Source organism: Alosa sapidissima, chromosome 17 (assembly GCF_018492685.1).
Source record: "Alosa sapidissima isolate fAloSap1 chromosome 17, fAloSap1.pri, whole genome shotgun sequence".
Taxonomy (NCBI): domain Eukaryota; kingdom Metazoa; phylum Chordata; class Actinopteri; order Clupeiformes; family Clupeidae; genus Alosa; species Alosa sapidissima.
In genome coordinates this window covers 3,682,508-3,754,596 of record NC_055973.1, presented here as the reverse complement: position 1 = coordinate 3,754,596, position 72,089 = coordinate 3,682,508, and the positions used below count along the sequence as shown (strand labels likewise).

Genomic DNA, 72,089 nt, shown 5'->3' with positions numbered 1-72,089 from the left:
AGGTCAGAGACTGGACACACACACACACACACACACACACACACACACACACACACAACAGGTCAGAGACTGGACACACACACACACACACACACACACACACAACAGGTCAGAGATTGGACACACACACACACACAACAGGTCAGAGACTGGACACACACACACACACACACACACAACAGGTCAGAGATTGGACACACACACACACAACAGGTCAGAGACTGGACACACACACACACACACACACACACACACACACACAACAGGTCAGAGATTGGACACACACACACACACACACACACACACACACACACACACAACAGGTCAGAGACTGGACACACACACACACACACACACACACACACACACACAACAGGTCAGAGACTGGACACACACACACACACACACACACACACAACAGGTCAGAGACTGGACACACACACACACACACAACAGGTCAGAGATTGGACACACACACACACACACACACAACAGGCCAGAGACTGGACACACACACACACACACACACACACACACAACAGGTCAGAGATTGGACACACACACACACACAACAGGTCAGAGACTGGACACACACACACACACACACACAACAGGTCAGAGACTGGACACACACACACACACACACACACACACACACACATACACAACAGGTCAGAGACTGGACACACACACACACACACACACACACACACACACACACCAGGTCAGAGACTGGACACACACACACACACACACACACACACCAGGTCAGAGACTGGACACACACACACACACACACACACACACACACACACACACACACACACACACACACAACAGGTCAGAGACTGGACACACACACACACACACACACACAACAGGTCAGAGACTGGACACACACACACACACACACACAACAGGTCAGAGACTGGACACACACACACACACACACACAACAGGTCAGAGACTGGACACACACACACACACACACACACACACACACAGGTCAGAGACTGGACACACACACACACACACACCAGGTCAGAGACTGGACACACACACACACACACACACACACACACACACACACCAGCTCAGAGACTGAACACAAACACAACCTGAACACACACACCAGCCCAGAGACTGGACACACACACACACACACACAGGTCAGAGACTGGACACACACACACACACACACACACACACACACACACACACACCAGCTCAGAGACTGAACACAAACACAACCTGAACACACACACCAGCCCAGAGACTGGACACACACACACACACACACAGGTCAGAGACTGGACACACACACACACACACACACACCAGCTCAGAGACTGAACACAAACACAACCTGAACACACACACACCAGCCCAGAGACTGGACACACACACACACAGGTCAGAGACTGGACACACACACACACACACACCAGCTAAGAGACTGAACACAAACACAACCTGAACACACACCAGCTCAGAGACTGAACACAAACACAACCTGAACACACACACACCAGCCCAGAGACTGGACACACACACACACACACACACACACAACAGGTCAGAGACTGGACACACACACACACACACAACAGGTCAGAGACTGGAGACACACACACACACACACACACACAACAGGTCAGAGACTGGACACACACACACACACACACAGGTCAGAGACTGGACACACACACACACACACCAGCTCAGAGACTGAACACACACCAGCTCAGAGACTGAACACAAACACAACCTGAACACACACACACCAGCCCAGAGACTGGACACACACACACACACACACACACACACACACACCAGCTCAGAGACTGAACACAAACACAACCTGAACACACACACCAGCTCAGAGACTGAACACAAACACAACCTGAACACACACACACCAGCCCAGAGACTGGACACACACACACACACACACACACACACACACACACACAGACACACAACAGCTCAGAGACTGGAGAACACGCACGCACACACACACACACACAACAGCTCAGAGACTGGAGAACTCGCACGCACACACACACACACACACACAACAGCTCAGAGACTGGAGAACACGCACGCACACACACACACACACACAACAGCTCAGAGACTGGAGAACACGCACACGCGCGCACACACACACACACACACACTAGGTCAGAGACTGGACTCTTAGGACTTGAACTCTTAATAACTTGACCCATAATGTTCTGAAGTTGGCCACACGCTGCAAGAGCAGTATGCCGAAACTAAATAGTAGGTACTCATTTGTGAGACGATTTGGCATCATGCCTGTACTGTGCACAACAAATCCAACAAATAATTGTGTGTTAACACGTCCAATGCTGCGTTTATAGGACCGCTGTCACGTCATCCAGAGAAATAATCTTTGCCGATTCTATTCTAATCTATTGACCGATTTCCGGCTCCCATTGACTTACATTGAACACATGTAAACAAAACGTCAATTATGTGCTAAAAATGACACCGCTGACTTATGCCAGCAACCATTCCACTTTGATAAGAAACTACATTTTCGTACAACATATATACAGCAAAAAATAACAGAATTTGGATCAAGCAACGTGGAGAAATCTCAGGATGAAGAAAATTGATGCTGTGTGACAGGGGAGGGCTTTGCATTTCCCATTGTCCATGAGTCATGTATAACAGGTTACTCTGGCGGCCGTTATCCATCACTTGTCAGAGTAATTACATTCAAAAACATACCGTCATACTACATCACAATTTATAAATGAACAAAGTTTAAAAAGAAAAACACAATATATCAGAGGGGCCACACGAATAATTAGTCAGAAAAAACAAGATTTCTACCGTAATTTCCTGGTAAATTAAATATTTCATGGCGCTATTGCCCTGCACGGCCACCAGATAACGCCATTTCACTCCTTGCTTTTCCATCCAAAAAAGGCCCGAAGTGCAGTGAAATGCCGCCATCTAGTGGCCTGAAATATGTAATGTAGCCCATTCCATTTATTAGAAAAGAAGTGACCGTCAAATAATCTTCCTTGTCAATTATTCGTGTATTCCATCTAATATATTGTGTTTTTCTTTTTAAACTTTGTTTCTTTATAAATTGTGGAGTACCATTAAGGTACGTTTTGGAATGTAATTACTCTGACATTCAACGACCACAAATGTAGGCAATGGGCACAGTCTTAGGGGCTGACACTTTGCATAAAATTTCTCTTCACTGCTTAAGCCGAATTCTGTTATTCCTGTTCTATATATGTTGTACAAAAACGTAGTTTCTTATCAAAGTGAAATGGTTGCTGGCATAAATCAGCGGCGTTAGTTTAATCACTTAATTGACGTTTTGTTTACATGTGTTGAATGGAGCCGGAAATCGGTAAATAGCGGTGACCAAAGATAATTTCTCCGGATAGCGAGATGGTGGTGTTTATAGGGGCTGTGTGGAGAATTCTATTGTTGTCTTGAATGCTACAACAGCAATTGCAACAGAATTTTCCATTGACTTTGCATTGCATTTCATACAGCACCATTGAGGTGCAAAGTGCTATCATAAGAGTGAGGGGTCCCAGGCTGGCTGCTAACATTCTGACTTTAGTGAACGTTTGGGCAACACAGAGAATAGGTGTTTTTGATGTCATATCAAAAAGGTTCTTATCGTTTGATGTTTATTTATAGAATTTTTAGGTAATTTCAATATTTGAAACAAAAACACTACACCTCGCCTCTTAAAGATAACCCTGGTGCAGGTGTGTAGCCGGGTGCCCTGTACCTGTGTTCAGGGTGTAAGTGAGTAGCCGGGTGGCCCGTACCTGTGTTGAGGGTGTAGGTGGCTTCCTTACTCATGTTGCGCAGCCAGCACATGGTCAGCTTGTAGCTGCGCTCAGTCTTGCGCACGTTGTCTCGCACGTGCACTGCATACTGTAGGTCTTCACAGACGGAGACGCATTCAAATGGTATCAGTGAACTTAACTCTGTCTTTTTATCAGTCATTTCATGAATAATGAAGTAGGTAAGATATTGTTAGACATGGACAGTATAATGGTCGTACCAGGGGGGATCCTGGAGAGTCATAGCGGGGCTGCCACTTGAGGGTAGCCTGGGTCAGGTCCACACACACCTTGTGCAGGTTACGCGGCAGAAGTCTCACACTCGGAATCATCTTGACCACTGCGTAGGCTGAGGGGGGTCCTAGGAAGGGAGAGATCACACGGACACACACGGACACGGTAAATAGAGCATAGAATATTTGTGAATTCTGTAAAGTCAACGCACACCAGAAACTCAAGATGGCTCTGTATCTGTACATCAGTAAGTAAGCGCTGATATTAAGCTGTGAAACAATGATCTAATTTGAAAGACACCAATACAATCCCACAGGCCCACTCAGCTACTGGACAAATGGAACATACTCTTAAACTGAGCGACGGCAGTGTGGCTCACCAGGAACAGGTACTGCTCATCTATGTCCACTGTGATGGTCAGACTGCTGCCACTGCTGGTCTCACTGTGAGGGCCGTGGTACAGGACCAGGAAGGATGTGGCAAAGAAGATACCGTACGTGTGTACAGGGAAATACACACAGACAGAAAAAATAAATGCACATCTATGTTCATACACATACAGATTATTGTTTTTGTGAGCATATACACTTATGCAAAAACATTGGACTATATGAATCTCACATCTCACATTCCCACAGTGTGTGTGTGTGTTACAATAATAATAATTGAATGAAACAATATATTCGCTGTGAGGCCAAACCCATGAACAAAGACGCATTGATATCTGCAATAGAGCTTTTTTGGCGAAACAAACTCACAGCCGAACGTTGCAATAAATACATAGACCATCTGGACAAAGTCATCAACAGAGTCATAGCACTGAAGGGAGAGGCAACTGGCATGTGATCTCCCCCATGGTACGGTGTTCATTTTAGGACATCCTCAGACTCAGGTGTCAGACTCAGAAAAACATCGGTCATCTTCAGACAAAACTGCCTCAGCGTCAGAAAAACCTCTGTCATCTTCAGACAAAACTGCATCAGCGTCAGAAAAACCTCTGTCATCTTCAGACAAAATTGCCTCAGCGTCAGAAAAACCAGACTCAGGTGTCAGACTCAGAAAAACATCTGTCATTTTCAGACAAAACTGCCTCAACTTCAGAAAAACTTCTGTCATCTTCAGACAAAACTGCCTCAGCGTAAGAAAAACCTCTGTCATCCTCAGATAAAACTGCTTCAAACCAAACTGCCTCAGAAAAACATCTCTAAGGAGTCAGGTTTAGAAAAAACGCTGTCAGAAAAAGTGGAGTCAGGTCTCAGAAAAAACGCTGTCAGAAAAAGTGGAGTCAGGTCTCAGAAAATCAGGTCTCAGAAAAGTATTAAGTATTAAATAAAGACAAATGTGCTATGCCATGATGTAATACCATATAATACCATTATAAAACGTTAGCAGTTGTCATTGTCATTGCACAACAATAATAGACAGACATAAAGATAGACAGGTACTTGAAATGTAATCCCCAGGGGACAATAACTGCAGCGTTGTTGAATTCATTTGATATGAGATGTTATCTTAACTTATTTAGAGAAATGTGCCTTGTTGTTGGTACCTGCTATTTCATGTATTATCCTAATGGTATTATATGGTATTACATCATGACATAGCACATTTGTCTTTATGGGGGTTTGGGAATAATGATGTGATGATAATGATGCAGGTTTCTTACTGGTAGGTAGTGTACAACTGGGAAACGGTTAGCAAAAGTAAGAAATAATGGTCCAGGTGTCGTTCTGGACTTTCGTGGTGGAAAAATGTTTAACCCACTTTTCCCTAGCTCGTTGAATGTACCGTAATCCTACGAAAAACAAATTATTTTGCTGTATGTAGTACGCAGCTTACTCCGGAATGTGCCTTACAGCAGCTGCTAATGTTACTAGCGAAGTGAGGTTAGCTAAGTTACATCCATGGATTTCCTACAATGTGTATACCATTGGATCACTTTCTACCTTTACTTATAATTTCTACATCTAACCAAGCACCAAATATAACATGCCAGTGACCAGGCTTGGAATTTCACCATTCTGGGGGCAAGGCCACTTGGCCTTCAGTTGGGCATATTTGGTGGGGGGCACAAAGGCCACATGGGCACCAAGGCCAAAGTTAACTATACAGTAGTAGGCTATAAAAATGATCAAAGTTGTATTTAGCCTATTCACTGCAGTAGACCTGCATCATTGTATGAAACATAACAAAAACATGAAACATGACATATTACATATAACTGTAAATCATCTGATCATCTAATAAAAACAGATATCTAGGCTATCTATAACATTTATTTTATATTTGGCCTGCTATGAAATCATGTATTGAACAATTTAAATTTAAGCACAGCTCATCTTTAAGAAACTCAAATAGCCTAGATGCATGCTTAGCATTTTGTGATCAGGCTACTTTCATAAACTCTTAGTCAGCTATCCTCTGATTTACCAATATCTAGGCGATATTTGTAACATTTATTTTGTATTTGGCCCGTTATGAAATCGTGTGGAACAATTTAAACACATTGTAAAACTTAAAGCCCAAATTTGGAGACATCAATGCATGTCGAAATTTACTGCAAATTCAAAACTGGATTACTCTGGAACGGCTAACTGTACAGGGGACTGCTTTACACCTTTATGTTCGGTAAGGTCTGCTGTTTATTCTGATATGTGGTTTGTCATGTGTTAAAAGAAGGGTTCGTAAAGTATTCCACCGAGATGAATGGGTAGGGAGATCATGGACGCAAAACCTTCAGTAGAATGTATGATTAAATTGAATTATATTATTTACTTTACTCGCGAACCGTTCAACACAGCAATTATCGGCTAACATCGTTTAAAAGATGAGAAAAAGCTCTTTCATGTGACATCACTTGTGATGTCTGTGTGATGAATAGGCTACTTCGCGAGTAGTTCAACTGAGAAGAATGGGTGAATTTGGACGCACTTTCTTGCGATGTCACTTTCTCCACTGCGTAAAAGACTAAATTAATTTGCGCTGTGAATGCTAAGATTATTTTGACAGGCCGCAGGCTAAATAAAAATCGCTATTAGTAGGACACAAAGCAGAATATTGAAAGAAGGGGGCACCAAGGCCACCGTGGCCTGTAAACCTATGATTTTCAAAGGGGCATCACGGCCAACGCAAGGGGCTACCACGGCCGTCGTGGCCGCCGTGAAATTCCTACCCTGCCAGTGACAGAATAACGTATTAAGCATAATATTAAACTCACCGTTCTGTATCCGTCGTCTTCTTCTGTCCCCACAATAACTTTTCATTTGAGACTTTTTCGTCTGACTCTGTTTTTTCTGACAGCGTTTTTTCTGAGACCTGATTTTCTGAGACCTGACTCCACTTTTTCTGACAGCAGCGTTTTTTCTGAGACCTGATTTTCTGAGACCTGACTCCACTTTTTCTGACAGCGTTTTTTCTGAGACCTGACTCCACTTTTTCTGAGGCAGTTTGGTTTGAAGCAGTTTTATCTGAGGATGACAGAGGTTTTTCTTACGCTGAGGCAGTTTTGTCTGAAGATGACAGAAGTTTTTCTGAAGCTGAGGGAGTTTTGTCTGAAAATGACAGATGTTTTTCTGAGTCTGACACCTGAGTCTGGTTTTTCTGACGCTGAGGCAGTTTTGTCTGAAGATGACAGATGTTTTTCTGAGTCTGACACCTGAGTCTGAGGATGTCCTAAAATGAACACCGTACCATGGGCCAATGGATGTACAAGTTTACTCCTGTGCCTACGATATTTAATCCAGTGTTTTGTCAAGTTGCAAATTGCTATTCATTTTAACGAGGGGCCGTATTCACAAAGACATTTTAAGGCTAAAAGTAGCTCCTAACTGGCAAATTTAGAAGCAACTCCTAAAAATAATGGGCGTGTCACTCCTAACTTTAGGACTCCTAATTTTTCTCACTAAAAGTAATTCACAAAGCATTTTAGACCTAAAAGTAGCACCTAAGTCTGGGACAGCTTAAAAGAAGTCGAGAGGACTCCTAACTCCCTAAGACCTATTCACAAACAGCTTTTTGTGGCATTTCGCGTCGCGATGTTTTGAAATCCTATGCGGCTACAGGAGCTTCCAATCGCGAGGGAACATTTTTGCATTGTAGGCATAACTAAGGGATGCAATAACGCCACCAACAACCAAAACTACTCATTCTCAACATGTAAATACATCTCATTGTGATGAAATTAAAATGTTCTCCTCTTTGCAAACGTAGGCATAAGCATATGGTGACCGATTAATTTAAAGGGACACCAGGCAAGCCTGATGCTTTTTCTCTACGAAACTCCCCCTCGCTCGGTCTGAAACTCTTTCTGAAGCATTCTCAGACCTGTCACCCATCACTCATCATCGTAAGGGAGGTGTTTGGAATCATTCCCGCGTTACAATCATCAGCCAATCAAGGTGGCCACTTCAGTCAAGCTCGTGCATGAACACTCACTCTTAGTTTAGGAGTTGTCATTTTTCCTTCGGTCTGAAAGGCTTTGTGAATAACTTTTAAGAGAAAACTCCTAGCTGAAATCTTTTAGTGCAATTTAGGAGTACTCCTAGTGGTAAGATAAAATACTTTGTGAATATGGCCCCTGGTCTATAAGCACCTTATGTCTGCTTGGAATTGTTTTGATAGCCTATTCTCAGCATAAAGGAATGTCCACGACATCCAGTGTTTTTTTGGGAATATATTTTACTGAAGTCATTAAATGTAGCAGGATACTGATGAACACATCTCTTATAGCCACAATAGGCAGGTTCCCTGTCTGGCCCACTTAGTAATGAAGTTGAATAGCCCAGCTAGGAGCAGGTAATAATTGGAGAGAAATTGTTATAACCTCTAAATTTGAGGTTGCAGTTAACACTGGTCAGATGCATTTGGTCATTTACACAACATATTTCCAAGTGATTTTAATCCATGTCACGTGACATTTTATGTGTAGGCAAAGTCAAGGACTTTTTATGTGTAGGCCTACGTGAGGAAGAGTTTTAATTGTGAACTGTGTCATAGCAACAATCAGGGTTTGAGGATTTGAACAGTCACAAACACAGTGAATCTCAATCTCATAAGCAAGGTAAGAAAGGATACAGAGCCTACACTCTAAATACACTAAATGGATGTAGCATTAGGAATGATGTATGATGGGGAAGCCGTGACCTACTGGTTAGCTCTTCGGACTTGTTACCGGTTGCCGGTTCAAACCCCGACCAGTAGGCACGGCTGAAGTGCCCATGAGCAAGGCACCTAACCCCTCACTACTCCCCGAGCGCCGCTGTTGTTGCAGGCAGCTCACTGCGCCGGGATTAGTGTGTGCTTCACCTCACTGTGTGTTCACTGTGTGCTGAGTGTGTTTCACTAATTCACAGATTGGGATAAATGCAGAGACCAAATTTCCCTCACGGGAAAAAAGTATATATACTTATACTATACTTGATGGGTGTCGATCAGAACACAAAGAGTGAATGAAAACCAATCTGGAACTTTACTTGAGGTAGGCCTATTGGGAGGTCAGGTCGCACTATTTGGTATGCAACCTACACTATTTAGGTATAAATGTGTATGTGTGCTTACAAATGGATGCGTGTGGTTTGAAATAAGAATAAACGAAACATTTCCATTAATATCCCATTATAAATTACATAATATTTGCACCTTCCTTACATTAGTACTTGCAGTTCCACTGCTTTGTGGTATTTAGTATAATTTGTATTTTAGTATATTCTTTATCTTCTACTGTCCTTACTGCTTGCCTATCTATCTATCTATCTGATGCTAGCTAGACATTTTCAGTTTGCAATTAAAAGTGATAATAGAGCCTGGTAGCCAGCTATCTGAGGTGAATGTGTTTCAATCGGCATATCTTGTGCTTCATGTAATGCTTATAGTTTAAGGGAAATTAATTATTGAGGACCTCAAGACTCACCAGTCTTCTCCAGCCTCGTCTTTGTTGCCTTCATGATTTCCTTTTAAAAAAGTTTCTTATATTAAAAAGTAGATATCAATTATCAACAATGACAAGCCAGCCAGTACCTGTCAGTCTCCCTATCCCTCTCATGCACACTCAGACGCGTTCCCAATTAAATGGAGTAACATAATGTTCAAGTCTGATCTGTTGCGAGAGGACCCAAAAAGTATCATCCTTATGTCACATGCTGTTTTAATGTTTACATTGTAAACATTCTCTAGAAAGGGTGAAAACCAGTTTGCAGTAAAGCTAACCACAACGTTGTCTATCGCAGGAAAAAAAGAGCGAGCAGCCTATGATAAACGAATTAAATGCCCAGCGGGCTGGTTTAAAGTGTGTGGCGGACCCTAGTTTGCCCACAGGCTAGAGGGAATCAGATAACTCCGCAATCTCCTCCAGCCTCATCTTTGTTGCCTTCTGATTTCCTTTTAAAAGTTTCTTGTATTAAAAAGTAGCTATCAATTATAAACAATGACAAGCCAGCCAGAACCTGCCACCCTCTCACTCCCTCTCATGCGTGCTCAGACACGTTCCCAATTAAATAGAGTAACATAATGTTCAAGTTAGATCTTAATGGAGATTGAGAGAGAACCCGAAAAGTATCATTCTTATGTAGCATGCTGTTGGTGCATATTTACATTGTAAACATTATCTAAGAAGATTAAAAATCAGTTCACAGTAAAGATATTTATTGGCTAAATGTTGGTGCCCCCTCTGTCTCTTGGTGCCCTACGCACAGTGTGTAATGCGTGTGGTGGTATCGGCACTGGTACTTGTGAAGCTCACATTTCTATACCATAATTCTAATGATTTCACGTATTTAGATGTGAAATGTAATACAACATTGCCACCTAACGTGTGAGGTGAAATCTTTCTACCAATCTGTAATGATGTACATGCCACGTCTTTTTATAAATCACCATGTCTAATAAAGCCAAATAATATCACATACATGGCATCCTAACACAGGACAGATGTAAATGTGGCTACATTTTTAAGAGGGAATCATTCCATGAATTAGAAGTAAATGACAGCTGGCCTCTCTAAACATCTTTCTAAGGAAACTTTGTGACAATATTCATCACATTACTCAGATACTGTACATTGCTCTAAGGAACATAACATGATGACAAACTTTAGAATAGGCTACATGTAAACAAGTCGGGGTATTCAGGTTTGAAATGCATTTTCAGAGACCATTTAAAGTTGGCTAGTAACTATACTCCATAGCTAGCTAACGAAAGATAGATAGATATACTTTATTGATCCCTAGGGGAAATTCAAGGTCACAGTAGCATACAGACAACACACACACACACACACACTCAATAACAGCAGAAAAGTAATTAAAAGTATATAATATAAAAAAAAAAAACTAAGCAATAAGGACTGTAGAATATAAAGAATATACTAAATATACAAAATACAAATTATAAAAAAGAAAGTTAGAAAGAAAGAAAGTTAGCCCATTCAATTGTTTTTCTTAGTAGGCCTAGGCTAACATGATGCTAATCGTGATTTATATAATAACAAATCTAAAGCATATTTAACCTTTACATTTCGACTCCATGCAGAAATAACAGTATTAACAGCTTAGCTGCTCTGAACTCTCCTGCATATTCCGGTTAACATGACAGAACCTGTTTGTTCGGTCATCAGCTCCAGGGGCAAAATAGCCTAAAATGCTTTGAGGAAAACAACCTTTTTATCATACTGTCGTTCCCTCTTCAGTGAGCGATTAGCAGCTCGTTCTTGTAACAGAGATGGCTGTTTTGTCCCTAGGTTTACAGAAACACCTATTCATATTAGCCTAATATGAGGGAGAGCAGCTTCACAGAAGAGAAGTTCTGACGGCAAATTTGAGGAAAAGTTGGTAAACCACCGTTCTTACCTAATTCGAGGGTGCTGATTCTGAATATTTAGTTTAGGGCAGTTCCAGCGTTATGGATCCATTGGACTCATATTGGTAAAGAAAATGCCTTAGAGTGGGGGCAAAATTATCAGTGAATTAATTTGCATACATTAATGTAACCTCTGTCCTCTGAATACTGAGAAATCCTCAAATTGCATATAATCAATTTCATCCTAAGAATACAAGCCATTTTATCAGCGTTATGGATGTGACATGAAATGGACACACTTTTGAGAGAGATTACAGGTTTTCTACAAACTCTGTGAATTTTGAAGGAAACTGCCGAAACTGATATATGTAGCATGAAGGAGACTTGAATGAACACAAAAAGTGTTTTTGAAACTACACTCTAAAAAATGCTGGGTTGAAAACTGTTGTTTTCAACCCAGCCGCTGAGTAAAATGGGGTCCAACACAGCATTGGGTTATCTTAACCAAGCAAATTGGGTTACTAAATTTAACCCAACAACTGGTGTGCCTGCATTTCGTTGAGTGGCAGCCTAAATGATAATCTGCCATTCACATGCCTTTTGTGTGCTCCTGCAAACTAGTCAAATATTGTATGTGTCTATTGCATTTACGTAAGGAGCTTGAAATAAAGTTGGGTTTTCTTCTTTTCATTTTCTGTAGCTAGGCATTATTCATTCTCAACAAATATCAGGTTCAGCAGTGAGATTATGAGAAGGCCATCAATAAACAGAAAACCGACCGTGTTGGCTAACAATTTATTAAATACTCTTATATTTTACTGTAATACTGTTACTGTCATCAATGACATTGTTGTACTGCCTTTTCAGCACCTTCTGCTTATGATGATTTGGTCTTTTGAATTCCTTTGGCCTTGCGATGCGGTTGTAGGCCTCCATCAACGTGTCTCTTGCCGTTCCCTTCATGTATTCTATCACGACGCTGTCTGCCCTCATGTAGCTCTGTGAGGTCTTCGTCTTTCCAGGTCGGCTATTTTCTGGACAGCATTATGCCACACCATCATGGTCATGACCCTGGGATTTAAGTGCTCCCGGCAATGAAGAGCAATCATAGCAAGCGAGACGCAGCCAACACTAACTCCTGAGGGATGGAGCTATTCACATTACTCGAAACTAAGGGGAGGAATGTAAGTGTTAGGGCCCGTCCCATTTCTCCCCCCTTAACACTTCCACTTGGTTTTGATTGCCCTCAACATTAAAGCCCCCTCGACAAGGGAAGTGGAGGGTAAGATCTTTCCCTATGAATTGGGACACCACTATATGCAAATTCGCATAGCACAAAACCATAACCAGTAGGCCTACCAGAACCTCGCATATTAGCGTCATGATTTGTGTGCGTCTATTTGGCAAGGCTAGCCTGGAAACCAGACTCTCTGACTTCGCAGAGAGTCTGGCCTAGATCCATAGGCGTTCGTTTATTTCCGGGTGGGAGGGCACAGTTTGAGGTTTAAAATCATTGGAGTTCCTTAGAACCGCTTTGAACCAATCACTAACAACCGGCGTTTCATCATACAGAGAAGTTTCTCTGCAGCACGCCCATAACAAGCACGGGTGCATCTTAACAGCAAACAATCACACGTTTCATCTGCGTGACTCTCGCCAAAATGCATCATATAGTGTTTTGTGAATGTACCCAAGTCAAACTTTCATATACATGCATAAGTACGTCCAAAGCGCCACTTTTAAGCTTGTATGCGTTGTCGTTTTCGGGTGAAATTACCTTTTGAATGGGATTCCTATAGGGCTACTACTTTTTTGATACAATCGCGTCAAAAGCGCTATTTTTCAAATACTATGAAGGCTCGACACAACATGAAACTTTGATCGAAGTATCATCAGTGTCTCTACACATGAACTCGAGCATTGAGAACATTGTTGGTGTACACAGAGTTACGGGCTTTTCCCAAATCACGGAAGTAACGTCGACGCAGCGGTATAGTAGCTTCCATCAGGCAAGTGTTATTTAAATAAACTCCTGGTGTATTTACAAACTTTTCAATGCCTCGTTTTATGAGTAAAGAACATAGTTGTACTACCAGTTTCGTACCATTCAGGGCATTATTAGTGGGGTAATTTACAAGATAAAAGTTGGTACCATTACGACTGCAGAAACTCATTAGTTTCTGACAGCGCTACTCGACCAGGGTTCGACCAAGGGAAAACAGGTTCTGGGATGGTGTTTGGCTCAGGGTCATGGTGCAAAGGACCCTAGGGTGAAATTACTCTGAACCATCGCTTTAAATTAACCCTTTAGGCGCCAGAGGTTATTTTTCGAAACGTTAGAGAAAAGAAAAATTATAATAAAAAAATTTAAATAAAAAATATTAAGGATGACCCAAAGTTTATGGAGGGATTAAATGTTTATATCTAATTAGCATATTATGACATCATATGGTGGCGGCCATCTTGGATTATAGAATTTTCATGAAAAGTCGCATGTTTGAATGATAAAATGCACCACTTCTTTCCCCCAAAATGTCCCTCACCTTCTGTATGCTATATTGCACAATACTGAATGCTCAGGTAAATACTAAGTAGTAAACAAACTGTGTAAATAATTACTAATAAATGGCAGAAACAAACCAAATGCATAGCGGTAGGCTGGCCTTTTGCTGTAGAGATTTTCCATTTACTACATACAGTAGGCACTCTGATTTCATGTATGGGGCACATATATATTATTCAGATGACACACAAACACAAGTAGACAAGACCTGTTTAGTTCAAAAGCTCACTTGCCACGGCAAGGCACAGATCAGGAGTGAGATGACGAGACAAGACAAGAGACAATGTTAGTATTTGTTTTCTTTTTGTTGTTTTTGTTGATGTTTTTTGTTGTTTTTTTCTTAGCTGACAAAGACACACACATCACAAGGACATGAACACACAAAAAAGAATACATATACAGTATGTCCTAAATGGTCAGGGAAATAGATAATCAACAGTGTAAATCATTACTAATAAATGGCTGACAATTTTTTATGTAGCAGGCCTTTTGCTGTAGAGATAATGACTATCCATATCCATATCCTATCCATACAGGGCCGGCATTCCCATCATCTTGTGATAGACTATGCATGGCCTAATGGCTCTCCTGCCCCGTGTCACCACCTCTGCTCCTGTTGCGAGCAGCATGGCCAGATCTGCCTCGCGCTCACGTCGAGTGGAGAGAATTTGCGCAGCTCGGACTAGGCCTACTGTCATTCTCGTTGCGACTCCCCACATTGCCTCTACGTTCCCCACTAAAACGTTCCACATACTCGACGCACCCGACCGGTAGCGCGACAATGTGACGTCACAGAAGCGCCGTAACCATTTATACTCACGCGTCGTGGTCACGACACTAGTTGCAATATTCTCCTGAACAGAGGTGTCGCTGTTGTGAAAAGATTAACGCTAACTACGTTACACAGCAGAAGAGGCTGCATTAAGAAAAACTAGTAGTAGAGAATGTAAACGGGCTCTGCTATTATTTAGCCTCTGTGATGGTACTTCAGACTTTGGTTGCTACTATTCACAACTACCACCATCATTATCATCTAGTTTCCAAGGTGTGCGCACAGGTAGATAGATAGATGGATATATAGATAGATACTTTAGTCATCCCGAGGGAAATTTTAATAATTTAAACAGTTTAGTTAGCTGGCTAGCTAGCTAGCAGCTGGCTGAGTTTGTGTAATTTCCTGAAGTGGAAAGAGATTTTGTTCAGGCCTTAATAGATATCCTTTGTTTGAAAATAAATCGTTTCTATTTTTTCCTCTTAATTCCATGTGTTGCAACTCTCGCTGGTAACTTTGTTAACTTATCCAGCAAACTATTAAAAATTCACGACTGTAACAAAACACTGCAACTCTCGCTTGGCCTCGAACTAGTCCATCTTCCTGTTTCCGCTTTGTTGCGCTCGTCTGAAAAAAAATGAGTGGTGCGCTACCTGGCTAAAATCCTGGCGCGCCAGCAAGATCTACGTCATTTTGACGTCACTGTGTCGCGCTACCGGTCGGGTGCGTCGAGTATGTAGAAGCCCTAACTGTCCTATGAGCACTTCGACCTCGTGTAACATACCCAGTGGCATTAGACAAAGGCTCCACCACGTTACTGTTGCCGCGATTGCGGAGAGGCACACGTTCAGAAGACAGAAGCTAGCGCTACATGGAACGAGGCTACCTCCAGCCTCGTTTGCCACACCGCTAACACCCTGCTAATTTCCCGATGAACACTCCGAACCTGTGAAACATTATTCCCACCAGTGACATTGGGCAAACGATTCAACGTTTGTGCTTGGTGCTAAACTATGGAGTAAACTCACTTCGTCCAGCTGCAGCATTGCAAGGCACGGACGCATCTGAAGCCTCACTAAACGAATCACCGTCATTTTCTGAAGGCAGATATTCCCCTTCAGAATCAGGGGAATAGAAGACCCAACACTTCATTTCGGGTAAACTTTTTTGATGCCATTAGACGATAATCTAATGCAAATACTCGCTGACGTTGACAATATCGCTTTGATAAAGTGGCTCACACGCACACTAGCTCCGGTATTGCACGCACTGATTCAATGCGCTGTAGCTGGAAAGTTTTGTTTAAAGCATGACCTTTTTTCGACTCGGGGATGACGTATGACATGTCTGCCATCTAGTGGAGTGGAGGTCGAACGAAATATGACACCCTATTTGACTAAATCGGCCGTTTTATTCAGTACCGCATCTTGTCGACAAAAGTCGACCGTGGCGCCTAGAGGGTTAAAGGTTCATACTTCTCCTTGAGACAAACAGTTCTGAATCTTGGAAAAATGTTCCATTTACATCGGGATTTTGCAAACATTTAGTGTCAGAGTCAAAAATTAATAGAGCATGCATGAGTAACCTAGTCGAATGAAAGCGATTGAATTATTTTTAAATTATTTAAATAGTACAACATAGAACATTATTATGTGGAGGCTGGTTTTGATTTACCATAAAGTACAGGGGCCTTCAACCTTTTTCAGCTCTAGGGACCCTTGGCTGGGGCCATAAGGCCAAGGCCAAAATGTTACCAGCTTTCGTGAACATGAAACGGAATTAACAAATCCATTCAATGATTTAGATTAGCTTCAAAATGTAGTGTCTTCACCCAAACTACACTTTACAACCAAAGTTCATGAATATCGGCCCTGTAGCTTTTCATGTTGTTGCATCATACAATGAAAAGACAAACCATAATGTAGAGTAGCCTATGTAATCTAGTCTAATCTCGTTGACACATAGCAAGTGTTTAACGTTAACGTTTAACGTTTTGGTTAATCCATTACATGTATCGGATGATCACTTTATCAGATTCCCTGCGCGTCTCCTGGATAACCCAGCAGCTCCTCCTCCGACAATTTCATTCCGGCGTAACCTCAGAAGCCTCTCAAGCGACCATTTTGCAACATTAGTAACATCTGCTTTACCTACTCATAGCTCATTCTTGGCACTTGAGGTTAATGACGCTACAGAGACTCTCTGCTCTACACTGGCATCTTGTCTGAATGCAGCATGTCTTCTTTCCTCAAGACCTACTCGTTCTAAACCTCGTCATCCATGGCTGACGAACAGTATAGTCTCAGTACGAAAGGAACTTAGAGCTGCTGAGAGGAAATGGCGTAAATCCAGAGATGGAAATGATCTTAGTAATTAGTCTTTGCTGTCATCCTTTTCATCCACTGTTACACTTGCAAAAAAGGCATTCTATCAAAGCAAGATTGAGAGCGCCACTGACAGTGGAACATTTTTTTCTACTTTCAAATCTCTTCTCAATCCTCCACCATCAACAACTTCACTGTCAGCAGATGACTTTGCAACATTTTTCACTGAAAAAGTTGCTAAAACTAGATGTACCGAGGAGCGGTACAAAATATGACCGCCTCCCAGTCCAGCACATTTTTTCCTGAAAAATAAGTCACGCTTGTCAAATTGTGTTCATTTCCTACTTTGTTGTGCTTGTGGGTGTGCCGTTGTGTGTGCATGTGCATGCATGCTTACATATGTCTACTGTGTGTGTATGTGTCATATGTATGTATGATTACTGTGAATGTATGTGTGTGTGTGTGTGAATATCTGTTTATGCACATGTGTGCATATGGAATGGGTTAATATGACCCCTGGAGGCAAACTGACGCAAAAAAATTGGTCATCCTAGGCCCTACGATTCTCAAGATATTCACAGAAAACTCTGTTGGTGTACGGTCACTAAATGTACACATAAATTAATTTATTGTATGGCCCCCCATGAACGAAAGTCCACGAAACTTGGCATGCATTCGGAGGGTATCATAATGATCCTACACTTTCAATTTCATGCAGTTTTGACCATGTCAGCCAGAGATATTGTGATTACAACACCTAATCTTTTGCTTTTTAATTTTTAACTAGGTGGCGCTATATTTGTAACGTCCTGGCTCGAGGACGAGACAAAAACAAGGGCACACACCACACCGCAGAGAAGATTTAACAATAATTTATTAAGAGCGTTTAACATAACCAACCTAAAATAAATAGAAACCCTGAATATGTCAGTAGAATCAGTGGTGTAGGCAATGTATGGATGCACTGAGTAATGTAGTGGTGCTAAATAAATTAAAGAAAAGAAATACCAAAACCTAATAAAACCCATGCTCAGGTCTGCTGCTGCCTCCAACAACCCTACGCCCGCTCTCTAACCCACAATGCATCAGGGTGATTTTTAAAGACACCCTGGACACCAGGTGTTCTAACAATTAATCAATTAAAGGTGCAGATGAGCAGGCCAAGCTGATGAGGACGCCATGTACTCGTCACACATGAAATAAGTGGTAATGGGATGGGTTGACATGGCCCCTTAAGACCAACATACAAAAAAAAGGTGGTCCTCCTAGGCCCTACGGTTCTCGAGATATTCACAGAAAACTGTGTCCGGCCACCTACAGGCCAGTTGGTGTACAGTAACATAAATTAATTTATTATATGGCCCCCTATGAACGGAATTCCATGAAACTTGGCGTGCATTTAGAGGGTGTCCTACAATAATAAGGATCCTACATTTCCAATTTCATACAGTTTTGACCATGTTAGGTCACAGATACCTGCGATTACAACACTTCATTTTTACTTTTTTGTTTTTAAATAGGTGGCGCTATACATGAAATGAGTGGTTATGGAATGGGTTGACATGGCCCCTTAAGATCAACATACAAAAAAAGGTGGTCCTCTTAAACCCTACGGTTCTCGAGATATTCACAGAAAACTGTGTCTGCCCTACCCTCCCTAGGGGGGTCCAATCCAGCGGGGGGGCTACAGATCAAAACGAAAAACGATGGTTCCATGCTATCCATGTGGGGCTACATGCCCACCAAGTTTCGTGTACCACGGTCTGTCAGTGTCACGGGAATCCTTGATGGAAAATTGGCCATGCGAAAAAGAAAGAAAAACAAAAATCTGACTAAACCTATATGACCGCCGCTTATAAGTGCCCAGTTTGATGCACCTATAAGGAGGGCTTTGCCTTGTGTTAGTATGACAGCATCATTGGACTCTTTCTCTCCTCTTGATGAGGAAGCAGTCTCTCAATTGCTTCAGCGAAGTCATCCAACAACTTGCCCATTGGATCCTGTCCCGTCCACTCTTCTACAGTCTATCTCACCCGCTGTTCTACCAGCAGTCACACATGTATTTAATGCTTCACTCAGTTCTGGAATAGTTCCTTATTCTTTTAAACAGGCTAGGGTTACACCTCTGCTAAAGAAAAGTACACTTAATCCAACTGAGTGAAGAACTACAGACCTGTCTCCCTTCTTCCTTTCTTGTCAAAGGTTTTGGAGAAAGTGGTCTTCAAGCAAGTTTGTGACTTTCTTCATCAGAATAATCTACTAGACCCTATGCAGTCTGGTTTCAAGAGTGGTCATTCTACTGAAACAGCTCTTCTGTCTGTGACTGAAGCATTGAGAGTAGCTAAGTCCTCTGCTCAGTCATCAGTATTAATTCTACTAGATTTATCTGCAGCCGTTGATACTGTTAACCATGACATTCTCCTTTCTATACTATCTGAACTGGGAATTTCTGGAAAAGCTCTTGACTGGTTTGAATCTTACCTTAAAGGGCATTCTTTCAACGTGTCTTGGCAGGGACAGGTATCTAAGTCTCATGACCTCACCACAGGTGTGCCTCAGGGATCAGTATTAGGACCCTTGCTTTTCTCTATTTACACCACTTCCTTAGGTGAGACCATTCGCTCCCATGGATTTGACTATCACTGTTATGCAGACGACACTCAACTTTACCTTTCCCACCTGATGACTCTAGCGTTTCCCACCTGATTTCTGCATGCCTTAAGGACATTTCAGCCTGGATGAAAGATCGGCACCTTCAGTTTAATCTCTCAAAAACAGAGTTTTTGGTGTTTCCAGCTAAATCAGCTATTCCCCAACAGATTAACATCCAGCTTGACTAAACTTCACTGACCCCAACTAGATCGGCACGTAACTTGGGCGTTGTAATTGATGACCGACTTAACTTCTCTGAGCAAGTAGCTTCTATTGCAAAATCATGTCGGTTTATGCTTTACAACATTATGAAGATCAGACCTTATCTGACAAGATTCCACACAACTTCTTGTTCAGAGCATGGTCATCTCTAAACTGGACTATTTTAATTCACTATTAGCTGGTTTACCCGCTTGTCTAATAAGATCATTACAACAGCTGATTCAGAATGCTGGAGCACGCCTGGTCTTCAATCAGCCAAAGAGGACACATGTAACTCCTCTCCTAGTTACTCTCCATTGGCTGCCTATAGTAGCCAGAATTAAATTGAAATCGCTCACTTTGACCTATAGGACACTGACTGGATCTGCTCCTAGTTATTTTAATCCAATAATCAAGCCTTACATCCCCAACCGCCCACTGCGGTCTTCTGATGAGCGTCTGTTATGTCGACCAGTCATAAAAACTAGGTCTAATTCAAGACTCTATTCCTCAGTGGTTCCATGTTGGTGGAAAGAGTTGCCCAGAGCTCTCTGTTCCTGTGGTAGTTTTGGGTCGTTTAAGAGGGGTCTAAAGACATTCCTGTTCAACATGTACTTAGTTGTTTAAGCGCTTATGTGTTATGGTTTGTATAATATTGTTTTATTTTCATTAGGCTGTTGATTAATTTGACATTATTGTTTATTATTGATATTCTCCTTAATGTATTCGCAAACACAGGACGAGATGTTAACACTGTCCATTGTGCAATTAGGTGGTGAGCACTAACTTGATACTAACTTGAGATATTAAGATGTTCTGTGAGTTTTGTGCGAGATCTTGTCCAGGGTAGGACTCAATTGAGCACAGGACACATCATCAGTAGTGTTTCCCTGCATCACTGGGTGTTTCGACCTTTCAACACTATACATCCTCCACAGGGGAGGCCCGCTGCAGGGTGATCAGCCCTCAGCTTGTGTCCCATGCTCAAGCGTCCCCAAAGTCCACTCTGTTATTGAAGGCTCCAGCAGGCTTGATAGGTTTACCCTTTACTTGCCCAGCACGGGTCATTGCGCTTCAGCCAAATCCACTGGCTGCTTTTTTCTGCTGTCTCTGAGATTTCCCTTATGGTCTTCCTCAAGGCCTGACCACTGTTCCCGATATCTTTTAGCAGTCTGATGGGAGATGATGCCACAAACCCTCTGCATCCCACCTCAACTGGATAAACTTTGGTGTTCCAACCACGCTGCTTTGCTTCTGCTGCAAGCTCTGCATAGCGTAGCTTCTTAAGCTCATAGGCCTCTTCCACCAGGCTTTTCCAGGGGACTATGAGCTCTATGATGTAAGCAGTCTTCAGTGAGGAGGACCACTTTACCAGGTCTGGCCTAAGGTTGGTGAAGGCAATCTCGGGTGGGAAGGTTAACTGTTTGCCAACGTCTGCCAACATCTTCCAGTCACTGGCCTGGTTTGGTGGACTAGTGTTTAGGTGGCTTTTGTCCTTCTTTAACAAATGTCTTCAAGGACTTTGTTACTCCTGATGGTGAGGAATTGGCTGCCCTCCGCATGTTCTCCAGAGTTGATGCCATTGATAGTCTTACCATGTCATTGTTTTTATATTATTGATTGAATGGACATTATTGTTTTATTATTGCTTTCCCCTCATTTTCATTGCTTATTTTATTAGGCCATTGATTGAATTGATATTGTTGTTTATTATTACTATTCTCCTTATTATATTTCACCAACAGTCTAATCTGTTCCCTGTTCAATTTTAAATATTATGTTGTTTTGTATTTGTGTGTCACTTTGGACAAAGGCGTCTGCCAAATCCATAACCATAACCATGAAAAACATGTACAGATATGTGCAATTTAGTAGCAGTAACATTATAATAAGAATAATATAGATATTTACAGTGTATTAACAGAATATAATATAAGAAAACAGAATTAATACAGATATTCAGTATGAAAAATATAGAGAGATGTACAGAATGTCATGAATGGGGATGTCCGCCTCCTTGTTGCCCCTGTCAAGGTTGCCAAGTCATGTACACCTCAACAGGCACAGACATGCTACTGTTCATGATCAGAGCAGTCCAGTGAGTCTACCTTAGCACTCCCAGTAGAGATGCAAAGCTTGCTCTGGCTGACTTTGGACCTAATGGTGTCTTAGTTGGAGTGATGATTGCAGGGAGAGAGAGTGAGAGAGAAAGAGAGAGAGAGATGAGATGAGAAAGGTGTTGCCTCCTGAGGCTATATTTCAATGTGTATGTCCAAAACATTGCATTAACAGTCTGGTGCTGTAGTCGGAGACTTAAGTATTATGAATGCATTTCCGACCGTGCTGCCTCATAGAAGAAGAGCAATCTCTTTGATCCATGTACTGCAAAGAATTCTTCTATCAAGCTGAAAAGCGATGGAAGAAGACAACAGAACATATAATTTGTATGCTAATGCACATCGTCTTTATCCAGCCAAGCCCAACTGGGCTAATTTTCACTAGGGGCGAGATATGCATACCATTAAACATAGTGATTCATTATCTTCCACATATAGGCCTTTCATCAGTGGTACATCATGAACTACTTCATGGTACATGATCTGCATGTGTAGTCACTTACTATGGACTCTAAAATGGACCTCTGATATCTTACACAGCTAGGATTTCTGTTTTAGAAATAAACTAATTGAAACTGTGGACATCAATGGATGATGCATTATGGTCAGCGCTGAGGTTTTTTCCTAACTGGACTGCAATTTAATGGCCTCTAATGGAGGTGCTGATGCTGAGAGAGAGAGTGTGCGAGTGTTTAGTGGGCTTTTGATAAGTGGAAAGGAGCAGGGTGCTTGTCTCAGTAACTGACCTTCTCATCAGAGATGAGTACCCCCTCCTCCATCTCGCCCTCCCCTAAGCCAGCGATAGCGTCAGCTATCTTGGAAATTAGGTACTTGTGGCGGCCGTCAATGGCTTCGTGGCACTCGTCCTTCAAGGCTTCAGCCTGCTTGACCATATCCTTAGGGGCCTCATTAGAGAGCAAAACTGAGCGCTTGCCTGAGACCTGAGAGAGAGAAACAGCAAGAGGAAATAGCAAGAGAAGACAGTTTTACATTTACAAACACACACACACACACACACACACACACACACACACACAGACACACACACACACAGACACAGACACAGACACAGGGCAACAGGAAAGGGAAAGAGAAACAGATAGAGGGAGAGCAGATAGCTAACAAACATTCAGAAAAAGTCCTGTTGGCAAATTTGAGGAAAAGTCGGTAAAGGGGCTATTTCACACAACTTGAGGGTGCTGAATTCAAATATTTTGTTTACCAAGCTCAATTTTGAGTTTTAAGCTTGCTAATTAGCATAATTAGCATAATTCACTTTTTTGTTTTGCCATCAGATATCATAGGAATTGCAAAAAATAAGGCATTAATATACTCTTTATGTATCAGATATGTTGTGGGACAGGACAGGAATTACCCCAATGACCCTCAAGTAGCAAATGAAAATAAGCTAAAATTAAAATATAAATTGAAATAATAGCTAAAATTCATTATGACGTTTAGAAGCAAAATAGATTCCTTGATAATAAATTGATAGAATAGTAGGTGACTGCTCATTTTTTGTAGAAAGTATTTTGTCACTAACTATTATGAACAGTTGTCAGTCTTTACAGAGGATTTACACTGTATTTTTTTTTACTGTAAAGGCGACTGTGCTTGCCTAGTTAAAACATCTCACTGGTGCTCTTTCCTATCATTCAAATCCCAGCCATGCAAAAAAATGGAAGAGTGTGCATGTTTGAGGGTTGCTGAAGAGTGCTATGGAGATTGCATTATTTGCAACAAATTTAGACAAGATATCCTTTATAATGCAACAAAAAGAAACATTCTCCAGTGCATCATTACTGCATATGATGCTGAAAGGGAAGTGGACCTAGGACAAATCCTCAGCTATGAACTGATTAATGTCCCTGTACTGTAGCTATTGCAGATAGCGATGGTTATTTGTGAAGTGGAAATAAGTCATCCTCACTCAAGTGCTGTCTAGTGCTGCAATTGCTCATTCAACACTGGTAATAGATGCTCAAGATCTAGTTATGTCTTTAGGGCACCCATCTGACTGCAGCACATTTAAGAAGTATGCAGGAAAATTTGTAAGAAACTTTTGTATTGTTATTTGGTATTTGTTATGTGGTAGCAAATGATGTTGACTATCAAAGAAATAGACCTAATGTAGGAATGCACACAGATATTGCAACAGATACGCTCAGGCCAATCCAAACTTTTCTCATCTGTTGTTCCTCGTTGGTGGAACACACTGCCAGTTCCTACAAGGGCAGGGTCATCCCTCTCAATTTTCAAAAAACTCCTGAAGACCCAGCTCTTTAGAGAACATATCCTCTCATAGCACCACTTACAACAAGTCTTGCTTATCCTAGCACTTTCCACCCGTCTTGAACTGACACTCAACTGTTTAAAAACAGCACTCACTGATGCACTTATTCTTACTGTACTCTACCGTTTTTAAATTGTCCTAAAATTGTTGAGAGAATTTCTTTAAAACTTAACTGTTACCATGTTGTCAGTCGCTTTGATTAAAAATGTGTCAGCCAAATGTAATGTAATGTAATAATGGTGTTGGCCTATCTGATTAAGACCCAAAGAGTGGTTGAAACGTACTTATTAAATTACACTCAAGAACTTTGTAACTTAAATTACAAAGAAGACTATCTTCACTTTTGTCCCTTTGCAACTGTCAAAAAAATCCCATAAACACAGGAAGGCCTAGGGTAGCCTACATCAGATGGCCTAAAGATTAGGCTCTTCTGCATAGCATTAAGTGATTTGCATGCAGTAATTTGAACACTGACCTTGATCTAGCCTACTTTGGCTATTTAAAGGTAATTTATTGCCAAAACATCACACAATATAAATGCGATATTACAAACAATGAAGGACTTTATCACTCACAAACTACTATTTTACTGACTACAAAAATAATAATTATGTAGGAAGTTTAGAAGTTTGAAACCCAGAATTGACCAAAAGTGCACCAAATTCAACACAAATGACTCAATACACTTGGAGGAGGCCTGTGTCCTTTCTTTTCCAGATATTTTAGGATTTGGATATCGCTTCAGTATCGAGTATCAAGATATTTATGGCAGGTATTGTATCAAAGTTATACTTTTGGTATCGTGACAACACTATGCCAGAGCCACTCTGTTTTCTAGATGTCGAGGATCGGAGGCTCTACCACCAACAAGTGGTGCTGCTCAATGGCATATTAGAAGAGCACATTATCAAGCTCTAGTATGGAGGCAAGCAGACATACCAAATTTACTAGAAGTAAAATGTTTTTTACTTGTCGGTTGTTGCTGACGGTAGCTGCAGTTCTGCATTAGGCTTATTCCCACTATCTAAGTTCATATGTACTGTAGGATATACTCTGAGTTGAAGGTTATCTGTGCAATTTGTTATTGTGATGAAATGCATTAAACACCACGAGGGACTCACTATGTTAGCAATAAAAATATGGTTGTGTTTTGATTAGAATTTCCGAGTTTATTACATGTTAACTGTAATCATGTTCCCATTAAATATGTTAATAAACTATAGTATGGCTTCTTTAATGCTCAAACATGTATCACACAAACACTTTTATTTGGTTTTAGTGATTACTTTTGAAATCAACCCAATTTAGGGAAAAATAAGCAAAAATAATCGCTATTTTATGTTAAAATGCTGATTATGCGGCTTAGAACTCAGAATTGAGCTTGGTAAACAAAATATTCAGAATCAGCACCCTCAAATTAGGTAAGAAGGGTGGTTTACCAACTTTTCCTCAAATTTGCCGTCAAAAGTTCTCTTCTGTGAAGCTGCTCTCCCTCTAAGACAGAAAGCTTTCAAACTAGTATTCTCTCAACCACTGCCAAGTGATCTGAGCATTCTGATTATACTTTAGGGCCAACTGGTGTCTGAAATTATTTGTAAAAATTTTATGACAAAAGCTATGGCTTACACCTGTCAATCAGATAGATAGATAGATAGATATATACTTTATTGATCCCCAGGGGAAATTCAAGAGAGAGGATTAAAAACAATCAGTAGGATACTTCTCTGGAGAGACTCAAGCCCCAATAGAAGTGTTTGATTGACGTCAGGAGGCATTTTACACTTTTCTTATTTGGCACTGATTTCTATCTCCAGATCTCTGGTGTGGCGAAGGGATCTAAAATGTCCCCCAGCTTTGCATCTCTCTACGTGGGACTGTTCGAATCAGAGGTGATCTTCGACACACAAAAGAATCCCTACATACAGAACATATCCTATTGGAAACGGCACCTGGACGATATTTTTTTCATATGGGAAGGGGATGAGACCCAACTAAAAGAATTTCATAAATACATGTGTGAAAGTAATCAACATCTAAATTTCACCATGTCTGTGGATGAGTCAAAAATGAACTTTTTGGACATCTTAGTAATAAGGGAAGGAAATACTCTAAAAACTGATCTGTATCGTAAGAGCACCGATAGAAACTCTTTACTTCATGGGGAGTCATATCACCCAACGTCTCTTAAGAAAAACCTCCCCATATCACAGTTCAATAGAATCAGGAGAATTTGTAGTTCAGATGAGGACTATCAGATCCAATCTACCATACTAAAAGATCGATTCAGAACAAGGGGATACAAAGAACACTGGATCACAGAAGCCTCTAATAGATTTGATAAAATGTCCCAATCCGAGAGTCTGAGCAGGAAAAGAGCCCAGAATCAAGTGCCTAGGATTACTTGCTGTGTCCAGTTCTCTCCCATCGCCAAAGATATCGAACGGACTATTAAAAAACATTGGCATATTGTGGATACAGACCCGACACTGAGACAGATCTTTCAAGGACCACCACGTGTTGTCTATAAGAGACAGCCAAACCTCCGCAACATGCTTGTTAGGGCGGACTTACCACCTCCTCCCCCTACACACTTTCTCAGCAATGTCCAATCGGGAAACTATAAATGTGGAAATTGTCAACAATGCAACTTCACATACAAAACACACACATTCAATCACCCCCACACAGGAGAAAAGTACAAAATTAAGGGCATCATCTCGTGTCAAACAAAAAATGTAATATATATGCTGTTTTGCCCCTGTGGATTGGCCTATGTGGGTAAAACCACAAGAGCACTCAAAACCAGGATAACAGAACACAGATCCGCAATTCGTAATCAGGATATGAAAAGTTCAGTGGCAGTTCACTTCAAAGAGGCTAGACATAATGTGGCTTCTCTAAAATACATCGGAATAGAATCTATTAAGAGTCCCCGGAGGGGGGGGGGGGGGCATATTGACACTCTACTTCTTAAACGTGAACTGTACTGGATTTACACACTGGATACAATGGCACCTAAAGGTTTAAATGAAGACTTCAGTATTAGGCCTTTTCTGTAACTGATTCTGTGATGTGTCTCGACTCGACGGTGTGAAGTGCTCTTTGGATATGGTTATATTTTCTAAATGTGAATGTAGTCTCCTTTATAGAAATGTATGATTAGTAACCTGTAGACTGAATAGACGCCAATATCATGTTTACTTATTATGACGGCCTAATGCGGCCTGATACACAGCCAAGTACTCTGATAGGGTGGAAGCTTGTACTTTTAAAAAAGAAATTGTTTTTACAAAGTATAGTATATAAATGTTTTTCTATAAGTGCATGTTTTTTTGTAGATATTATGACGTTGTGTATATATGTATATAAGTGTTTTGTAAATCTATTTAAATATATCACTCTGATGGGTCATGTGACCTTTGGTACTTGTTTAAATATGGCGACTGTCTGTCTGATATTCAAGTCTGATCAAGAGCGTTTAGCTCGAAACGTTACACACGGGTGAAAATCAATAAAAATTCCTGATGGGAGCATGTGCGAGTATTGAAAAATGTAATACAATGTAATGCTATCCAATATTGCATGTAATTAAATGCAGTATTACAATCACATACCAACAATTCAGGATATAATCTAATGAAATACGATTTTCAAATCCTCACCCCAATTGGGCTGTACCATTTTTCTGGTATGTTCAAACTGTTTTCTTTGCTATAATATAATACTGACGAATTAAAACAAATGCACAGTGTAGGCTGCAAAAGCCTGATATACGAATGGGTTAACAAGCGGTGGCCAACTGGCCATTTGTCTAATAATTCACTGCCTTTGTAACATGATAACCAACTTTAGAAAAACATTGAGTAGCAAGATCGTTGGTTTAACCGGAGGTCTCCCTTCACTCAGCGGCCGCGACCATCGCTGCTGCTTAGCTTAGAAATCAGGCCTACAATCACACGCCAGTTACATAGACACGGGGAGAGGTTTAATGAGGCGATTTATCATTTTGTGCATTGATGTCCTAACAAGAAGGAATCTGCACTAATATTCAGAGAATTTCGCATGTAGATTAGTGGTTCTCAACCTTTTTTAAGCAAATGCCCATACACCCATAATTGCAATGTTACCTGCAGTTTGTTTGAAACGAAACGCTACGTGAACATATACTAATCAATTGGACCTGAATTGTCATTCCTCGTTGCCATTATTAGAGGCTAACAACGTGAAGATATTTGTTTTCCCAACCGTGAACAAGTAATTTTTTTTATTTGCTTGACGTTTAGTAGGCTTAGGCTATCCAATAAAAACGAATCAAATGAACCAAAGGTAGGCCTTGTTTTAGGTGAACTTGGCTATTAAATGGGAGACTTTCTGTGGCCCATCTGTAAACAATTCTGGGTCTTAAATTTAAGTTGCATGTTTGCCATTTCGTGCTATTGGTCTGTATGCATTTCCATGTTTGCATTGCACTGCTATACCAAAAAATATTTTTGACTGTGGCGCGCAATTTTACGCACGGGGCGCACATTGAGACAGTGTTAACCCAATTTCAACCCTTCCCATAACGTGTAAGGTATATTGTGCTTGCTAGTATGACTAGTTTCTTTTAACGTGTCGGCCAGCCAGTCACGATCATATGACCTATATTTTGAAGGAAAATTGACTGTGAACCACAAGTGTGAAATCATGTGTGTAGCCTTTATAAAATGGAGAGTGACATCATCAGTCGAAATAGCTGTACCCCCCGAATCTCACAGTATAATTCGAACACTGCCCACAATGAGCACATTTCCTCACATTACGTCTGCAATGCCGATTGGCGGTGGTAGTGAATAAGGAGTTGGGCCAGCATGCAGTAGCCTGAAAAGTTGTGGGTTACAGTATATTCCCGGCTGTCACCTTCGTGCCCTGGAGCAGGTCACTTAACCCCAAGTAGAGCTGAGATCGGGCCCAAAAAATCAAGCCCGACCCTACCCGAGCCCGTGCACATTGTGCCCGAGCCGGCCCGACACATTAACTGTAATTATGAGCCCGAGCCCGATTTAAACCCGACATTTGAGCTATAAATCCGTTTAGAATTATATTAATGAATAATGCAACGGAGGATGAAGAATGTAGGCTAAACTATGTTTGTTTATTCAGAATGTAATGGATTGCAAATGAATCCGAATGAAGAAACGTCACTTACAAGGTAAAATTATGTCCCTGCAGCAAAACTCAACGCATTTCTCTGTGAGGGCTTGCCTCGCTCTCAGGTGTATGCTTGGAGAAATGGAGAAGTGACAAAAGAGGACATTGAAGGCTGGCTATCATTATTTCTGTCATGGCAAGCCTGCTTCATGTTCATCTTAAGTCTTTTTTCTGTCATAGGTGAACATCGTGCGCACTTAATGCACGCAACAAAGCATACCTGACAAATGCATACCTCCGACTTTTCTCCAAACTTGCTCGAAGTTATTTCTCCTATTTTCATCTTCAAGCTTCACGTTGCACTTAAGCTACACAATAGGCCTACAGCACAGCAGGCCCGGTGTGATGCGTGCGAGTGGAGAAGCTGCGCATGGCACGTGTTGCGCAGATGACATTACAAATTACATTTTGTAACTCTGAGCCTAACTTGTATACACTTGTTACTTAGGCCTACTTTGATAAATATATAATATTTCTGACTCTGACTATGGCATAGCTTTAGCTCCCCACCCAAGTAGGCTAATGATTTGAAAAAAAAAAAATGCTTGATCAAGGACCCGGCCCGGCCCGGCCCGAGGATAGTGGCTGGAAATATCGGCCCGACCCGGCCCGCGGTCAAATTCGAGCTCGGGCTCGGGCAGAGAATCTAAACTCTAACCCCAAGTTGCTCGGGGACATTGGCCCTTGTAATATATAATTGACATCGGTCTAACAACAAGTCTGCTAAATTAATACATGTACATGTGGGCTAAATGGCTCACTTCGTCCATACAGGATTTCATCAGTTAATGTCAACCGATAGCCTACTGCAACTTTGATTGGTCAGACCTTAGAAACAGAAACGTTTTTCAACACATTATCAAGTAAGTTCCATCTTCAAAAAACATGACTCATTTGCAAGTGTCCTCCACCGACTTTGCATAGATTCAGACCATTCCAGTAGATGGCGCTACGCGTAAAGAAAGCCATCTAGCAACTGCGAGCGACCCGACAGGGAAGTTCGGATGTTGGAATTGCGTCGTCATACCGGAAGTGTAAAAAAATAACAAAGCAAAACAACAACAACCCCATGTAACGCGTGATATCTGTCTGTGTGTGTACCTGCAAGACCCACAAGCGTGTTCGAAGACCAGTCATACTACGTCTTAAGGCTATAGTTGTCTCTTGAAAACCTGCCTTTCTGTCGCCTGAAGACAGTATGATAGCTATGAGTTTGTTCAGCAATTGTCATTGAGGGAGAGTGGTTTGTTAGCGTGTTAGCTTGTGAGCTTGTTAGCTTGGTGGCTGCCTAACTAACTAAGGAGGAAGGAAGGTCTGGGGATTCCCCTAGTTCACTACTTTCGATTTAGACAGCTACCCACATTCCCAACGCTGTGATGGCAGAACAAAATATTCAATCCAAGTTAGTAACTCAGTTAAAAAATGATCAAATTCAACTATGGAACCCCCCTTACACAACTGAAAATGGGGTCGGACAGGAGCAAATGCATGTAAGTAGCCAGCTCTTCTGCTCTTTACATTTACTTACACGGGTACAAGATGAAGATAATCATTGCTGTTTTTAAATTATATTTTTAGGAGCTTGCTGAAAAATACGCACCTCTGGTCGGTGTTCCTTTGCTAGATGTGGAAGTAGCTTTGGAAACCATAAGATCACAGGCTGTCCACAAGGGATCTGGAAACAAGTTGTTCAGGGAGAAATGTGTGGCCACATTGGAAATAGTCCTCCCCAGAGATGAGAGAAAGGTATCAAGCTATAGGCAAATGCTATTTTTACCCAGGCATATGTGAACTGTATTCATCATTTGACATGTCCTCAAAATGTTTTTAGGATAAAAAGAAGCATTACCTGGAAACCAGGCTGGATGTCCCTGCTCAAGACATAATAAACAGGTAGTTTAGGATGTTTTTGAATTATCAGTCATTGGGAGGTTAATTGGGTTGTTAATGTATTGATATTTTCTTGTTTCTCTTGTGTATTGATGTTCCCTTGTTTTCTCTTGTTTATTTTCAAGAATAAAAGAAGATTTTGGTTTGAAGTACTTCAAACTCATTTTGTCTGGAAGGACCATAGATCCCAGTATGTTATTTTTTCTCAACAATGATATTCTTGATTATACAGCACAGCTGCAGGAAGTCCAGGACTAGTCTCCAGCTTTTATTTGATTTAGAGAACTCTTTTATCTCACACTCTCCCGTGGTTATTAACATAACCAACCTTCCCGGTATTTGGAGTCCAGTGGAGTGTACTACGAATCTCGATTAGTGGGTTAGCGAGGTATGTTGCGCTCAAAGCCAGGCTATGCTGTGACACGAAAGTGGATCTGTTTTAGTGTCGCTATATCACCATGGTGGTAGGATTCTGTCATATATCTTACAGGTGGAGCTCCGCCTCTACTAACATTTTGGATCTCGAATGCGCTTTAATAGTGCTGTGCGTGCAAATATCCCACTATGGACGTGCATACCATACAACAACTGATGACAATTGATTTATTTGATGTTATAGGTTAGACACAAAAAATGACCGCAGTGTAGATTAAGCTATCACTCATGAATGCGGAAGTAATTGTTTTTAAATAGAGGTGGTCTTGTGCGTTTCCACGTTACACGATTGGCCAAAGTCATCCCAACACCGAGAACGCGCACAGATCGGAGCTGAAAGCCTAGTTTCACAAATATATCACATAACTGCAATCGTAGTATCACTTAACGTATACCCCTGAGTCAAGGCTTTGTCAAGCCTCGATATGTCTACATAGCCTAGATATGTCTTAACGCGCTTCATAGTATACCCCACTGTTCACCCTGTTGTGACTTGTTTTACGATAATAACCATCGGACAATACATATTTCCCTTGTGTATTATTGGAAATGACAATGCTCAAAATTAACAAAAAAGAAATGCTATATTAAGCCTATTGTGCTTGTTTGCATGCATTTGAAACCATGGTGGTGTATCCTCATGAACAACTGCTAGTCAACTACCAGATATCTGCATTTTCTTAGTAGGCAGTGTGTCTAATAAGCATCTAAGCAATTCATTATGTTACATTCAAACATTTAGAGTCATGGAGCCAGTGTAAGTGTGCTCCACCTGTACAGGACGTAGGCCGTATCAACTCAGCTTGCACAGTCTGGGCCAGTTTAAACAGCATGGTGCAGAGCTGGTGTATAAAGTTATTATGTAACATTATGCATTGCATATATGTGTAAATCTCGAGGGTCTGAGGAATGAGGTATTAGTAACTACCATGCATGACTTGACTCCTCTGCCTTACAGAGAAGAGGCTGGATGAGCAGAAAGTGATGACCAATAGCAAGATCATGGTGCTGAAGGTCAGCAAGCCCGAGGGCATACAAGCCATGACTGAGGAGGAGGAGAAGAAGAAATCGCAGGATGAGGGCATGCAGCGCACTCAGAAAGGATTCCAGATCCTGTCCGAGAGAGGCAAGTCCCTGGACACAAACCCACCATGGCAGCCATGATGGATAGATAGATAGATAGATAGAAAGATAGATACCGGTAGATAGATAGATAGATAGAAAGATAGATACCGGTAGATAGATAGATAGAAAGATAGATAGCCTTTATTGTCATTGTACAGTTGCATGTGCAACACAATTGGGGTTGCTCCATCTGATAAAGTGCATTTTGGGTAAAAGAATAACAGGAAATCTTTGACAAATGTGGAAGGATTGCCTGTTTGTATAACATATGAATTGCGCTCTGTTTGTTGATATATACAGATGGCAGTGAGGACCCAATGACTACTCCATTTTTGGAGATTGCTGATCAGAAAGGAAACCCTCTTACAATTCCTCCTAGTGAGAAAAAGGTGAAATAGTAAATTGTATTTATGTCTTATAGCATTTGATAAGAAAAAATATCTTTACACATCAAACGTGATTTGTAGGAACTTGAACCAATTCTTTCTTTTATAATTGTGTGGAAGATGGAGTCTGTGAGTCTCATCCAACATCCAAATTCAATGAATTGCTCTTTAGAGTAATCTAGCTGTCCATTCTGTATGTGTGCTCAACAGCCAGTACTGTTCCTACTGGCTCTGTACATGTCAAGCATTGGCTGGGACTGAGTTACGGAGTCATATAACACAATGCTTCATGAACATTGGGTTTTTTGATTAGCTATTTAGCTTAAATATCAGCAAGCCCTTCACTAGAATCGTGGATTGTACCTCTTCACCTATTCGCGCCGGATGCTGCACGACGCAACATTCTATCTCCCGCCGGTTGCTGCATAGCGCAACATTGAATCTCCCGCTGGTTGCTGTGTAGCGCAGCATGCTTTTTATTTCATGTTTCTAGGTGCTACAGAGGCTTAGATATTAAGGTTTTGGTAGACAATTCTTAGTATTTTTTCAGAAAACCCTCAGGAAATAAGGTTATTTAGTCTAGAATGCCATAGGATTCTATAGGCGTTTTTAGCAGGCATTATAGGAGTAAATGGGTTAAAGGAAAACTCTGACTCATATAGGAAAACTCATTTTTCATATAGATCTCTGTTTCTCCAGGTCAGTCAGTATGAAAAAAAAAAAATCATTGTTACTGTACCTATCTTGAGTTGCTGCTACAGCTAGAGTAGTCAGGCAGCTCAGTGCTACACTCTGGGGGCGTGATTGTTAAAGATTACTGCTCTAGCTGTACTCGCTTTTTCCATAAAGTTATTTTAGTACTTGGTGACCTCGCGAAACAGAGATCTATGTGAAAAATTGCATTTGGAGTCTTTTTTAAGTGGATCGGACTGTAGTTGACTCTCAGGTTACCTCTCGTTTGATAGGCTCTGATCCTGGCCATGGGCTTCCATGAGAAGGGCCGAGCACTGATGAAGCGCAGGCAGCACGAGGCTGCCCTCTGCTACCTGCTGCAGGCCGACACTGAGTTCAGGTGAGCTCCCGTTCTTTCAGTGCTGGGTTTGGAGATAAGAGGTTTTGCAGAGGTGGTTACAATCTCCAGAGCCATTTTAAAGGAGAAATCCACACATAGATTTCACATACAGTAGATCTCTGCTTCTCGAGGTCACGGAGTAGCCTACTGTCGGTCCAAAAACTCGATTGTTTTCATTTTTTTGTACCAACAGTACTCGGTGAAGAAGAAACTGAGATCCTCGAGAAACTGAGATCTATGTAAAAACTCGCTGGATTTCTGGAGTCTTTTATCTGTACCATCTTGAAAAACTGAAAGTCTTTCAAAGGAATCCATGTGGTGCACTCTGTTTTGCCAATAAACAAAACAAGATGTTTGCAGTTGCATGCACCATTTGTTTGTGTGTGTATTATGGTACATGGTGCAGAGTTCCTCCATTTGAGCCTATTCTTTGCCGTCACCCTGGAGTAAGCACTCCACGCCCATATGATGTATTTCCCTCCAGCAAGTGTGGCTCCACACTGCTGAACACAGTGGACAACTATGCCGTGCTGCAGCTGGACGTGGTGTGGTGCTACCAGGCGTTGGACGCCCTCGACTGCCTGGCGGACAGCAAGTCGCGGCTCCAGCGCGCCGAGGACTGCTTCCTCAAGTGCTACGGTGAGCAGCAGCAGAGACTGCTGCAGATCAAGGTACTTCCTCTTCAGGCCTGTAACACACGCCTTGTCCATGTCCTGCTGTTACCAGAGACTTTATAAGGGAGGATGTATGTGCCTTACAGTCCGTATAGCCTGACATGCAAATGCTCTGGATTTCATTTTAGCTGTATTGGTGCTCATGATTGTCTTTCCTTCTTTTAGGGTACACACCAGCAGCATTCACCTTGGGTTGAATTTTTTTATGGAGATGCAGTCTGGATAATGTAGTCTTTTTTTGTTTGATTCCTCAGGGGAGCTCAGGAGGCGAGGAGGTCCTGTTCCTGAGGCTATATCTTCTGCAGACTCTGCTGGCTTATTATGAAGGCAAAGACAACCTGGCCCGAGAGAGACTGAACAAGGTATTTTTCATAAGTATTCTGGCTCATGAGCTACATTCATGGTACAGCTTTCATGGTACAGCTTAGAGTACAAGAATGACACCGGTTTGACAGTCAGGATGTCACATACAGATAAAATACTTTTAAAGTACTAGCATTGGGTCACTTGCGCTTCAGCCTGGTTGGTGCTTACGGAACAGGACGCAAAAGTCAATGAGGAGACCCAAGGTCTATCTAGGACCAGGGAGCAGGAGCAGAGCACACAAAGCTTTTAGTGAATTTTATTAGTGCAAAACTACTAACATTTTGACTCCCATGCGTCTTCTTCAGACTCTGAAGTAATCTCTGAAGTACTCTTAAAGTACATCGCATATCATCACTTGACTTAAACTTTATTAGATGCCATGTATTTTATTGTATTGATTTATATTGGGCTGTACTGTATTGACATATGGCATATGAACATGGATGGCTTTTTCCAGGTGGAAGATCTGTTTAAGCGGTTACGTCTGGACACAGACAAGTTGGAAATGCTGATTGCTATGGGCTTCACTGACCAGGAGGCTCGTCTGGGCCTGAGGGCTTGCCACGGTGATGTGAGCAGAGCAGCCGAACACATCAGTCAGAGGAGAAAGGTTTGTGCGAGAATTTCTGGTTTTGTCTCCTGTAGTCTTGGGCCCGTTTCCCAAAACCATAGTTGCTAACCAAGTTAGCAAGTTAGCAACTTTGTTGGTTGGCAATGGGAAATTTTATTGCAATCAACCAAGTTGCTAACAGTTTATCAACTATGGTTTTGAGGAACTGCAACATGTTGTTATCTGCTGTCCCATACGCTACTGCCTCCTAGTTCTCTGTCAAATACTAATTGACCACCCGCTCACATTTAGAGCTGTTCTGTTCTTTTTACCTTGGCACTGCTGTTTCTCCATGGTATTCTAGTTGTAGAGTAGTACTGCCAGATAGCATCTGAAAAGGGACAATCCAATTTTGCTGAAAAAGCGCAAAGGCAGTTGGGTCCGGGACTTTAGCATTAGAATCTAGAGTTTGAAAATGTGACCCTATGGGGGAAGTGGCTGCTGTGTAGCAAATTAGTATTTACAAACAAAAATGGGTAAGCCATTCTTAGAATGATCAATAAGAATCATAGAGAAAGTGCATAATCAACATATACATTCTTAAACATGTAAGTAGAAATGAAATAGATAGAAAGGTTATATATAAATCATGTCTATCAATTACATACATAAACTAAATGCGTTCACGTTACTCACGTTGCAGACTCCCATACCGCTGACAGTTTCATTCAATCTAACGCTACAAACGGAGCATTTAACTGGACTGGAGCCATAGATAGTGATTACAAAGTATAGATAGTGACTACATTATACAAACAATACATGTAAACTACAAATATGTGAACAGAGATAAACTTACAGTTGACAGGGTCACAAAAACAACAATTCCAGACACGCCATCCACCTCAGACAAAGACACACCAGACTCCGGTTAATAACTAATTATCTGCAGATGGAGAGAGGGTGACATGTCTCACCATGATGTGGAGGCAAGATGACCGGGATTCCAAACACTATAATATACTACTCTTTAGCTACGTACTGTTTTGGCTGTGAACTACTTCTAAAGATTTACTGCATGTAATTCATTATGAACCTGTGGTAGAACTTGACGAACTTGACACTCTGCTATCCTCCATCCCTGAGCATGACTGTCCGCTTCTTGTTCTCGGTGATATGAACATCCACTTAGATGCCCCAGGCTCAGCGGACTTTTTGGCCCTGGTCCACTCCTTTGACCTCGAACTGGTTCAAAGCCCACCGACTCACAAAGCTGGCAAAGAGCTTGACTTCATCTTCACTCGGAACTGCAGCACAGACACCCTCATGGTGACGCCTCTCCATCTTTCTGACCACTTCTTCATCCAGTTCAATGTCAGCCTGTCAGAACAGCCTCCGGCTCCTCAGCCGATGGTCACGTTCCGCCGCAACATCCGGAACCTGTCTCCAACGCACTTCTCCTCTGTGGTTGCCTCCGGTCTACCTCCACTCAACACCTTCTCCTCTCTGGAGGTTAATGAAGCCACTGACTCGCTCTGCTCCACACTGACCTCGTGTCTAGACGAGCTGTGCCCTCTTACCACAAGGCCAGCTCGATCTAAACATTCTCATCCATGGCTAAATGATACCCTCCGATCGCAGCGCACCAAACTCAGAGCCGCGGAGAGGAAATGGCACAAATCCAAACTAGCTGACGACCTCAAAAACTACCAGACACTCCTGACCTCCTTCTCAGCCAGCATCACTGCTGCTAAGACTGCTTTCTACAATGACAAAATCAACAGCGCTACAGACACTCGAAAACTTTTCTCAACCTTCAAATCGCTACTCAACCCTCAGCTGCCTCCTCCTCCATCCAGCCTTACTGCAGATACCCTCGCCTCATTTTTTACAAACAAAGTGGCGGCAATCAGCAGTCAATTCTCTACATGCCCACTCAACGCATCTGACTCAGATACCGCACTCCTACAACCTCTAGGGACTGCTGGAACATCTTTTTCAGCATTCACGCCTCTCTCCGAGAGTGAAGTGTCCAGACTCCTGACATGCAGCCGTCCTACCACATGCTCGCTGGACCCTATACCTACGAGCCTACTTCAGTCCATCAGCCCGACCATCGCTCCAGCTATCACACATGTGATCAATGCCTCGCTAACCTCCGGCACATTTCCAACAGCGTTCAAAATGGCCCGGGTAACACCGTTACTTAAGAAAGCTTCTCTCAACCCTGCTCAAGTCGAGAACTACCGCCACTACTGCCTTTCCTATCCAAAGGCATTGAACGAGCAGTCTCCAAACAGGTCTCTGACTTCCTTTCACAGAACAACCTTCTGGATCCAAATCAGTCTGGGTTCAAAAGCGGCCACTCTACCGAAACGGCTCTGCTGTCTGTAACAGAAGCCTTAAAAGAAGCCAGGGCGACCGCTCGGTCATCAGTACTCATTCTGCTTGACTTATCGGCTGCCTTTGACACGGTTAATCACCGTATCCTTCTCTCTATACTCGCTGACATGGGAATCTCCGGTTCTGCTCTCTCCTGGTTTGAATCCTACCTCACAGGACGCTCGTTTAACGTATCATGGCTTGGTCAGCTATCCGCACCTCACCATCTCACCACAGGGGTCCCCCAGGGCTCAGTGCTGGGCCCCCTCCTCTTTGCTATCTACACCACCTCCTTGGGACAGATTATCCGTTCGCACGGCTTCTCATACCACTGCTATGCAGACGACACACAGCTCTATCTGTCCTTTCCACCTGACGACCCCCTGGTTTCAGCACGGATCTCGGATTGCCTTTCAGACATAGCTACATGGATGAAGGCACACCACCTCCAGCTGAACCTCTCAAAGACTGAACTGCTGGTCATCCCAGCTAAACCTACCATACACCACGACATCAACATCAAATTTGACTCCCTGTCTGTTTCACCGACCAGGACTGCAAGAAATCTAGGAGTTGTTCTTGACAACCAACTAAACTTCTCGGATCATGTTGCCTCAGTCGCCCGGTCATGCCGTTTTGCACTCTACAACATACGGAAAATCAGGACTTACTTGACTCAAGATGCTACCCAACTTCTGGTTCAGGCAATAGTCATCTCACGACTCGACTACTGCAATGCCCTCCTGACAGGTCTCCCAGCCTGCGCAGTGAAACCACTTCAGATGATCCAGAACGCGGCGGCGCGCCTGGTCTACAACCAACCCAAAAGGGCACATGTTACCCCGCTGCTCATCCAGCTACACTGGCTACCTATGGCGGCCCGCATCAAATTCAAGTCTCTAACGCTTGCCTACAAAGTAGTCTCCGGTTCTGCTCCCACCTACTTGAATGCCCTCATACAGACTTACACTACCTCCAGACCGCTGCGCTCCTCTGACGAACGACGTCTAGCTCTACCACCGGTACGCTCAAGCCAATCCAAACTTTTCTCATCTGTTGTTCCTCGTTGGTGGAACACACTGCCAGTTCCTACAAGGGCAGGGACATCCTTTTCCACTTTCAAAAAACTCCTGAAGACCCAGCTCTTTAGAGAACATCTACTCTCATAGCAACACTTACAACAAGTCTTACTGATCCTAGCACTCACCAGCCGTTTTAAACTGACAAGTAACTGTTAAAAACAGCACTCACCGACGCACTTATTCTTACTGTACTCTAATGTTTTTTTTTAAACTGTCCTAAAATTGTGAGAATTGTTCTAAAAACTTACTGTTTACCATGTTGTTAGTCGCTTTGGTTAAAAAGCGTCAGCCAAATGTAATGTAATGTAATGTAATGTAATGTAATGTAATGTAAAGAGGTGTATTTGTTATTGTTAGCTTAACAGTATTTTGAACACTTGAAAAAAGCATTATTTTAATATCATCTGCCCTCAAATGTATGCCTGTTAAATGTATGTGTGTGTGGACCGTGCACCCAACAGGATAAGGAGGAGATGAGACAGAGGGAGCGGAGCAAGCGGAGGCGGAGACAGGAGGGCATCAACACGTTGGTGGAGCTGGGCTTTGCCAAGCGAGACGCAGCACGGGCCCTGCACCAGGCCAATGGGGACGTGGACACGGCTTATGGGGTGAGCACCCTACTAGTAGGACACAACACACACACCCACTTGATTTGGCTGTGTGACAGCTGGAGCTGCCATGGTAGATTGGGTTTACTGAAAAGGCCAATCCAGCTGTACATCTGGCATCATTAAAGCTGAACAACAACATGAATACATTTCAGGTTATCTATCTATCTACATTTCTGGTTCTCAAACAGAAATTTTGAGGAAACCCAACGCGTTTTTATACAGGCTCATAGTCATAAAGTGTTTATTATAAAGTAGCCTAATAGGCTACAGATCTCTTATACAGCTCAGTCATGAAAGTCTGCCTCTGATCTAGGCAGCACCCATAGTTTAAAGCAGCTTTTCCAGAAACCTAGCATTTTATCGTTGTTTTTATGTAGAATTTAACTTATGACCATTGACCAAGGCCTAGTCTGATAAATTGCTTAAAATCTCTCAAAAGTAATCAGTAAACCATAGGGCAGACATGTTTGGACACTGGTCCATTCATAAATTGGACTTGCAGAAGCGCGACACGTATATTTATTTAATATCCGTTTTTATTAATGCTTCATTGCACTGATGCGTTGATGGGTGCCTTACCGGCTCTTTCTGTCAGATCCTCCTTGACGCATCCCAAGCCATGGATACGGCCAGCAGCTCTAGCACAAGTCCCTCTGAGCCCGACAAACAGACCAAGCTGGATCAGGTACTGGACATTCATCATCGGCACAACTGCACACAACTGACCAGCTTATCATGTGTTCAATCTTGACTCAGTCTACTACAGTTCCATTGGGTTGCTATTCATCAAGAGTCTAAATAGTATCAAGCCATCAAAATGTGAAAAATCACCACACACTGGTATATCCTGCTGATTATGTTATTGGTGCGAACAACGCGTCTTTTCCCATTTTGATGGCTTGATACTCTTGCTGCACTTCACCAGCACCTGGGACTCAAGAAAGGCTGTGCACAGGGTCTTTGTTCTTTTCTTTAAATAGAATATTTAAGGGAAACTTAACTCACCCTGTGTGTGTGTGTGTGTGTGTGTGTGTGTGTGTGTGTGTGCGTGTGTGTGTGTGTGCGTGTGTTTATTCATCTAAAGCCTGACCTGTCCTCCTCTCCCCGGTGCAGCTGGCATTCCTGGGCTTTGATCGGCAGGCGGTGGAGGCGGCGCTGCATCTGACGGACTGGGAGGTGACCCAGGCCACTCAGCTGCTGCTGGACAACCAGGGGACGCTGCCCCCCGAGCTGCTCTCACCCTCCCCACCCTCCACCTCCTCGCCCTCAGAGGAGCCCAGCACATCCTCAGAGTCAACAGGTAGAGGGAGACACACACACACACACTTGTGCACACTTATATCTCTGCCACTCGCACAGATATCACAGATACACACACACACACATACCCTATATATATATATATATATATATATATATATATATATTCAATTCCAAAAAAGTTGGGACGCTGTGCAAAATACACATAAAAGCAGAATGTGATAATCTCCAAATCTCGTGAGCCCAAATTTAGTTGCAAAAGGACATAGACCACATATCAAATGTTGAAAGTTACACATTTGACTCCTTCATGGAAAATATAAGGTCATTTTGAATATGTTGCCAGCAACACGTCTCAAAAACTTTGGGACGGGGGCGACTAAAGGCTGGTAAAGTTGTGTAATGATAAAGACAATAGAAGAAGGAACATTTCATAACTACCTGGGTTAACTGGCACCATGATTTGGTATAAAAAGAGCATCTCAGAGAGGCAGAGTCTCTCAGAAGTAAAGATGCTAATGCATTCATCATTCTGTGAAAACGTGTGTGGGCAAATAATGCAACAATATAAGAAACATACTCTTCAACATGAAATGACATTTCATCATCCAGCGTACATAACATCATTCAAATATTCAGAGAATCCAGAGAAATATTTGCAAACAAAGGACAGGGCTGAAAAGCAATATTGGATGGCTGTAGTTTTTTGGGCCTCAGATAGCATGGCTTTAAAACCAGACCTGTTTGTGTAAAGAAAATCGTGTTATTCTTGTTGTTTTATGTGGTGGTGGTGGTATTTTATGTGGTTGATGTTTTTCCTGTAGGCACAGCTAGTCTGGACGCAGACCTGGTGAACGAGGTTCTGGAGGACATTCCTCAGCATGAGGAAGACTATCTAGACCTGACACTAGATGAAGAGAGTGAAATCATCGCCAAGATGAGGTCATACCTGGAGACAAAGGAAACGTCCTGCTAAAGGGAGGTTCATCTATTTTGAAAAGCACTTATTGGCACATTTATGGGCTAAGCATTGCTGGAGACTGTAAGTCCTGAAATACGTTTCCTTGAAGGAATTGAGCTTTGATGGCCTGAATGTTAATGATTCAGGGCTTTAAGAGTGGGATTTTATTTTGTTGATCAGGAAAAAAAAACAATGCGATTTTGATTAATTGCCCTATATGAAGACACAGTTGTCTTGAAAGTTTACATTTAAGCCATGGAACTGGCAATAATTAGTTACAGTTCACACTGTATGTTGTTGTTGTTGCATCTTTCAAAGATGATTAAAAGTTAAATTAAATTAAATTTGAATTTAAAAGACTTTGCATTTGGTTGGTAAATTAAGTTATGTTGTGTTCGAGACATTTTTGTTCATATGGTTAAGCAATTGTTGTCAGTTCATTTAATTCCTAATGCCACAGAGTTTGTTTCTGTGGTTCATGTAGTAATTGTGTTCATATTTCATGCAATAAATCCTTGCTTTAGTTCATTTTAAATCAGTAGTACAGTGTCATTTTTCCTAATACACTTTATGAAGCAAACACTGATTACACCGATAATGGAATGATCATTTTTAATGATGTTAATCTTAATTGTATGATCAAATACTGAGATAAAAATTAAACTTAAAGTACAAATCAACAATGTGATTTGAACATCTTGGAGGACACTGGGAAATAAACCCAAGTTATTTTTCTGACTCCATTCCGGCTCCATCTGTAATATCCTTTTGTTATGGTCTTATGCATATGGGAAAGACTCCAATCTAGAATCGGAGTGTTTGTCAGAAACTGATCACATCGTATAAAACAATTTGCTGGTGTCTCTGTCGCATTCTCACTAGGTGCATCTACATCGAAACTCAACTCCATCCACACAGCGACACCAGGGCGTGATTAAAATACTGTTTTTTTTGGTCATGGTTTTTAGTATGGTTTTATTTTACATTTCTTTGAGGAAGAGAAAAAGCAATGGGGCAAAGACACAGTCTGTGGTGGTGATGGTGGAGGGGTTCAGGGATGGCGGGGGCGTTGTAGTCCTCGTCGTCGGGGCGCTATCTGGGGATGATGTGGGGGGCTTAGAAATAGTTGACAACCCTGCGGATGGACTGGATGTTGGGGTTCTGGGCCTGCCACTCGTTGTGGCTGCAGTAGTTGCCTCTCTCCACAATGTACATGCGGCCACGGAAGTTGGGCTCTTCGTACATCACCCAGCTGTAAAGGAACACGCATACACAAACACACAGGCACACACATATAGCATTTTCACATGAACATGATTCATTCATCTATTACCATGGCTGTTGCAGCTATGCCTAACATATTTCAAGTATAACTAACTGAGACAATCTGGGTTCTCTGCGGTATGAAATTTTCCACTCTTACATTTCCTGAGTAGATCCAATGCAAGATTTGTTTTCTACGAGATCTGATTTACTGTAATTTGTCTGAACTGGTTCTATTCACAGCAGTGCAATGGAGATAGCTGCTCCAGGCCAAGCTGATAAAATAGGCCCACCTAGTGACAATTGATTCTCTTTGTCTGAGAGAAATAGATCACGTAAGCCGTGTTGGTGACAGCCGTGTTGGTGACAGTCCCTGGCATTATTTATTACGTGCCTTCAAATAGATTCACAGTAATGTACTGAGGCAATGTTTAGTTCTCACCGTAAACAAGCAGCGGTAATTAATCAGTGTGACTAAACAAGGATGTTAATTAATAGTATGTTGCAGATTAATTTAACTGCCCTTCACATTTTATGTCTAATTAAACCTTGGTAATTGTTATTAATTGTCAGCATATGTTTTTCACCCATGAGTAATTGTTTGTCCACATCTGATTTGTATAGAACTATGTAGTGGTATAGTCTACAGGCAGACAAACCTGCTGCATCCTTGCTGTGAGGGGACAGATTTACCTCCACCTCACCAGCAGTGGTCAGTGTTCTGCTTATTTTCTGACCCCTTCAACCCCTCTCAGTGATATATTTGACAAATCGAGACCTTCTCACTCACTGCCTGACCCTGTGCACAGAATCAAGACAGGTCTTGACTGGAGTGTGTAACATTGCCCAAAAGCCTACAGCTATACTCCTCTACTTTAGCCCAGCCTGTTGTGTTAACCAAACAGAGGGAATGTATGCAGAGAGGCTGTAAGGCTCAACAGCTCTGGATTGATGGCCCAAGCTCCTCTGTCGCCTGATGCTATCCTATCCTAACATTTGGTGCTGCACTGTCTAAGGTGGGGATAGAAAGGATGTGTGTGTGTGTTCAGGTTTGGGCTGGAGATGGGACTTACGCTCCGTCACCGTAGACTCTGATGGAGTTGATGCAGGTCTTGGTGAAGCCACGGCTCTGCAGGAAGGGGCAGTCGTCGCACAGCTCCACACACTGGCCGGAGTAGTTGCAGCCCTCAAACAGCTCAATTCTGTAGTGCTCACCATGCTGAGAGAGTGGGGAGAGAAGGAGAGAGATGAGAAGATGGCCGGAATTCATGTTTGTATAACACACACATACAACCAGGGACAACATACAAAAATAAACTGCATGTCATCTGTGATCTGTTGACATATCTGACATGACATGACTCCCATGTGTTGGTACCATGTGTTCAGCCCCGCCCTCTTTGGCTACTCACCATCCTGATTGGCTTGCAGGAGCCCATGTGATCGTTGTGGGAGTTCCAACGCTGGAACTCAGGGTACTCGCCGCGCTCCAGAATGTACTGCTGGCCCTTGAAGTCAGGGTGGTCGTAGCAGATCCAAGCGCCGCTCTCCACACGGATGGAGTTGACGCGGTTCATGAAGCCACGGTCCTGGAAGTTATCGCAGTCGCCGAACACCTCCAGCTTCCTCCCGGTGAAGCATTTGCCCTCGTAAAACACGATCTGAGGGTAGGGAGTGAAGGGGACCACACACACACGTCAGTACACAGATGATGCGGGAGGGAGGAGGGACATACACGTGTTCACACACAACAAACACACACATATACCCACACACTCACACACATATACATGTATACACGTGTGCAAACCCCCAAGGGAGCGGTGGAGGAAAATGGGTGGGGGGGGGGGGGGAGAGATGTTGGAGTCAGTGTCAGGTGTAAGGTGCTCTGAGCTGCATATGAATGAAGTTGTCTATGGGGGCACTGTTGTGATGTGCATTTCAATGCTGCATCTGAGAAATGGCAGAGAGAGGAAGCAAGAGGAGAAATAGCCCAGAAATCCCAAACTGCTGCGTTTCCTTGATTGCTCTGCCTTCCTCTAGAATGGACTGTTCGGCTTTTCTGCTTTCCTCTAGAATGTGACTGGCGGACTGTTCGTATCTCTCAGTAAGCTGTCTAGATAGGGAATATTGGCTTTTAGCACACACTTCATTTCCTTTTGTCAAAAGGGAAGAACAATTATTCTTTCAATGGAAAGGCACTTTGCAAAAAACATGTAAAAAAAATGCAGCTCAGTTCTTAATGGCATCCTCTTTGATGGGAAAGAGCAGTCCTTTGTGTTGGCTTTGTGAGAGGTTTAGGTTGAAAAGACCAAAATTTTGTCCATTTAATTGATTAGGAAATCCCATCTAATCCATAGCTATGAGATTGGCCCAGACTGGCGTCCATTGATTTGCAAAGTGTGAAATTGAAAAGCCAGGCCTCCAGATTACCAGTGCTGTGGAGAGACTCAGTGAGCGTTACAGTGAGCCAACTCCCATCCTCCACACACTGGTCTCTCTCTCTGTGTCATCTATTGTCACTATATCCACTACCACCATCACTCCTACTGCTGCTGCTGCTGCTGCTATTGCTACTACGATTACTGTGTCCAACTTACTCCAACCCATTCTACTGTCACAACCAGCGCCAAATCTGAAACATCTCTTTCTCTGCCAACACCACAACCAACTCTTTCCAAGACACTAGAGAAATGTCACATAAAAGTAGCTGATAAAAAAAATACACTGTGGAAACTGGGTTTCCACTGTCCATGTTATTTCCACTGTCCCACTGGCCTGAGAAAGCTTGTCGCTGCTTTACGCTTTGACAATTAGTACCTGGATAATTCACCCATGGGATGAGTCCAAAACACTGTTTTAGAGTCTTTTTTTTTTTTTAATAAAGCTAATCTTTGACTCAAAATCCTTTTAAAAGTTCAATGCATATATTCTGATGTGGTCAAATGCCTCGCCTATTTCAGCCCTGCTCTGTGTTGGAAGCCAATAGGCCATGTACCTTTGGTCAGGTCGGCTTAAGTGCTTACCTTTCCAGAATACTGCGACATTTTCACTGGATGTTGTCCAACCTGACCCACAAGTAAGAAAGTGTGACACTGAAAAAGTTGGACACCCTGATATATATGGCCTGGCTCGTGCACGGTGGTATCGCGAGGTTTACCTGACAATGGCCGCACAATAAGGGGCTTAGGGCTTCTGCAAGCTGGGCATTTTCCCTTCACACTTGGCAATGCTGATTCTGGGCTTTAGCTGCAGGGGAAAATGTGGCTACACAATGGATTTTGCTTGAACGGGGCTTTGTAGGACTGTTTCGCATATGCTATGCTTCTCTTTAGCACATGCTGAATGCAAAGGACAGGGAACCACACAGAGAGAGAGAGAGAGACAGAAAAGACAGAAAGAGAGAGGGACTGGGTGGGGTGGGGTAGTAGAGTGTAATATGTTACTGACTTTGTTACTATAGCAACCAGGTGCTGTGCATGGCATTGGAAGGAGCTTTAATTATCGTGTCCTTTCTCCACTTTACCATGACCTACCTTTGTCTGTAAGTGCCTCCTCCCTGCTGAACTTTATATCAATTTAAGTGTTTGCCACCAGAAAGCCTTGGATGATGAGAGAATGTCCTTTATTTCTGTTCTGTATGGTGAGATACAATGCCACTTCAGGACAGGGGACTATGCCATTCATTATAAAGTTTCAAGAGAGTTTTGTTTAAATTGAATTATCTTGATGTTTAAAAGAGCAATTGTTGGGCATAGATTACACATTTTTGAAAGTGGCATATTAAACTTGAAATTAGAATCCAAAGGAACAGTATAGTAAATATTTTTTGAACAATGCTCAGTATGCAGTAAGACAAACCTTTCCCACAATTTTGTACTATAAGGTATTTCACAAGCTACATAAGTATACAAGTTCATTTATTTGTCATAAATTAAATAGTGTGAATTGAACATCTGAAATGTTCTTAACCGTTGTGTCACAACCACATCGTAGTACTTTGTAAAAATCCTCTATGTCTGCCCATAATAATATAATAATGAATATCTGTTATAATATTCAGATAAAGTGACATAGCAGCACTAACAGTATGCATTATGCATCATTTATAAAAACTCACTGGCAGCTACATTATTCCTTGACCTACTCTAAATTCCTCAAGACTTTGAAACCAAGCTCTAGAAGTTGATGTCACTGACACAGTCTTGTTAATAAGTGTCTTGACTATTTTAAATATATTTTTGGGGGGCTTTTTTATGTCTTTAATCAGATAGGACAGTGAAGTGACTGACAGGAAGCAAGTGGGAGAGATGGGATGGGATCGGGAAATGACCCGGGCCGGACTCAAATCCGGTCCCCGTAAGGTGGGTGGACCCAAATGTGGTATGGGTACTGAAGCCAGTTGAGCCACAGCGCCTCCATAGGTGTCTTGACCACTTATGTCTCTCCCTCAGAGACGTCTTTTCAGCTTCCCGCATACAGAAGCCAGCACTTAGGACACTCATCTCATCACGCACAGAGTGTACATAACTTGCTGAGGCAAAAACATACCAATTAACCAAGCGTGTAAGTCATCTTCACAAAGGTATTAGATACTTTATTCAGAGATATTCATTCTATAGACACATTATATTGGCTGCTGCCCCCACTTTATAGGAGAAATTTGCAAGACTCCCAACCTGCATTACATTGGTATCAGATTTCTCCTCTTGACAGCAGAAGCACTCGATCGATCCAGAGTGCATCCATTAAGGAATGATAAAGCCATTTTATCAGGCTTGTGCATCCCTCTGAAACATGAGCACATCTTCATGCCAATAGGCCACTGACCTTCACACTATATTTCATCAGATGCAGATTTGACCCTTGACCTTAACGCTACATTCAAAAGTGAGTTAACCTTGTTATTACCCTTAATATGATTATAAAGCACACAATAGTTCAGTAAAATGGTCTTTGTTCATGCTGAATCAGCATGGTAAATACTTGACTAATTGTACTCGTAATATATACATTGATTACATTTGAATTACATAAAGAAGGTGGTATGCCATACTTCAATGCAAAGATGGTTTGCAGATTAGAAGAGCAGTAGAAATAATGAAACTTATTGAAATGATACTAGTCAGAAATAAAAATAGCATTTTTCAGGGGGTTGGAGGAGTGTGCTGCGGTCGAGGGAGCTTGGTAGTAGACCATTAAGTGAGCCATAGCCAGATGATATGAAATTTCATTTCTACCTTTGGTCTACCATCCCACCTTTTCAACACTCTGACAACATTAATTGTCTATTCCTGTGTGAGTTGGGATAGTTGTGTGTGTGTAACAGTGTGACACCACTTTCAAGTGCTTCTTGTGTGCATTGCAGAGTGTAGACGCTTGTAGCTCCAGATTTTGAAGCAGACATGAGTCCTCTACAGCAGGTGGTATTCAGTATTCAGTATACAGCAGGTGGTATTCAGCCAACGCATATTCAAGGCTCCCAAACAGCTGGTGTAGTGAAACAATATGCTGCTTTTAATGATTACAATCAAAAAAGTTCAACAACATTCACTACAGAGAAGAATGAATGCTGGCAACTTTATTGGCCATAATTACTGTTTTAAGAAATACGATATACAAATTCATAAGAGGACAAGGGAGGGGAAGGGCTTTCAGGTAGAAAAGATGAAAGATGGAGAAGTAAGGCTCAAGATTCACCAGGTTTGGTTTGCAGATGGAGGAGGAGGGGGGGGGGGGTGGCTGGGGCAAGAGCAGGGGGAGAGGGGGGAAGGGGTCCCTAAGCCAATAGGAATGGTTAACATTACTCCTAACATGTCAACAGAGTGCTTCTCTGTCTCTTCCAAAATAAGAATAAAAAATAAAAAAAAACAATTGACAACTAAAAATAAAAAAATAAGTAGAGGAAGAAAAAAAACAGAAGAATTAAATATAAAAAACGATGGTTAAAAGAAAACGCTAAGAATATTTATTTAATGGAGGAAAAAAACAGGCAGTTAGCCACTTCAAGTACAGGGATTTCCCAGTGTCCAGTGCTGTGGTGCAAGTCGGTGGGCAGGGGTCGGGTTGGGGCTGGCCACGAGGGGACGGGGGCTAGAGGAGGATGCTGAGGTTGGCAGAGGGGTGGTCAGGGGTCAGGAGGAGGGGACTACATCAGTGAGCAGGATGTCCTTCCTTGTGGGGCACCGCCATCGATCTTCTCTGCCTCCAGGATTATCCTTTTAAAGACCTCCACTGCAGTCTGCAGAGAGAAGGGAGAGAGAGAGAGAGAGAGAGAGAGAGAGAGAGAGGAGATGAGAGAGAGAGAGAGAGAGAGAGAGAAGAGAAGAAGAAGAAGAAAGAAAGAAAGAAGAAAGAAGAAGAAAAGAAAGAAAGAAAGAAGAAGAAAGAAAGAGAGAAGAAAGAAAGAAAGAAGAAAGAAAGAAAGAGAAAGAAAGAAAGAAAGAAAGAAAGAGAGAGAGAGAGAGAAAGAAAGAAAGAGTTACATTTTTGTGATGCATTGTTACACATTATTACATTAATTTCCATATTTAATTATATAAGATAACCACTAATAAGAGCAAGACAGAGACATGCATTGTTTTCTATTTCAGTAGCTGGGTTTCAGTTGTGAGTCTGAACAGACAGCCCTGAGTGGGAACACTTAGAGTGCTCCTGACGAACGTCACACAGTTGTTCACTACTCCTCCCTTGATTAACAGAGTTTCCAATTTGATTTCTCTTCCAACACACCAGATGGAAACATGCACAGAATGACATTTATTAAGATGAATTTTTCATAAATGTTCTTAAATATGCAAATGAGTAGGAAGGAACCCCAGTTATTAATGGCATGGGGAACAGACATGCCGTGTCCCCAAACAACCCTACCTAGTAGGTACATGAGCATTTCTTTTATTATTGAATAAAAGAATGATTTTAGCTATGATTCCCACATGCATATGGATAAGAGCATAAACAGCAAACAGCACTCCATCTCAGAATAAACACACACACACACACACACTGCCCTACATAGGCAGTCCTGCAGAGATGCAAGATGAAATGACTACTGTAAACTTAACAACCTCCGCATCAATCTTCCTTAACCTTGTTGTGCGATTTGTCTATCTGAGTGAGTTCTTCTCTTTGGGGAGGATGGGAGAGGTTCACCCCAGCGTAGTTAAGAGAGGAGAGGGAGTCTGCCGATTCTGATGGCGGGGGGGCGCCGTTATGGTGACAGCCAGGAGACAGCTCATTACCTGGTTCTCCTTTGCCGAGGACTCCATGAACGCGGCGTTCCAGGACTCTGCCAGGGCTTTGCCTTCTTCACAGCTGATAACACTGTGAGAGAGAGAGAGAGAGAGAGAGAGAGAGAGAGAGAGAGAGAGAGAGAGAGGAGAGAGAGAGAGAGAGGAGAGAGAGAGAAAATAATGAAGTTTGATGGCACTGCAGTAGTTACTTTTGCTGCCAATTTATTTACAAAAGATGAGCAACACAACACACACGCAATCACAATCAGCTTTTTATGGTGGATAAAAATGCAATGTCCACTCTTGTCATCTACCCCCCCCCCCCCCCCCCACGAACATCCACAACTCACATTATCAACCTCAAGATCTTTACTTATTTTATGTCCATTCCAGTGCTTAACACTCCACTCTATAGGTCACGGCTCCGCTTCCATAAGTGCTAGCTCTGCTGGGCTAATGCTCTCCTGTGCTTGCTCCCCTGCCCCTCCGGGTCCTCTGTGTCTCTGGAGTGACTGTCAGGGACAACTCATCCAGCGGCACATTAACGGTGCTTGGTGACTGTGGCAGGTTAAAGTGTTTAAGCATCGCCTATCGACAGCAGCTTAATGGAGAGATTGATTAATGGCGGCTCTGCATCACAGCAGGCGCTCACAGGCCATTTCCTCACCAAGCCAGAAGCGGCTCAATCCATCCGGCAAACTAGAGCCTGGACCCAGAGGCCACTTCATACTGCTGGCCCAATCAGCAGTAGCCAGTTTAGGCCAATCAACAGTAAGGGCAGAGAAACAATCAGCCAATTGTAAGCCAAGCAACCGCCACTTACAGTATGACACGCATATATGATTTTCAGCAGCCATGTTGTAGTGTATATAATGGATATAGGAAGCACATCTCATTTCCCATGTATCTCTGTCCTCACTTCCTGCATCCTTGTATCATTGTTCCTTGTTTCCTCCCTGTTTTGATTTGGGTGAGGGGGGGAGGGGGATAGGATGTAAGAAAGGAACTAAGGGAGGATTGACATTGGAGAAATGAGAGAGACCCAATTTCCCAGACTTTCCACGACAGGAGGTTTAAACCTGTTCACGTCTAACTCTCCTCTCCTCTGCTCTGACCCTGTGCTCCTGGTATGCCGTACGGCTGGCATGCGTAGGTGCGTCCTGTTGTGTTGTGCAATAAGGCGGCGCCATGTTGCAATCGCATCCGCATGCACACTGCAGGTGGAGAAAAGCCCTGAGGCAGGCAGAACGCTGGACACGGCTTCTGCTGACAGCAAACAGCACCAGCAGCAGCAGCACCATCCTCTACTCCAGCTCCTCTCTCCTCCCCTCCCCACCACCACCTACCAGCCAACCACACCCCAGCCCCCAAGATGAAACGAGACGCCATGTGATCAATACTGAGAGAGAGAGAGAGGAGAGAGAGAGAGGAGGAGAGAGGAGAGAGAGAGAGAGAGAGAGGAGAGAGAGGAGAGAAGAGAGAGAGGAGAGAGAGAGCGCAACAGCTCTGTGCTCAAGTGCACACACACACACACAACCACACATTCTCATAAGCACACTTGTACATGGATGCACATACACATCCTGCCCATGCATGCACGCAAACAATTGCTGACTAGCAGTCACAATCACACACATGCACATTTGTGCAGGCACACACACACACACACAATTAATTGGAGCTTGCAGCTTGTGCTGTCCATGCTGATCTATAAATAGCAGCAATGGCTAAAACACAGCAAGGCTCTGTACGATTCCCCCCTGAATGTATGCGAGACCAAATCCAAGCATGAGCTTGCATGTCAGCAAAGGTGTGAAGTATTATTTGTGGGAGTGTGTGTCTCAAGATGTGTCGTCTCATGACAACAGGGAGAACAGTGTGTGTGCAAGTAAAAATGCTATGTGTATGTATGTGTGCATGTCTCTCTACGACACACACGCACAGAGAGTGTGTGTGTCTAAATGCGTGAGTATGTAAGAGTGTGTGTAATAATAAATATGTTTGACTGCAAAAGAACGCATAAAAAGAACGCATCCTTTGAGAGACACTGAATGAATAGCAGCAATGGCTAAAAGCATACAATCAAAGCAGATTACCGCCCATTAGACCACTAAATACCACCAACTCCTCTGCTGAGTAAAAATAGTCAGGGTCTCTCACCACTAAACTACACACTTCTCAATCTGGGACAGACCATAATAGGCATGCAGGATTCAGAACAACCCTAGGTTGCTCTGGCAACACAAGCCAAACAGGAGGTGCTAGGGTCACCAGTGCACGTGGGATTCCTTTTAACAGACATCACATCCAGTGAGCGACGGTGATGGGGTTGGGGGTTCAACTTCCTGCTGGTCCACTTCCTGCTTGCTCTGATTTGTGAAGGACTATTAAAATGTGACCCATTTTATCTACGCCAGGCCTGCAGAGCTCCAGAATATCAGCCGGGCCAAAGGCCCATTTAAAGTCTGCCACAGAATGGACACTGCAGTCGCTCGGCATGAACAATATAACTGCACATTGCACAGCAGGGTCATATCCACCTAATGAAGTGCACATGCATCGCATCTTTCTAATATGTTTATTGTACCACATAAGGCGTCCATGTATTCATGTTGCATTGTTACGCCTCATCAATCTAGTTACACTAAAAATAAACACCTCAGGTGACTATAAACACTCTGAAAGTGTGACCCAGTTTAGCAGAGAGGGCCCTCTGGGCCACTGCTGAGAATCGCTCAGGCCAAATGTGAATGTGATGTCTAATGGCATGTAATGATCTGCCTTTGGCTCCAATGACAGCATGCAGCGATAGGGCCAAGGTCACTGAGCACAACTGCAGATGGAAGGCTTCAACACAATGAACTTCCCGCAAAACCTGTGTGTGTGTGTGTGTGTGTGTGTAGTAGGGGGATGTGAGAGAGGATCTCTGTACTGGCTCCCATGGTGGCCATAGGGAGTTGAGTTAAGTTAGTGTCAGATGCACTCTCTCTCCTCCTGATCCGCTGGAGTGGGAGGGGAACGTGTGTGTTAACTCACAACAGATGAACTCAGAGATGTTCATTAACCATCGGCCATAAAAAAAAAGAATTACAATAAAGCTTTATTACGGCCCCCTTGACGGTGATTGGCACAAGCCGAACTGCTTCAATTTATTATCTTTAAACCAACTACCCGAGGGCTAACAGAAAAAAAGCATTTTTTATTCTACTAATAGCCCACGTGAGACACATGAAGTTCAATGTACGTATGTATTTGTGATTAAAACATGTCCTATAAAATCTAAATGAGTTTGTGCCACTCGACGGAGATAACAGAGTTTCCCTGTCCATTATGGTTTACCCCATAATAGCAAGTGGATTTCTTTACATCAAGCCTCTCATATGAAACTAATGAGAACAGTATAGACTTTGTGTGCTTCCTTTTTTACAAGGTTTTTGACACTGCACCTACCGTTCCATGTGAAGATCTTTCTTGTTTCCCACCAACATGATGGGTACTCTAAAAAGAAAAAAGTCCATTAAAACATGAGTTACATATTTAGATGACATTTAGATCACTGAAATGATGTGATGACAAACACACTTACTGTACTTTTCCCACCATGTCCAACAGTTTTTCGTGGATAACTTTTACTACTTCAAAACTGCAAGGGAAAAAATAATAATACATTATAACTTTAAAATCTGCTGTATCAGAATAAAATCAACCAATACACAAAAAGCAGGCTGTTCACAGACCAAACTATGCCATAGGGGCTTAGTGGGTTTCAAGTCAAACTTGAATTGCTCTTCAGAAGTTTCTGACTTTTGAAGATAAAAAAGAAAACTTTAATTCTTTGCAGGCATCCCAGTGAGCAGATGAAGCGAATTATTATTAACAGCATTTAGTCTTTCATTTAGCCCAAATAAAGCCCACTCACCCAGATACTTCAACCCCATCATGTGGAAATGAGTGATTTGTGTGTGCAAAGGGGCATTCTTAGGGCCAAAAGCCAAATCTGCGCTTCTGTGAGTAGTGTTGGAATATCTAAAAGCTGAACTGCAGTATACAGGGCAGAAGAACATGTTGGACTATGGCTCATGGTGACTTGCGGTATAAATACTAGTCAAGCAGAGCTTATCTACAGTTCAGGCAAGTCATTTATCATCAATCAATTCTGATTTAACTGCCTTAGAGAGTAATAGTGGTTTGATACTGATGTAAGTCCATTCATACAAGCTGATGCGAGTTACGTGTTGACCTTTCCTGATCAAATTATCTGTGAATGGGAATGAAACCGGGACAAGCTCAGGAGTAAAGCGGTCAGTGAGTCTAAACTACTGATTGTAGCTCTGCGTGTTAGACAAGGGGATATTAACAGCCATATTTCATTCAACAATAAGATCCCTTTAGGGGGTCCAGTGAAGTCATAGCCGGTCACAGAGCTAATTCTCAAACAGACCAGGCTCAGAAACATCAACGGCCAAATCTCAAGTGCACATAATAGTCACGTGTAGACACATTCAGATGCTCCGTGTTTGGTGGCAGGGAGTTTCAAAGCAGCGGACGGATTCATGAGGTTACTGTTGAAGGGCCCGACATTGTCTGGGCCGGTGCCATTGTTGTTGCGTCAATACAAAGTCAATTAGAGGCATGGTATCCGATAGCAGTGCACTCGATGACTCCGGCCTTGCATCCGGAAACTGAGGTCTCCTCGGTGTGCATTTCACCGGACTGTACCAAGCGGAGTAGCAGCAGGGGCGAGATGATCACTCCCCAGCCCACCAGTAGTTAGTACCACCCTGCCTCTTCATCTAGACTTTTAATGAAGCTTTGTGGGAGACTATCAAATGTTACTCTGAACAGGATGAATGATATTGTTGCAAACTCAAACTCTGATGCTATTAGTTCAATTGACTTCATTAAATCTTTTAATTCCATTGGAACCTTCATTCCAATTGATTTGCATCTGAGGAACCCGTGTATCAGTTCGCCTCTCTCTTCTTAGACACTGTGAACTTAGTAACCTGATGTTAGATTTGGGTTACCCGAGGGCAGGCCTTAAGATTGGGTTCAGTGACTAGCCATCAATTTCACATTATGAGACACTGTATATCAACCTTAGTGGCAGCTGTTTGGAAGCATTAACATCAGATTTGTCTTATTTGCTTGTTATGTCCAGGGAAGGCCATTCATTTGCAGTGTCTCTACCCGCCAGACTGCGGAGTAATTACTGTATGTTTGTACGCAGCGGGCCAGGCGCCTGCGTTTGCCTTACTCAGGTAAATCCTGCAGTTGCAGAGCCAGCAACAAGACCCACAATTTCAGTAATGACTGCTCGCTGCTGCTTTTTTCTTTCTGCCCGTCCACTGAAGAAAAAAGAGAAAAGTAAAAAAAAAAGAAAGAAAAACAAATAATCCCATTGAGGCCCTAATGCAGGCTGACGTAATGCACCGAGGGTGGAGGGGCGAGCCAGAGCCACGAATGTCCAGTTTCCAGGGAATCTTTCTCTTGAGAAAACCATGGGGACTTAAAAAAAAAAGTCCTTCCAAGGCTCAGGGGGATCGTGGGATTCCTCCACAAGACCATCGATGAGAACCCGCTGAGATAGTCAGCCTTTCAGTCTTGTTACAGCAAGAAGGTTCACAGCTAAATCTATGGTATGTGCACATACTGTATATATACACGTGTGTGTGTGTGTGTGTGTGTGTGTGTGTGTGTGTGTGTGTGTGTGTGTGTGTGTGTGCCTGATTCTATATCTAATAGCCTGATCAAATCTGTAGATCAAATCTTAAGGGTGCTTCAATTTCATATGTGGACATTGTCTGTCCATATAAGAGCCAGGCTGAGGCATAGAGAAAAGTGGAGATGATAAAACCACTCCAGAGGAGAAAGTGAGAGAAAGAGAGATGACAGACAAGAGAGAGAGATGAGCTGTTAAAATAAAGCTGAGGAAAGTGGGTTAAAACACATGCATACGTACATGCACACACGCACACTGACAAGGCGTGAAAGCACATGGAGGAGAAAAAAATAAATCAGAAGTGTAAAATATTAAGAAAAAGAAGAGATGGTGAGAGGGGTGAGAGAGGGGATGGTGGCGGAGAGATATTCAGAGAGACCGACAGCGAGAAAGAGAGAAGCCAGGGATTTAATTTTCATGTAATTTCATCTCCAGCTGATGCTAAGTGTATAGGGAGTGTGTGCATGTGCGTGTGTGCGTGTGTGTGTGTGTGTGTGTATATATAGGGAGTGTGTGCATGTGTCCTCTGTGTGTGTGTGTGTGTGTGTGTGTGTGTGTGTGTGTGTGTGTGTGTGTGTGTGTGTGTGTGGATCCCACACAGATATGGGAAAAGGCAAAGACCACCCAGAGAAGGAAAAACGTCTGTCATCTGGTCACCTCAACCATCTCAGCTGGCAGACAAGTAGTGGCAGGCAGGCCAGGGTCAGGAGGTGACCGCCCACAGAGCATTCTATATGTAGCGTACGCTGTGGACATGCACTTGGGGACACCGCTGTAGGGGCGGAACTGTGAACTGAAATCACCATGTCCTCATATTCCAAACAGCCTATTTCAAGTATAGATTTGGGGCTTTTAGTCTTTACATAGACAGGACAGAGGAAATGGACAGGAAGTGAGTGGGAGAGAAGGATGGAGGTGGGATGAGGAATCGAACCAGAGGCCCCTGTGGGTGATCGGGATAGTGCCGTTTGCACCATAATTCCCCCATAGACCACACATTCATGAAAAGATACTGGATTAGGATGGTAGGGGTCATTCATTTGAGCTTCTCTGCCTCGTCCTCCACCCAACAACCTTGACCGCAGTCCTCCACCACAGCAGATATGAAAGGTCCATGTGGCTCTAAAGGTGGTGTGAGGAGCTACTAACGCAGAGGTCATGGGCTTGACCACCACAGAACACACACACAGATGAAATGCCCTTGCTATATACGGCTTTTTCATATACCTGTGTGAAGTGAGGGATTTCAGATTTTCAGGATGGATTTTCAGATGTATACAGATTAGTGAACATAGTGTGCCAGGGTGTTTCTAGACAATTCTTGCTCCTTCATTTTCCACCAAAACAGAAAAATAAAAAAAATATGTGGGGGGGGGGGGGGGGGGGGGGGGCTCAATTCTTCACACCTCTAACTTTCTCCCTTCTGGCACTGGGCATGCCCAGCCCCACTCCTTTAGTGGGGTTCCTTCCTTAGACGTAGCGCTACGGGTGACATAGCTGCTGTGGCAGCATCTTTGGGTGAGAACACCTGAAATCATATTGATGACAACAAGGATACCTATTCCATGACTTTGATTTGTGCTTGCAATGAAAGGGAGGTATTGAGTGGCGCCTGGCACAATTTCACAATCAGATTGGGCTGCTGGCACGAAGTGTCATCAAAACCACTGTGCACTGTCAGAGTGGGCACTCTTAAATCACACCCAGGTATGATACTGAAGTGATACTGAAGTTAAAAAAGGAGTCTTAGAAAATGTAGACAGAGAGTAAAATTGACAACCTACCTTTTATTTGACGTAACAGAATACACCAAAATGTAACCATTGATGTCTATGGAGTAAGTCTGTGGAAAAATGGAGTATTCATCCTGAGGGAAGAGAAAAAAAATATTAAATCTGATTCTGTTTAAATTCTGCAGCTTATCCACACATCCGAATTAAACCAATATTAAAAACAAAACAAATTAAACTTCTCTCACTGCTTCAAATATATGCAGAATCATTGTTATACACAGTAATGAGTGCACCCTAAGCCCTGAACCAACAAATACAAAACTATAAATAAACAAATGGGCTTCAGTCATCAATCAAAATGTTCAAATGTAGTCCAGAGAAAAGCCGTGGCTAATCCACTATGTAGTGGTTATAGACGGAGCGGGCTTACCTGGCCTGCCGTGTCGACCAGCTGCAGGTGGTACTCTTGACCGTTGACTGTGATCATTTTTGTAAATGCTGTGAAGCAGCAGAGAGAGAGAGAGAGAGGGAGGGAGAGAAAGAGAAAAACAGGGAGAGAAAGACCGGTGGGGAAGTGAGAGATGCATGGTCAGAAGGCGATCTTGAACGGACCATCTGCAGAGCTAAGCAGAAGAGATGAATCAATATGCTAAGTGCTAACGCAACGCTACAAGAAAAACTACACACTATTAGTCCATCAATCCTTTTCGTTTTAAAACACGCTATAACAATATGCACTGAAGTCACAGAGAAAAAAAAAGAGATTGGCGCAAATCTTTAAAGTAAAATATAAAAAGAAACATATGTTTAAAAGGTGCCATGTGTAAGAATTGAGGTAAAAATATCCAAAAAATGAGCTACACGCATCAAAAGAATGAGAAGAAATAAGGGTGATGATGTCATTAAAAAAATGGCAAGGTATAGTGCTGCAGAGATATCAACCAGAATTAGCATGCTAAATTACTAGCCACAGCCCGACAGGTGTCATAATACCAGCTTCGGCCATGGGAGGCGGTATGCGGGCAACATAAGGGTAGACCAACTCACTTTCTGGAGGTATACTGCCTCCATCTTTTATGGAATGTGGAGTATGAATTGATTTTTTGGCGGATATTACACATGGCACCTTTAAAGACAAATATACCCTTGCGTGAACAAAATTTGTTGCAGTTCATGGGATATGTATAATGTATGGTTGAACGCCCAATGATTCTTTACATAGTTCTGTGAGGGCTGCAGGCAGGACCACCTCAAGAGGTGTTTAAGGGCATAGCCATCCTCCCTGGACCGCATCATCATCCCTCTGTGGCTGAGAGAAAATAGCCATCTGTGTCTGTGTGTGTGTGTGTGGTGAGTAAATGACGCTAATGTCATTACTGTGGACTCCAGAAGACTCAATGAGAGCAAAAATCACCTCCCTTCCTGCAGCCCCCGTCCTGCAAATTAGCAAGTAAAATTAGCAACAGAGAACTGCCCATTCATCACCGCCAAACAGCTACAGCTACAGCCAGCCAGCCAGCCAGCCCCTCTCTTCTCTACTCAGCCTGGACTCCAAGATCAGAGTCCTGCACTGCACTGCTCTGAGCCTGCTCTAACCACAGAGACCACGGAAGAACCACGGATACCATACTCGTCAATCTCCCCCATCAAACCGAGAGCAAAATGTCACGCATCTTCAATCACTCGCCTGTTCCGTCTAGCATGGCTGACATGAGAGCGAAACGAACGTAAAGCAGAACGGGAGACATTGCTTCTGAAAACAAAAGATGTGAGGGGGCATGTTTGTGCCATGGGAAACGAGAGTGCTGCTTTATTTATATATTTATTTACATAAAAGAAAAAAATTGGGATTGTTGTTGAGCACCCGGCATCACAGGAGTCGGCCGTCGTGATGGAACGGGAGAGGACGACTCCTTCTCAAATGTGGGTCAGAACGCCAAATGACTGATTACATATGCAAGGCTGCCCCATACTCCAACTGTGACCTCGCATGACTGACAATGCCACAATAAATAGTACAAAATTATAATTAAATCTGTGCATGTCCACTCCTCATTATAACCACTCCACTCTCTACTTAAGATGGAGATCTTAAAGACTATATACACAAACAATGCCCACTGTCACATGTTAATCCGTAATGGCCATAATGACTTTAATAAATCTTGATTATGACTCCAAGCTGCTCCAAGTACCTGCTCCCTGGCCTGTACTGAGTGGCGTATTGGGGAAATAAGACGGGGCTTTTGAAGACACCACTCTTAGATGGGATAAATGCCAAGCTTTCAAGAAGGTTGCCCTTCAAATATAGGCACAAGCGCAGCTGTACAGGTGAAGTATTTAAGAGGGCTGCATTAAATGAGCACTCAGACCAAGAAGCCTCGAAGAGAGAGACAAAAACAGAGAGAGGGAGAGAAAAAAAAACAGACAGACAGAAACAGAGAGAGACAGTTGTTCTGGGTGGCTCAGATATCCACGGTGGCCATTAACTTTAGCTAACTGACATGAACAAGGCCCCCACCATTCCTCAGCAGAGTTCCGCTCGTCTCAGCAGAGTTCCGCTCGTCTCTCTAAAGATGCAGCGTTCATTAGCCTCGCTCTCCTTCTCCCTCCTGTCTCATGCTCTCTCCCTCCCAGCTGTCTATCTGATGATCGCCGTCTCTATGTCCAGTCTGTCTGACCAATCTTACACTCTCCCTATTTCCACGTCTCTCCCCCCACCACCCCTCTCTCTATGACTCTTCTTCCCTATCTCACTGTATGTTCTCCCTCTCTTCCCATCTCCATTACTAAATTTCCACACTCGTCTCCTTCGGTCTCCTCCTATTTCTCCATTCGACTCCTAAGAAACCTTCTATGGAAGCAGCATTCAACTATTCTTCCTCTTTTTCTCCCCTCCCTCATGCTCCCTTTCACTCCCCATAGTTACTAGGAAACTCTGGAAGAGGAAGCACATAATTCAAACAATTTTCTCTCCCTCGATCTCTCTCACTCTTCCCTTACTTTCTGCACCAGGGAACTCAATTCAATAAGCCTTGGCTTACGGGAGCACGCAGCTCTGTGCAGTGTGTCAGTACAGCGGAGTACAAATCCAGACAGCGAGGGGAAATATTCTGACGCACGAGGCTGCTCGACTCCGTGAGGCGAGGCTTCCGATAACCAACTGGCTCACCCGCTCCTTCCGCCAGGCGAAGATGACGTGTGGAGTGATAACGCGGTCGAGAGTACGTCACAGACCACACCAACGTCGCTGAACGTCATATCTGTGTCAAAGTCAGCACAAGGGACACGGCTGACTCCCTTCCTACGTTAAGTCAAATGGTCCAAAAAAGGTTTCGTATTCACGCTCACACATATTTCATGGGAGACATGGTCCCCCACAAGAACTTAAAGGCCTGCAGAAGATAATGAATATATGAAGGAGCCATTGCGGTCTGCAGGCTTGTTCAGGTGTATGTCCCTGATCCATCTGAATCACAGCATTACCTCATAAAACCCTGGGCCTGGCCCTTGCCGTCTGAGCAGGGACAACACTCCGCCACCTAAGCCTACAGATTTGGAAACAGGCAGTCAAGCAGGCTTAGAACACGGCATGCCAGCCGCAGAAGGATTCCATTGAGAAGGAGGGAGGAGGAAAAAAGGAAAAAAAAGACGACGAAAAAGAGAGACCTTCCTAAAAATAACGTGCATTACCTTTTGCAGGGTTTGTGCATGGGAGCACTTCAAATGCCTCAGGCCCTGGTGACAGACTCTCATTCACATAGTCGTTGCCCATGGGTTATGGCGCTCAAAGAAGTGATTCTTTGTTTTAGTAATATGGTGTTCTCATTTTCTTTTTATTTAAAAGCACTCCAAGCAGACATAGAGGAGCTAGTGACACAATTTAGCCGCCATGGTAACTGGCGTACACACATACAGTTGTCTGCGCTTGAACTCTGTGAACCAGGCCCTCCGGTACATATATTTTCTAAATGGCTCCTTGTGGCTGGGCCAGGCTCCCCAGTAATGGCTAAGAAATGCTAATTCAGGCAGAGCGGAGTCATTGTGAAGGGAGAATGACAGAGACGCCGCTTGTATGTGTGATACACACTCGTAGCCCTCCGAGACTGCTCATCAATGAGGAACCAGCCACAACAGGATTGCACCTGGCTCATCTCCAACACCTGGATTTCTGTGCCAGTGGCGTCAAGCTGAGAGGTGGTAGAGTGGGGTGGGAGAAACGGAGACTGCAGAATGGTGGTGGCTCGTTACCACACACACACACACACACACACACACACACAGTTCAATCTTTATACTTACTATTTTCTATGGTTGGATCATAAGAATCCACAAACTGGCCTTCCACAAATTGTATTGTCAAAGAGGACTTCCCTGCAGAAACAAAGCAGAGGAGAAAAGATACAACACTCATTGGCTTGTACAGGTTTTAATGTAACACCTGTCTTACATGATGGAATATTCTACATGGATGTTTCACCTACAGGCAACCAGATTCAGCTTTAAAATGTGTAAAAGCAGCTAGACCAACATTGTTCAATTCAACAGAAACATTTGAGTAAATATGATGCTGAATACTGAGCATACAGTAGGGCCACCTTTCCTCTTGCATCATTCAAGAGTACCTGCATGTGCATGCGGATCAGAGTATGGGGCTATCTGCTGTCCACCCATGCAGCGAGAAATGTCCTGTAGCCTGTTGCTATAACAACAGTAAGTTCACACATCCAGGCATCCAGTGTGTGTGTGTGTGTGTGTGTGTGTGTGTGTGTATTTTCATTCACACACAGAAAAGCCCAGAGGGAGAGTGGTTCACTCAACAATGGAAATACAACTCATGCGAGGCGGAACTGCACATCGATTTGCTCCTTTACGTTGCCTAATGAATGGCAAAAAAAAAATCACACTCAATCTCCCCCCATCCCTCCCTCAGCGCCTGCATACGCATCTCCACTTTAATATTCCCATAAAATATTCCACATCGGCAGCAGCACAGAATAATGATTTGCAGTGGCTGAGGGGTTTCCATGCTGGAGGTATTCAGATCAGAGGCTGATGCTGCTCCTGGCGGCTGCTGCTGAGCACCTTGGACACGGGGAGCCAGGAGAGCATGAGGAGCCATGGAGAGCTAACAGCAGAGTGGACAGAGACCAGGACCACTGTACTCTACTCTACTGTACTGTACTGTATGTTTTAATGAAGATGCATGGACATGTGCGTCCTTTTCCCTCTCTCAAGGGGGCTATAAATAGGTACTGCGACAGAATGATGGTGAGAAAGAGAGTGTGAGTGAGAGTGAGAGAGAGAGAGAGAGAGAGGTAAGAGAGTGGTGCTCGGGTAGAGTCCAGTGCCTGTTCAGTTGGCACTGTCCATAACCCCGAATAGAACAGTGGAACCCAGTGGGCGTCGTAACGATTAGCCTGCAGAGCTATGGAGAGCGGAATGCCAGCTCACACGCCACTTGCTGCTAATGGAGGTTTTAACGAGGCTAAAGGTCCAGCAGGTGACATCAGGGGGCAAATAAGGAAGTGGCAATTTCGGCTGCATCTTTCTGCGCATCATGTAGGAAGCTGAGGCTCAGAGAAAGTGTCTGGCTAACTGAACCTGGTGGTGAGATGGGTCTCTAGCAACACAACAGATTCAGACACAGGAAGCAATAGATATGGATTACCAATTTGAATATGCTCAGCCTCGCATACCGGCTAAGCTTCCTTTCCAAACAGCTCTCTTGCATTGCCATACTCCATGACCTGAGACGGACTAGGCTGAGATATTTTCATTTCACATAGCGCCAGAATATACAAGTATCTGGTGTTTTAAAGAGGCCAGCTTGAACCTGATCCATGATAACTTGAGCAATCACAAAGGTGACATGGGCAAAAAAAACAACAAAAAAAAACAAACATCCTTATAGGAGGAAATATTGGGCAGATCCGTGGCTCATAAGGGGAGCCTTTCTGCTGGAGATGAAAGAGAGAGAAAGTGAAAGTGGAGATTTGGGCGAGGTTCAAAGACTCAGGGCCAGATCTACTAACGCTTTTGCGCCCATTTCAGGCGTATGTTTCGCAATGTGCGTGTAAAAAAAATCATTGCGAGGTATGTAGCCTACAAACAGGCCGCAATGATGTAAAAGCGCAAACTGCCTGTCTTGGGAGCTGAAAGTGGCAGATTGCGTTGGTCATGTCATGCATATGCATTCATGGGAGGATCCAGGGAAAGTGGGAGTTTAGCGTAAAAAGATGGGAGGGGAAGAGTAAAGAGCGCCTAATTATGTATTCCGCGGTATGTATAGACTGCTCCTGAAAGCGCACGTACTATTCTGCGTCTAAATACTTCCGCCTTGTAAAAGCAGGTGTTAATCCAAATTGCAGTTCAATGCGTCAATAAGAGAACCTTTCAAAGACAACAGAATCGCTATTTAGAGCAGTTTTGTGGTGAAAGTATTTGTAGGCTACTACCAAAAGCAACCTCAACTTTTGTTGGCCTTTCGAATGTCTTACTTTCACTTTCACGTCATTCACTTAAATTTTCCTACTTGCTAGATTTGACCAATCTTCCGTAGCCTACGTGCACAAGTAGTTTGAGTAGAACTACTGATCTTCATTATCTCCCTGCTTGTTTACATCTTATCATGTATGGTATTATTTCATGATGCTAAACGTTTGATTCTTTTTAATGTTGTCATCAGTTAACTTCATTCAATTGCGCTTGTATGTAGGCGCTGCCATTCAGTTGTGGATGTTCGTAAATTGCATTTACGATAAAGGCAGAGAAAGGCGCAGTTTACAGTAAGGATAGAACGATTGATAAATATGACGGAAACTTGGGTCTGACAGCGTTCGCAATCTGCGGTGTGTCCATGATGCTGATAATGCTACGTTCGCAAATGTACATACATCTGGCCCGCAGTGCTTTCTCTGCATAACAGAAATGCTACTGTGTCCGTGTGAGTCTAGGATACTCGACATTGTGTATGTGTGAGTTCCTCTCAAGGAAGTGGAGCAAGTGGCTTGACTCTGAAATTATTAGAGCATCAGGCTAGCTGATGTAGGCCAGGCCTGTATTTAAATCACAGCTTCGGGCTGTGAGGGCGCCTTCGCCTTGGCCTGTCAGTCACTCTCAGCAAGGTTAGAGTGATGACACGGTGATCAGATGGTGTGCATCATCGCCTGCTATTCTGCCCTTGGAGGAAGCATTGGAGTGCCTGTCCTTGCCTTGCCTTCCCACTGCTCAACAGATATCTGCCTCTGCTGTACCCACTAGGATAAATGTAATGCTTTCTGACTACACACAGAGAGAGAGAGAGAGAGAGAGAGAGAGAGAGAGAGAGAGAGAGAGAGAGAGAGAGAGAGAGAGAGAGAGAGAGAGAGAGAGAGAGAGAGAGAGAGAGAGAGAGAGAGAGAGAGGAGAGCCAGTGTCAGTATGAATTCTATAACTCTATTCCTTTAGAACTTAAAGCATGGACATCACCATTTAAGTTTGATTTTGCCTACAAGTTGATCTTTTAGTTGATCTGGCACCTTGTCTCTGTACACCTTTATTGCCAAGTTGCATCTGCAGGAGTGGACAGTGAAGACTGTGGTGCATCCAATGTGACTACAGGTCGAGACCAGCCTTCAAGTCATGGAGACCATCCACCCTAGAGGCGGCTGCTAACTCATGTGAGGCGTGATTCAATGTTCACACGCCCTCTGCACTGGATTTAACCAGCAACCCTTGTGGATGCCTGTGTGTGTGTGAGAGTGAGAGAGTGAGAGTGAGAATGAGACGGAGAGAGAGAAAGAAAGAAAGAAAGAAAGAGAGAGAGAGAAAGAATGAGAGAGTGTGTGTGTGATCTGCGACACTGGCCTCATGTTGTATGTGCTTGTAGTCTTGCTATGCAACACCTATGTCATGTCATAAAAAACACACTCATGTGTACGTGTTACACTGATGCAGGTGTATGTGTCTGTTACTACAGAGGTATGCATACATAAAGGTGTGTGTGTGTGTGTATATCTGTGTCACTATAACACACACACACACACACACACACACACACACACACACAGCTACACATTCATTCACCATCTAACATCACTATCGTCAGGCTATTGTTACGATTTCAAGTACTACCGATGAGTAAAACAACAGTAGCTTATGATACACACCATAAACTACAGGCCAAAAATAGATTGTGATGTCTCCCATTCTCACTATGAATGGAATATTAGTGTGGTGTGTGAATGAAAATTCTAGTGAGAAAACCTGCTTTGAGTAGGCGCCGACTGACTGTTTCATAGGAAATAACGAGGATACGTCTTCGACTGTTAACAGCAGGGTCCTTAAACATGTATTCCCTCCTAGTCGGATGAGCTGTGGGGAGTTTTTGTCTTTGAACACATCTCCTGGGAATCACTACCTGCAGCGTTACCGTCTGTGGTGAGCCCGCCTCATCCTCTTTGGACAATTATGATGCAGATTCATTTGCAACACAGGCCCATTCAGGATATGGTACCATGCTAGAAGTGAATCACTCCATGACTATATAATAATATCCATTAAAAGGAGAACAAAATTAAAATAAACAGTGACCGTCACTAGTTGTCAGTTAATTAGGCTACATCTCACACCCAGACACTATGTTTATTGTGTAGTCGCTATCCTATTTAAAATGGAAAAGTGGTGACTTGGTGTGCATTGCGATTATTTTTCAATTTCCACCGATAATTGAGAAAACGATGCACTGTCCATCGAATACCCACATGATGACAACCTAGGTGCAGTAGGCTACCTGAGAACAATTTCGCATTATGTAATTGTGTCACTGATCCACATGGACCGCTCAGGCCTGGGAACATTGAGGACATGAAACCTTAACGACCCAGACGATTTATTAGACACAAGGTTGACACAAGGTTGACAGACTGTGGGCCATCACGCTGTGGTATGTATTAAGTCCCCACATGACTGGTATTTTGTAGACACTCTAGGAGCTGAAGTCGTGGCCGGGTGACTTCCACTTGAGTGACATTCAGCTGATGCGTTCACACACGAATCAATGCACTGGCCATAGACATGGTTTAAGCTGTAAGCTTTGCTAGTAAGACTTAAAACTACTTACAATTACGGGTGGCGGGAAGAGTGGGCTCCTTATCAGTCAGCAATAAACGATATTTATTTTGTAAAAAAAAAAAAAGATTGAATCGCGTACTTACCAACGGATCTGTATCCCAGAACAGCAATTTTTCGGGATTTCGGCTGCGGCATCTTTTTCCTAGCAGCGACACCACATCAATATCGACATACAGAGGCCTGTTGGACACCCCAGATCTATCTAAACTAAAAACGGGCCCACTGATCGGCACTTCACCCAACAAAACTCGAAAAATTGAATAAATAACTGTTATTCAAGCCAGAATTTCACAATTTAACGAAAAAGTAGCCGTGCATCTGTATCCTCTGCGTCACTCCCCAAAGCAATCCAACGTGAATTATTCAGCATATGCCCTTCGTTGATTGGTTGAAGTCACGCCGTTAGGAGGTCCTTTCTCTAATTCATCAGCGGCTATTGGAGGGGATTTATTCCTTATTTTCCTAGGGGGGATATCTATTGGATGTTGGGAGTTGTCACTGATGACAGGATTGGAGATACACTACAACAATAATTATAATGTGTTGGAAACGCTAGCTGCCATATTTTCTACGCTAGAGATGTTGCACATGATATGATGAAATTTAAATGATTTTTAAACCTGTGTTAAATATAGGCATAATAAAAGTGCGCGGTGTGGTGCACATTCAGTATCTCAGTCAGTGACCATCTTTGCGCATAATGGTCTTCGCATGGGTGTAACATAGTTTCAAGTTTTAATTCACGACGTTTTAAACGACGTCGGTTTTACACAAATTTACAAAAAATGTACAGTAGCCAATACATTCACAAATATCTAACTTCTTCTAATATTTAATATGTAGGCTTCTGCGTTGCAGAGTGTGACAGTTCACTTTCAAGTTGGCGAATGTAGCGACAATCCATTTAATCAGCAACACTGAACTCACTGAACTCGTGAGATGCCCTCTGCTGCCATCTGCTGGTATAATAAAAGGATCAGGATAGGATATCCCCAATCAGCCTAACTAGCATCACAATGAGATGAGATGCCCTCTTGTGGTTCAGTGAAAACTTGCAGTGAAGTGCAATTGCAATTGTGTGTAATAGGGAGCCCCAAGACAAAATAAAGACATGAAGAGTTCAGATGCAAAACCCTCTAAATCCGTCTGACCACTTTTCTTTTAAATGAGCATTTAAATTCAGGCTCCTATAGGTTTTTGCCTATAAATCGATATTTCAGACCAGGAAGAGAGTGGTATTTAGTGGGTTTAGAAGTTAAATTATTTGATTAGCATATACTATGTGTGGAGAGCATCCCCTCACCATCTTTATCTCATTTTTGACATAGGTGGCATTTAGAGGCTTTTGCATCTGAACCCTTCACATGTAACCTTACATGAGATAAATATCAGAGATAATTACGTGTTCTCTCTTTTAGCAAAGCTATACCATTAACTGGGGTATTAGCTCATGTTCATTAGTTTCTTGATTCAGCTTGGTGTTGAACTCTCCCAACAATTTGACCATGACTGGCAATGAACCAGTTTTCATGCTAGATACCAGTCCAGTTTTCCACCTTCAAGTGTATTTATTTATTGGTTTCACTTTGGATAATATTGTGTGACAGAGACAAGGATCTTCTGCACTCTGCAGTGACCTCACTATTCACATTCCCTTCCTGTAGAGGAGTCACATCCTTTATACCTACTCATCTGTCGGTAACTGATTTGTCTGCCATTATGCATTCTTATAAGCCCTTTAAGTTCCTCCCACTTAGAAGAATGTGATACAAAGTTCCTGTGAAGTGTAGACCTCTAGAGGCTTTGTTGTCACTGCAGGAGACACCCAATGTGGTCGCACCCCTGTGTGGCGAGAGGCTGTGATTACAGATGCCAGCCTGACAAGGCCCTGGGTGATATATGCCATCACCACACACAAAATCATGCAGTGTGTATTGCTGTATGAGACATATAGATGCATCTATTTGGCACGTGTTACTGTGTGGATCATGTGGAACTGTGCAGAGAGTCTTTTCAGCCCACTGCAGACCATTTATAGCCCTGGCAAAGACATGCAGGTGGGGGGCATGCTGTCCCGTAGTGGCCCTTTCATAAGGACATCTGCTATACTGCATCTACAGTATGTGTTGTACTGTGGTTTAGTCAGCTGCTTAGGGAAGTTCAGACCGACCTTTCTGCATACAAAGACAAACGTGTCTATGGTGTAATGTGGTGGGACATGATAGATAATGGATGCCAAGTGTCCAATGAGACTGAGCCCTCTGGTCATCCTGAGACTGAGTGTTGTGTCATAGACAGGAAACACAGTGGCTGTTTCTATTAATAGCACACTGGACGAGCAGAGCATGGCCTCCTCTGCTTCATCAGCTACTTTAGGGGCCGAGAGAAACACACTCCTATCTTGTGCAGACCGCTGGAACTCCAGTCATAGACGGAGGTGAAATCTGTGGACACAGGTGCCTATGCATTTATACATTGACGGTTAGTGACCCCTTCACTCCAAAGCGCTTTGGGTTCCTTGAAAAGTGCTATATAAAGGCAAGGTGTTGTTGAAATACTGATTTGGCCCCATAGACAACAACGATGGTTTCCTGGGCCTCTTGGAGTAAGTCTCAAAAGAGATGCATACTCACTAGGCTAGTGACAAATGGTCAGAAAGGGCTTTAGTTTTTGAGATACTCCTACCGGAGGTAGAACTAAACCCAACAATGTTTTTCCTCATCTCTAAGGTCTCCCATATATGAAATGGATTCTTAGCTAACAATATTTTACTACTAAGATTGTTAAATTAACAGATATTGTTATACACCCCAAAACCAAAAAATAACTAAAATATAGCCTGTCCGTATTGGAGTTAAGGCATATAAATTAGTGCAGATCAATCACACAAGGTCTGAGAGTTTTGAAACTTGGCATGTTTATAGTCAGGAAGTTGCTTTACCTACTAGAAAAGACTGGATGTGAATATCTTGATGTATGGAATGAATAGAGACATGTAAACATACACCTAAAATAAGCGGACATGCAAAAATGAATATCTATGCAAAATGTTTTCATTTACTTTGTAGCTGCTTTACCAGGGATTATCATAGCAACGCATATGATAGCTTATGGGAAAGGTGGGGTTGTACTGAATCCAACAATATCAAATATGTAAATATAGTATGACGAATCAGGGTGTTCTGTCACTCAATGTATGAGGTGTCCAAAATGAAAGAAAACGGAACACTGGCAAAATACAGTCTCCAAGTCCAAATCACATTATCAGTGGTGAGAATGATGACATTCATTTTCAAGGCTAGTTACATAAGGTAAGTGCTGCTCTATATTTACATTTAATAATGATACATTTCATATGTCCCAGTATGAAACAATTCATATGAAACACAGATCCAATTGAATCAGGTTAACATTGGAATGGAACACCTTTATTAAAATATTTATATTCACTTGAATTTTGTTTTGGTCAAGTCATTACTGAATAATGGAAAATAATATTGTTAGCTTTTGTCTGTCCAGACCAGCAGTGGACAGTAGAGCCTACACTGCTTACTTCACCCCTAAGTAGCTAAACAGTTAGTTGTAGAAACTACTTTCCCTAGCTAAGAAAGTACTTAGCCCTCTGACCAATGTTTCATGTATAATTCAACTTGATTTGCATTTCGATGAAAATTCTGAAATTTTTCCTTTTCACTAGTCTCTTGAATTATGGAGAATGTCTTACAGACATTGGATCCAAAGCTTGTGGGAAACATTTTGAAAAGGGCAAGAAAAAAGATCCCTATGTCCAAAATCCCACAGTAGAAGGCCTCCAACGCATACTTACCCTTGCTCAGCAGAGAGAGAGATGGTGATGTCCATAAAACTCTGGCTCCATATACAAATTATATTTTCTCCAAAATCAAAGTTTCATATCATTTATCATGTATAGCGAACTCCTGCAGTAAGACAAAAATCAGTGAGCAGCAGCAAGTTGCAAATGTTGAAAGTGAGAGCACATCTGCACCAAGAAGGCTGAGTAGGGCTGATACAACATAATTTCAAATGCGGAGAGATTTGGGGTGTATAACAATATCTGTTAATTTAACAATCTTAGCAGTAAAATATTTTTAGCTAAGAATCCATTTCATATATGGGAGACCTTAGAGATAAGGAAAAACATTGTTGCGTTTAGTTCTACCTCCGGTAGGGGTATCTCAAAAATGTGGGGCCATTTGTCACTAGCCTACACTGTCTTCTCACCAGT

At 42.7% G+C, this 72,089-nt stretch overlaps 4 protein-coding genes across 5 annotated transcripts in view; 1 reads left to right on the top strand and 3 right to left on the bottom strand.

The window, feature by feature from the left end:
* The window catches only part of LOC121688699 (sortilin-related receptor-like), an 8,842-nt gene extending 4,951 nt beyond the window's left edge, over nucleotides 1-3,891 (bottom strand). Inside the window, exon 1 of the mRNA XM_042068465.1 lies at nucleotides 3,831-3,891. Coding sequence (XP_041924399.1) covers nucleotides 3,831-3,882 — 52 coding nt within the window. The 5' untranslated portion in view covers nucleotides 3,883-3,891. The remainder of the gene's footprint in view (nucleotides 1-3,830) is intronic.
* Nucleotides 3,892-31,016: 27,125 nt separating this feature from the next.
* Nucleotides 31,017-43,314, top strand: nub1 (negative regulator of ubiquitin-like proteins 1). The gene is made up of 14 exons (XM_042067091.1): nucleotides 31,017-31,475; nucleotides 31,564-31,731; nucleotides 31,817-31,878; nucleotides 32,001-32,065; nucleotides 33,269-33,436; nucleotides 33,736-33,824; nucleotides 34,787-34,893; nucleotides 35,378-35,564; nucleotides 35,822-35,929; nucleotides 36,391-36,543; nucleotides 40,409-40,555; nucleotides 41,154-41,243; nucleotides 41,672-41,858; nucleotides 42,643-43,314. The coding sequence occupies exons 1-14, from the start codon at nucleotides 31,362-31,364 to the stop codon at nucleotides 42,792-42,794; spliced, it is 1,797 nt and encodes a 598-aa protein (XP_041923025.1). The 5' UTR covers nucleotides 31,017-31,361; the 3' UTR covers nucleotides 42,795-43,314.
* Nucleotides 43,315-43,393: 79 nt separating this feature from the next.
* On the bottom strand, nucleotides 43,394-47,116 carry crygn2 (crystallin, gamma N2). Its single transcript, XM_042067094.1, has 4 exons — nucleotides 47,069-47,116; nucleotides 45,455-45,703; nucleotides 45,116-45,261; nucleotides 43,394-44,031 (listed from the first exon to the last, which is right to left on the bottom strand). The coding sequence occupies exons 1-4, from the start codon at nucleotides 47,087-47,089 to the stop codon at nucleotides 43,896-43,898; spliced, it is 552 nt and encodes a 183-aa protein (XP_041923028.1). The 5' UTR covers nucleotides 47,090-47,116; the 3' UTR covers nucleotides 43,394-43,895.
* Nucleotides 47,117-49,538: 2,422 nt separating this feature from the next.
* On the bottom strand, nucleotides 49,539-68,231 carry rheb (Ras homolog, mTORC1 binding). Of its 2 annotated transcripts, XM_042067092.1 has the most exons (8): nucleotides 67,927-68,231; nucleotides 63,032-63,103; nucleotides 59,160-59,227; nucleotides 58,781-58,863; nucleotides 54,861-54,917; nucleotides 54,725-54,772; nucleotides 51,284-51,365; nucleotides 49,539-50,283 (listed from the first exon to the last, which is right to left on the bottom strand). In XM_042067092.1, the coding sequence occupies exons 1-8, from the start codon at nucleotides 67,976-67,978 to the stop codon at nucleotides 50,191-50,193; spliced, it is 555 nt and encodes a 184-aa protein (XP_041923026.1). In that variant the 5' UTR covers nucleotides 67,979-68,231; the 3' UTR covers nucleotides 49,539-50,190. The 2 variants fall into 2 exon arrangements, with proteins under 2 accessions (XP_041923026.1, XP_041923027.1); XM_042067093.1 differs by lacking the exon at nucleotides 63,032-63,103.
* Nucleotides 68,232-72,089: the final 3,858 nt, after the last annotated feature.

Excerpts from the sequence above, each read along its gene's own strand:
- crygn2 (XM_042067094.1), bottom strand. The coding sequence starts at position 47,089 with ATGTCGCAGTATTCTGGAAAG. Across the intron at positions 45,704-47,068 it reads TGTCGCAGTATTCTGGAAAG|ATCGTGTTTTACGAGGGCAA; the intron begins GTAAGCACTTAA and ends CCCTACCCTCAG. Across the intron at positions 44,032-45,115 it reads AGAGTCTACGGTGACGGAGC|CTGGGTGATGTACGAAGAGC; the intron begins GTAAGTCCCATC and ends GTTCCTTTACAG.
- rheb (XM_042067092.1), bottom strand. The coding sequence starts at position 67,978 with ATGCCGCAGCCGAAATCCCGAAAAATTGCTGTTCTGGGATACAGATCC. Across the intron at positions 54,773-54,860 it reads GACATGGTGGGAAAAGTACA|AGTACCCATCATGTTGGTGG; the intron begins GTAAGTGTGTTT and ends TTTTCTTTTTAG. Across the intron at positions 51,366-54,724 it reads AAAGATCTTCACATGGAACG|TGTTATCAGCTGTGAAGAAG; the intron begins GTAGGTGCAGTG and ends TCTCTCTCACAG.
- nub1 (XM_042067091.1), top strand. The coding sequence starts at position 31,362 with ATGGCAGAACAAAATATTCAATCCAAGTTAGTAACTCAGTTAAAAAAT. Across the intron at positions 33,437-33,735 it reads CCAGATCCTGTCCGAGAGAG|ATGGCAGTGAGGACCCAATG; the intron begins GCAAGTCCCTGG and ends TGATATATACAG. Across the intron at positions 40,556-41,153 it reads ACGTGGACACGGCTTATGGG|ATCCTCCTTGACGCATCCCA; the intron begins GTGAGCACCCTA and ends TCTTTCTGTCAG.